This window comes from Rhodamnia argentea, chromosome 5 (genome assembly GCF_020921035.1).
Source record: "Rhodamnia argentea isolate NSW1041297 chromosome 5, ASM2092103v1, whole genome shotgun sequence".
In the NCBI taxonomy this organism is placed as follows: Eukaryota; Viridiplantae; Streptophyta; class Magnoliopsida; order Myrtales; family Myrtaceae; genus Rhodamnia; species Rhodamnia argentea.
Genome location: NC_063154.1, coordinates 3,928,566 through 3,996,809, shown reverse-complemented (window position 1 = coordinate 3,996,809; position 68,244 = coordinate 3,928,566). Strand labels below are relative to the sequence as shown.

Sequence of the window (68,244 nt, the reverse complement as noted above, 5' to 3'; positions counted from 1 at the left end):
CTCCGTCTTCCTCTCCTTTCACAAGGGAAAAAGCGCTGAGATCCCAGTGTCGAGGTCAGCTGTTTTTCGCGCGCGCGCCCCATCCTAACGAGGCCCACTTGGAGTTTCGCCTTGCTCCCCGGTCGCCGTTTCAAGCTCCAGGTTAGCCTCCCTCTGCTTTCTTGCGGTTGCAGAAATGAAGCTTCGTTTCTTAATGAACCTCGCGGGAACTGGAGTTGTCGCCGTGCCTTTTCCTTTTTCTTATTTGGCTTTCGGCAAAAATCGATTCTCTGATTGTAAATTCGGCTATGTTTAGCCCCGAAACCCAGGGGGGTGAAAATCTTGCGCCTTTTCTCACGGTTTCCCGCTCGTTTGCTTTCCCAGGAAAAAAAAGGGAAGAAGAAGAGGGAGGGAAAAATTCAGAGGCGAGAGGAGAAGAATGCCGGGTCAGAACATGATGGGGAGATAGATTGCGGGAGCTTCTTCGACCAAATCGACGACTTGCTCGACTTCCCCAGCGACGACGTCGAGGCCGGGTTGCCCCCCATCTACCACGACTCGTTCCCCTCCATCTGGTCCGCTCAGCCCGAGTCGCTGCCCGGTTCCGACTCGGTCTTCGATGCTCACCCCCCCGACTCGGACCTCGCCGCCCACCTCTCCGTCCCGGTAATTCACGCAATTCGCCTCGAGATTCTAAATTTACTGTGTCGGAAAATGATTGAAACCGAAAGCTGACGAGGGATTTCGGCTGATTATTATATGATCTTCCGCCTTTTTGCGCCACGTTGTCTTGCTTTCTCGATTTTTGGCCGTTGGATCGGGCGGAGGATGACCTCGCGGCGAGGGCGAGCTTTGGCGGTTGCCAGGCTGGCAGGGCGTGTTTGATTTGTCAAGTAGCACGCTCCTTCCTTTTTCATACACGCCCCCGGGTCAAAATTTCACGGCGGGACCCGAGTTTCGGGAATCTCGTGATGAGAGAAAAAGTAAAAGGAGAATTTTTTTTTCACTTTTTTCTTCGCAAATACGCTGACTTTTGGTGTGACGGCATCGTTTTTCGTGGTTAAAAAACAATTGGCGGAAAAAAATCAGCGTCGGTGACTCTGTGCGCGCCTTTAGAGAGAGGCACGTGATGAATGATTGACGCATTAATTGGCGGCACGTGACGTCGTGACGTGGCATGTCCCTGCCCCGCTTCTTATTTTGAATCTCCTAACTTGACAGACGCGGGTCCCGATCTTCATCGGCTGCCACGTCATACCATTCCAATGGGCAGCTGAAATTCAAAATGAGTGTTTTCGATGATGCTAAGATAGTGTTGCCATGTCTATGGTTTTGTTTCATAGGATTGTCCTAGACTAGACTGGACGGCTGAATTTATTACTTTCTGGATTAGGTATGAGTGGGGAAGCGTGTTCTTTCTGATCTGACGGGGTGGTTGTTTCGATCTTCTATGTTGCAGTACGAAGACATTGTCCAGATGGAATGGCTCTCCAACTTTGTGGAGGACTCCTTCTCCGGCGGCCACACCCTCGCCGTCGACGAGCAAGATTCCTCGGGAGCCCAGCCGGCGAACCACGCTCAGTTCCGGACCTCAAGTCCCGTGTCCGTCCTCGACAGCAGCAGCTCTTGCACGGACGAGAAGACGGCCCCGCGCAGCCCCGAGGCCATAACCCTTGCCCGGTGCGGCCGCGCTCGCAGCAAGCGTCCTCGCCCCGCGACCTTCCAGCCGCGCCCGCCGGTGCAGCTCATCTCGCCAGCGTCCTCGGTCGGGGAGAACCCGCTACCGCTCGATTCGGAGAGTCATGTGGAATCCCATCCCGCGATCAAGATCCCGAGGCAGGTCAATCCGGAGATGAAAAAGAAGAAGAAGAAGATCAAGTTCACTATGTCGACGACGACGGCCGTGGCAGACGCCGGCCAGCACTCGGCTCCCACGCAAGCGGTCAGGAAATGCCTGCACTGCGAGATAACCAAGACCCCGCAGTGGAGGGCCGGACCCTTGGGGCCTAAGACCCTGTGCAACGCGTGCGGCGTGCGTTACAAGTCTGGCCGGCTCTTCCCCGAGTATCGCCCAGCGGCGAGCCCCACGTTCGTCCCGTCGCTGCACTCCAATTCTCACAAGAAGGTCCTGGAGATGAGAACCAAGGTGGACGATCCGGAGGCGATGGCCAATCCTCCGGAGCTGATTCCGAATCCCGCCATCAGGATGGAGTATATGTGAGGGAAGATGTCGAGAACAATAACGTTTTCCTCATCAAAAACTACGTTTTTCCAGGGCCTTGGGGGAGATTGCCCTGCTTCATTTACAGTAATTGGGTTAGCGTCATTTCATTCCTTTGTTCATTGGTTACTTTGTACAGGGAAGAGGAGCTGGTGGGGGGGTTAGAGCAATAGGTGATCCATGTCATGTAGCTTCGGTGGGAGAAAGATGGAAGCTTTAAAGGATTTTTTAGAGTCGTCAGTGATTTAGGAGTAATGGGTAGATCTTAGCTAGTGTCGTTTAGGGAATTTCTACCATCTTTTTGGCTGGTTTTGTTCTTCGTTCTTTGCATACTCCTTTTGCAGCCTTTGTTCCTTTTCAAGGGAAATTCTTTTTGCAGTCTCTCTACTTGTAGTCGAAAATTCTGAGTTGAGTAATGAAATCTTGAAGTACTGTTCCCTCCTCTAATCTCCTACTATTGTTCTTCAAACTCCATTAAGGCATGTGCTCTTGGGATGATAAGATTGGATTCAGATTGGCGGTTGTTAGTCAGATCACCAAATCTTGACATGACTTGATAACAAGAACCGATTTGTCGCGACATCGTTCGAGGATCTGAACTGTAAAACTCCAACCAAAACCCCACAATGCAACAACCTTAGCATAACTTGGTTGCGCCAAGAGTCCTGATGTGGTTTCCTTTCATTTGCCAAGCGACAAGGGCATGAAATGTCCTTCGGTTGATAGAACTTCAAATCAAGCTTTGAAGATTTATCGCGAGGAAACATTGCCGAACCATTAAGAACCCTTTTGCGTCTGGTGCAACTGAATTTTAGATGGATCGTCTAATCGGGATTTCGGTTGGGAGATCAAAATCCAGTTCTGACCAACAGATGACAGTGCAACTTCAATATCCATACCAACTGCTCTTGGACCTCTCCCTTAACGCCAATCACCATTCATCAACGGGCCAATCCCGGCACTTCTCATCGAGGGTGTTCGGATGGTGATATCACACCCCGAATCCCTTTGAAGCTGCGTTCCAACCAAAGTTGGTTTAAGTACGTTGCTTGTGATGGGGACTTTGTGATGATGGTGTCGTTATGGCTCCGCCAATGTGGAAAGCATTCGCGAACGAACATCATCGTCTTTTGAGAGCAAAGGTGGTCGAGTAGAGGTTCCAAACTGCCTCGGCCGACCGTAATGACCTAGTTTTTTGCAATTTGGAAAGAATTCACCCGGCGGCCGAGCTACCCCCTCGGGGCATATCCTACCTCAAGTAGTCATGAACACACTAACGTTTCACAGACCGAGTGCACCGTATATCCCGCACACTTCGTCCCTCAAATCAGATGGGTCTCGCGCGAACAGATTGTCGGATGAGCCAAGCGTGTCACGATCTCTTATCGGAACAATTCGACAGCAGAATGTGGCAGTTGAGGTCAAGCCTTGTTGGATTAGGGGTTGGGTGAACCAACAAAACGGCATCAGCCGATGTATTTGCTGCTCCTGCTCCCACTGAGAGTGGGCCTAGAAAAAAAAGACATGGACTGGCCCAGTGTGGCCCAGTAAGCGGAACTGTGGTGAGCTCTCCTTCTTCATGGCCCGAGGGAAGGTGAGCTCGTGCTGTCCCTGGAGCAATTTTTAGAAACGCCACGTGCCGATCTCTCCTGCAACGATGAACACATCAAAGGCCAGCCTCGTCAGACCTAATTCTAGGAAAAATAAAGAAAAAAAAAATATGGGAATGGGGAAGTTGACCGAAGGGAAAAGGGGTGGTGGGTTGGTTTCAAGGCCTGCGCATACGGCGAGGCCGGAGGCTGCGGCCACCGACGCGGCGGCACATTTGGGGGTTGGAGTTCCCGCAGCTGAGCTGTGCCACACGTGTTGCATTTAATGGATTAAAGTCAGACAGTGGAGACGGACGGGTCTTGGGGACGACGTCGCATTGCCAAACAAAAATAAATAGGAAAAGGGGAAAAATATAATTCCTCTTTCGTCCTCCTCCGCTCAGCCAAAACAAGAGTCAGGAAGGAAACAGACAGAGATTCTCGGGCGGGTCCCACTCACCCCCACCACGCGTCACGTCACGTCACGTCACGTCAACTTCCCAACCGACGACGTCGTTTCACCTCCTCATAAAACACCGCTTGATGAATCGAAGAAGAGCGTTTTTGCAAAATCGTCTCACTCACTTCCGTTCATGACTTTTGCGACGCTTTGAAAAATCTTGATTATTACACTATGGGCATGTAAAATTCATATTATTCCTGATTTAAAAATGGCGTCAATGAAAATAAGAGGCTAAATGATAATAAAAAAAAACAACAACAACAACTCTCCAGCCTTTTTTAGAGTTTTCGATCTTATCACCTCTTTTTAAACCCTTTAGAAATCTGCTATGTGTTTTCAATTTGATTCAAGTTTGAACTGGATACTTCAACACGAGATCTAAACGTGAATATCTCTCGTTAGATTCGTTCCAGATTCTTATTTTGCCCCCAACTTTTTTTATGTTTTGTTTTTTTATGCGGTTTTCTTCCACCTTGCCTCTTTCATTTTTATTTCTTAAATCGGATGGCATTTGTATGGCTTTATATCATCCACTTTTTGTTTACTATAATTTGTTTCGACTTATTTTGCAAATTAAGAAAATTACGTTTTCTCATAGAAAGTATGGCCTTAATAGGAATCTTGTAAATGCATGATGCTAAAACGGTAATCGTATTCTAGTTTTTGGAGTAAATCTAATGTTGGCATTGATTTGATATGAGTTGAGAATTTGGAGAAAAAGCGAGGTACGTTGTTGCAATCTGACCCAAAATAAAAAGGAGAATGATCATTTGCTACGTGTAGACATGGCCAAAATGAATCGGGGCCTAGAACAGGCCCGTTGATCCGGCCCACTGTTTCGACCCGGTTTTTTTTTTTTATTTTAAAGGGAGGAGGCTCGGGGAAAAAGAGCCGTTGGGCCTAGGAATCGGAACCGCCGGTTCATGAACCGGAACCGGCCACGTCTAGCTACGTGCACGATGAAATTCATATAAAACCCTCGAAAAGTGGATCGGAAGTCAAATTCTTGATTCGAATGCAGCAAACAGACATCAAGAATCGATGATCTTTGGCCTTTATCATCCCAAAAGTTAACTCAACAGATAATATTTTTCCTCACGCTCAAAAGCCGACTATCAACCTCTTCCATAATCGATGTGATATAACTCTACCAGTAGCATCCTACGAACTCTGAATAAGTTTTCTTCCAGCAAATTAAGTTCAGGGCATTGTACCGTCCTCAATAAAGAAATGTTTTCATCTCCAATCATAAAAATCGTACACTACTCCAAAAATGATAAATTTTTTTTCCTTAGGGCTCTTATCTATCTTTCGCCATTCCAAGAATCCAAGGCCTGCGTTTGCGTGTCCAAAAGATTTTGTACGTGCCCCCACGCCCACCAACCAGCATTCAGCAGATACCATCGACGCATATGTCCACATTGTAATTGTAAACAATGTTGTCGATTTCCCCAAAGGAGAGAGCATTAAATAAATCACAAATAGTTTTTTTATTTTTTAGGTCGGAATTAAATCCAAAATGTTACTTTAAATCGTTCATCGTCAATATAACAAATTTCTCTCTCTCTCTCTCTTTTGGACAAAAGGATTGTCTTTAGATGCAACAACTAGCGATTGTCGTGAATGATCCTCCATCATGCACACGAATTGGGTTTCTCGCTTGTTTCTAACCTTTTTTTAATGTTGGTTAAGATATCGGTAATCATCTACTAAAGGCCCCGTATTGCGATCGAATCGAGTTAAATTGTTAACAAAAGATGGGAAATTATGGGAGCCATAAGAGACAAGCAAGTAACCATTAATGGGTCTCTGTCCAAAAAATGGTCCCCCTCTCAGGACAACCACGAGACAATAATCTCCATCTAGAGACCCCCACCCACCCTTAGCATTACAAATTAGGGATTGGGCGAGGCGTGGCTGGCTGTAATGTCTGGACTATAAGCAACCTACGATGGTGATGATGACGCCCCAGCCAATTTTTTTTTTCTTTCATTTAATTTGATTTGATTCTTTTATTGTATTTTATTTTATTTTATTTTTTCCGGTAGAGAGGCAGCCCATACGGTGTCGTTTTCGAAGTTGCTATCGACTTTTATATTTAGTTTGTTTTGGTTAATGTTGTTGTCCCCATTTTGTGTCTTATCAGCCCGCGGCCGCGGCAGGTCTGGTTAATGGGTCGCCTTCGACATGCCCCCAAAATATTATTTTCTTTCATCTATATCTTCTTTAAAAAAAAAAAATTTTTTTAATATCACGAAAAATCCCATACCTAAATTTATATTTTTTTATCATAAAAATTCTCAAACTAGTATACCCCGTGTCAATTTTACCCCAAACTATTTTTTTGACCACAATAAAATCCAAATCGGTACATATCCGACAAATTTACCCTAAACTAGTACGCTTATGATAATTTTACCCCAAACTAATTTTTGGACCACCAAAAATCTTAAACTGATATACCTATGACAAATTTATCTCAAACTGTTTTTTTGACCATCAAAAATCCTAAACTAGTACACTTGTGATAAATTTACTTTCCGTTAGTTTCTATTAAATTATTTTAATACCACAAAAGATCCCAAACAGATATAAATGTGATAAATAAATGATAAAAAATCTTAAACTAATACACATGTCAATTGTCACGTGTCATTTTGCTCAATAATTTGACTGCAAAATTTAACGGAAAAATAACGGAGGGCAAATTTGTCACAAGTATATCAATTTGAAGTTTTTTGTAGTAAAAAAAATAGTTCGGGACAAATTTATCACATATGTACTAGTTTGAGCTTTTTTGTGATAAAAAAAAGTTTGAGATTTAAATTTGTCATAGGTATATTAGTTTCGGATTTTTCGTGGTATTAACAAAAAAAAAAAAAGTGAATCGGGGTCCTAAAATTGGGTTTCTCTATACTGTTTTTTTTTTTTTTTTGCTACATGCTCAAGTCATTTTTACGTAAAAAATAAAATATCGAATTTAGTTTTATTTTATTTTTTGTGGGGGAAGACGAATTAATATATCTACTTAATAGATTGGTGCAGAGTCCACGTCGAGGAATTAATTCTTGGGACAGAGATGTACCGACCCCTATACTCATAGCATGCTGTGTACTCGGTAGCTATCAGGATAAATGTGACGTCATCCGACCGTAAAAAACTGTAATTACTTCACATATGTAAATTAATTTACTTGTATTACGATTTTTTAATAAATTTTTTGCAGACACATCATGACATTTATCTGCAATTCGGCAACAAAGCAAATTATTCGACACGCGAGAATTAAGTGATCTCTCTCTACGTAAAGCGATCCGAATGAATAACACATTAGTGGAAGAGGAATTCATAATCTCGAAATTAACCTTCTCATCTTTATTGGGAGTAATTAGCGATCCTAAACAAACACTAAACGACGATCAAGGAGATCCTCCACGAGCTTAAGATCCAATGCGCTAATCAAGTGTCAACTAATATTTATTTTTAATTAGGAGAAAGTAATAATCTTTATAAATAAAAAAAAAAGGTACCGTCACTTTCGAAATAGTTGCCCCCAATGCTGCAGCACGTAGATGCGGCCAAAACGACGAGGATTTTGACCCGCCAAGGTCGCAGTCACTTGCCGTTTTGCTTTGGTCTTTGCCTTCGGCCCGACACCATTTTACTTTCGTCTCGTCCTCCCCGGGTCGCTCTCGCCGTCTCTTTGGTTTTTAATTCCACTGTCCGGACTCGAGAATCTTTGCTTTCATCTCCCGCTGCAAATGCCCATACTGCTTTGATAATGACCCATCAAATTTTTGGAAATGTGGAAGTGTGAAGCTAATGGAATTGTTGGTGGTTTTTCTTATGTCCCGGGCTCTCTTATTGATCGATCGATTCCCATCGGATGCGGTAGTCCCCTATCCCACAGTACTGAGTGCTTAACAGAGACATGCAAGTCCGTCCTCTCGACAGTGGCCCTAAGAAAATGCGTGTAGATATGATGATTCGAACCTAGGCCTTGAGTGAGGAGAACAAACACGCTTATCATTCAAATAACACTTTGGAGTGTATATCACTCATGTTGAAGATAGAGGAATTGTGGCTCTACTTCTGAGTCTAGATTTTCATAACTTATATGGGTGTTTATGATGTTACTTTTACCTTTTCACTATATGCCTTTTCAGTCGTTCTACCTTTTAAAACTTGGAATTTTAACTACTGAAAATCCCCAACACCTTACAAGCACATTAACATAGCATTTCCATATTCTTAAAGCTTAGAACCATCTTACCACGGTTGGCCTAACGATGTAGGGTTTACTCCACAATGGTTAGGGGCTTCCTTGGTCACCGGTTCGAATTCCCCAATTGCTCCTTAGTTTTAGGAAGTCTTAGGTTCGCGCGTGACGTAGGTCCCCGTGCCATAGCGTAGGGTGACACCGACTTATTGCAGCGGGCTAAAAAAGAGCAGTAGTTATGACTTATACTACGAACTTTGCATGTCGATATGGAACTCTCATAGAAACAATTAGGAAGAAGGAGGAGGGGGGGGCACAAATACTTGTCGGTGTCTTAACATACAGGTAAATTTGTGATGTAACGTAATCAATCACTCCGAGATTGAGAAGTGCGTGAAAAGCACTAATTTGAGAAATTTCTTTTGATATGTTGGACTCCATAATTGTGGGGCACTGAATTTGGGAGTCAAGTAAGCGAAGGTCGACAACAGGAAAAATACCCAAAGAAAGCTGTCGAAGAAGGGCATGAAGAAGAAAGAGAAGGCCCTCAAAAAAAGAAGAGAGAAATCTTAACAAAATGGGCCGTTCGTTCCTCATGTCCCATGCATTAATTTTGCTGTCCCCGACCAGAGAATCGGGAAACACACGCAAAACAACCGATGACATCCTGTCCTGGTTGACCCGGTTACAAGCACACATCGGAGATCAAAACCCGGTTAGTTAATGGGAAAGGAAACCCTAACCCTAGTTAGCCGCAGAGTTAGGGCCTTGAACAAGATGATCTTTGACTTCTTGTTATTGTAAAATCTCTAATTACGGTTGCCTTGATTTCAGAGCAAACCCCCCCGTTGAGATCGCCATTTCTTTTTGACGAAACTTTCTTTCTTTCTCTTTTTTTTTTTTGCCTGTTAACAACGAGAATAAACAAACAAATGAATTAATGATGAACCCGAAAAACCAAAAGATCTTTTCTTTTCTTTTTTTCTGCTTTATGGGAATGCATGCAATGACTGGTTCTTTAGGCTTCATAGGATGCTTCTTCATGCACGAGCCATTTTGACTTGCCATGGTGATGGGGACTCCGGACTGCGGAGCGGAGCACAAATGTTGAACATGGGGATACGGGGTTCTTGCAAGAGCCATTTTGGGGGGTCGTGTTTGACTTTGCACCCATTCTTGATTTCTAGGATCCCTTTTGTGGTTTGACTTTGCCCCCGTTCTTGATTTCCGTTTGCTTCCTCTCATTTCTCTTCATGGTTGATCTGACACGTCACCTGTTTGTCAAATTGCCGAAGCGAAAAAAAAGAGAGGAGGAAAATAAAATTTTTCAGGGGACCCTGAATGCCATCGCAGGATAAGCACGGACTAAAAATGGGTGTGACCAAGAAAGACATGTCTTTAACTCGCTATTTAATTAGAAACTATGGAGGGTAAATGAATCTCCAAAAAAAAACTTGGTGGCGGGTTGGTGCGATGTTGGTTCGCGGGCCTAGAATCATGTTCAGTGGGTTTGTCGATGAGCGGAGGTGGGGGGAAGGAGGAGAAATCGATGAGCGGACATCACCCTGATTTGGCCTTTCCTTCGGGGTCATGCAACGAACATGGATCGAAGCATCAAGAAAATCTCCGCTCCCACAAAATATAAACCCCGCACACTCGACACCAACAACCAAATAAACTACGTTTGATTTTGCAGATTAACCTTTGTTTATACATACTTGTTTTGCTCTCCCTGTCAAATTGTAACAGTCTGGTCGGCAAGGAAGCTTCAGGATTATGGGTGTGTGAAGAGAGTACAGTGTTGTGTAGTCTCTCTCTCTCTCTCTCTTCTTTAAACTGCTTTTTCTTTTGGGCTGTTATACTTTCCTCAACCGCTTAAAAAGCCTCTGATTGTCTATACTTCAACCAGACAGGAACCACACAGCCTCTCCCTCTCCCTCTCCCTCTCTTCTTCTTCTTCTTCTCTCTCTCTAGCAAAGTTACCCTTCTCTATTGCCATTTTCCCTCGCAAAGGACTGAGCTGTGCGAGTCTCTGGCCTTTCTTGACCTCAAGAAAGCAGTTTTGGAGTTTCGTTAGCTTCTGGGATTCGATTTTTTTCCCTGGGTTTCTGACCTTTGACACGGAGTGAGGATTGCCTGTTGGTCTCGAAGTCGGAATTGTTCTGGTTCTTGGATTTGAAAGAAAGGCAAGGCACTTTTCCCTTTCCCCCCCTCGTCGTTTATGTTTTCAGAGGTGTTTTCAGGCTGAATCTGATTACTGCTTCTTTGGTTGGTGAGAAAGCTGAGAGGATGTGAACTCAGTGGCTATGATTCGACTCTGTTCTGTGAAATTGTTCCGAAAATGAAGTTTTGATTTGTGAGAACTGCTTGATGACAGCATCCGTGTTCAATTTTCCTATTTGGTCAATTATTGCCGAAATTTTTGTCTGCAATGCGAGGGCTCTGTTTCATTGCTGTTTCGTTTGTCGGTAATCATGTGAACTCATATAATTGCATTTGCAACCGCAGGATATTCTCTGAGATCCATAGGAGAGGAAGGATTCTTGTATGCTTGAGCTTGTCCCAGATCGCTTCATGATTTCAATCATGGATTCAAGAAAAGAACCGCTGAAGAGGAACCCACAAAAGTGCTTAGACTCTCAACTATGGCACGCTTGTGCCGGTGGTATGGTTCAAATGCCACCGGTGAACTCCAGGGTCTTTTACTTCCCTCAAGGCCATGCCGAGCACGCTCAAGAGACCGTTAATTTCGGGAACTCCCAAATCCCCCCTCTCATTCTTTGCAGGCTCGCCGCCATAAAGTACATGGCCGATCCTGAAAATGATGAGGTTTATGCCAAAATAACCCTTATACCCATGAGAAGCGACGATTGTCATCACCTAGACGATGACGGCTCTCTAGGAAATGAGGGAATGGAGAACTCGGAAAAGGTGGCGTCTTTTGCAAAGACGTTAACGCAGTCGGACGCGAATAATGGCGGGGGGTTCTCTGTGCCGCGGTATTGCGCAGAGACGATATTCCCTCGCTTGGATTACTCTGCTGAACCTCCAGTTCAGAACATAGTGGCCAAGGATGTGCACGGAGAGAGCTGGAAATTCCGGCACATATACAGAGGGACCCCGCGTCGCCATCTTTTGACCACGGGGTGGGGGAATTTCGTGAACCAGAAGAAGCTTGTGGCTGGTGATTCAATTGTGTTCCTGAGAGCAGAGAATGGGGATCTCTGTGTTGGGATACGCCGCGCGAAACGGGGAATCGGCATAGGCGGGCATGAGTATGCTTGTGGATGGAACTCTGCATCTGGGAATTTCGGAGGATACTCGATGTTCGCAAGAGAAGAGGGGAGTAATCTGATGCAGAAAAGTTGTGGTGGGGAATTCAGGAGGAAAGTGACGGGCGAATCTGTATTGCAGGCAGCGACAATGGCAGCGAAAGGACAGCCATTCGAGGTGTTGTATTATCCTCGCGCTAGTACTCCAGAGTTTTTCGTGAGGGCGTCCTCTGTTAGCGCAGCAATGCAGGTCCAGTGGTGCTCAGGAATGAGGTTCAAGATGCCGTTTGAGACAGAGGACGCATCTCGAATTAGCTGGTTCATGGGGACTATATCATCTGTACAGGTCGCTGACCCGATTCATTGGCCTAGTTCTCCATGGCGAATTTTACAGGTATCTCTTAACATTGTTTTGGCACACTCATCATTGAGTATTTGTTCTGAAATTTCAATTAGTCTTTGGTGCATAGCTTCTTCTTGTTTCCCTTGGTTTTAACGCACCCTTTTCTGATTCAGTATTCTTTCACTTGAAATGGTAAATTCTCAGTGTCGCTTTCTGTATGAATGCTTGCTCTGCTTCGATCTGCTAGTTGCATCTAATAACTTTGGTAAGTAATGCTTTCGTCTGCTATGTCTGCATAAGTAGAATAGTGTTTCTTTGGCCATTATCTTTTCTTCGGGAAAGTGAAGGAGAAATGGAACATTGCATCATGAATCGGTGTTACGTTATTTTCAAACTTAGGTTTAGTGCTTCACTCCTTGACTGCCTAGACAAACGAAATAACTGTATCTAGGATCCATCATTTTTCTTAGGACAGGTCATTTCATTCCAGACATTTTTTTTTTTCGATGTTGCAATCGGTACATGCTCATGTTTACTGAAAACTGGTTCATGCGTGTGATTGTGCAGGTTGCTTGGGATGAACCAGATCTACTCCAAAATGTGAAGAGTGTTAGTCCATGGCTAGTAGAGTTGGTGTCGAACATGCCCTCTATCCATCTCTCACCTTTCTCACCCCCGAGAAAGAAGTTAAGGATGCCGCCAAATTTTCCCATACTCGACCAGATTCCAGTCCCACCTTTTCCTAACAACCCCCTTGGACCAAACAGCCCTTTGTGTTTTATCCCGGATAACATTCCCCCAGGCATACAGGGAGCCAGGCATGCTCAATTCCTAAGATCTTCATCGGACCTCCATCTTAATCAATTGCACTTGGGTCTGTTTCCGGTGGGGTCGCACCCCCTCAATCACACTTCAGTATCTACCAGATTTTCAGGCAGCACCTTCTTCGGTGCGCCGGAGGATAACAACGGTAGCATATCTTGCTTGCTAAGGATGGGAACTTCGGAAAACTCCTCAAAGGAGAATGGCGAAAAGAAGTCACCCCACATTTTACTCTTCGGTCAACTCATTCTCGTAGATCAGCAGACCTCTGAGAGTTGCTCTGGGGACACAACTGGAAGATGTTCGTCAGAGGGGAATCAGGAGAGGATGTCGAATTCCTCTGATGGGTCCCGCAACAATGTGTTGTATTACAACGGCACCGTGGAGAGCTCTTCCGACGATGGATTCACCGGCTTTAAACGAGACCGGGCATCTGACCTTGACTTGGGGACTGGTCACTGCAAGGTGTTCATGGAGTCGGAAAACGTGGGGCGAACTCTAGACCTGTCGGTCCTCGGTTCATATGAGGAGCTGTACAGGAATCTCAGGGACATGTTTGGCATAAACGGCTCGGAGAGACTCAGTAAAGTCCTATACTTGGATGCCGCTGGTGCTATTAAGAATGCTGGTGATGAACCCTTCAGGTGAATGAGTTTCCTTTTCTTACCGTCTTACTCTTACTTATGTTTTCTTGATTCGTGTTGGATCCTTTTGTTATCTTGCATCATCTTCATTGAATCTAATGTTTCCGAAATTGCTTTCTACTGCAGTGACTTCTTGAAGACAGCAAAGAGATTAACAATTCCTGCTGGTTGCGCTACGCAGATTTAGGGAGATAGCTGATGACGAGCCAGTAAATGTACAGATGAATTTTGAGATTGTTCTCTTCATCTTCTTCTGCTTTTGGATATGTGTGAAACGCCCACGTAATCCATCTCTTACTTTGGATATTATTGGAGGAGTAATCATTGCAGCTTTATTTAGCAAGTTGTTCAATTAGAATTATCGATGGCTGTCTTGCGCCTCCGTTTCCTTGCTCTTATCTGCTGTCTCTCTTTTCTTGAATTAAACACCCACCCACTGTCGAGGCGGGCTTATCAGGGCCTATGCAACGCTCAAACAACACGGCAGAATCTGCTGATACTTAAAGCAAGATTTGGTCAGAAACCCATCTTGCTCGTGTGGGAAACTTTAAATCTTGGTCCAAAATGCGACATTCAAATCTGTGTAAGGATCATCAAAACACCAAACCATCCAATGTAAATATGGTTTCCAGTGCTGGTCATCCGGCTATAGACGCAACTCCATAGGCTTTCGCTTTCGCCTTTTTGTTTTTTGCATGCAGTGGTACATCTTTTTGCTTTCTTTCTCGGCCCTTTTTCTCGTGTGACAAGTCAACTTCATACACCCATCTGGAAGTCACTGGACTTCAAACAATCATATTGCCAACTTGAGATAAAAAAAAGTTGCACTTTGATCTGCATTATGCATGCCACTGGAAAATCATTGTGATCATGTGCTGCCAGTAATCTCTCTCTCTCTCTCTCTCACACACACACACACTTGCAATCTTTTGCACTAATAGCTGTTATGATTTGGAGCACCACCACAATGAAATAGAGTGTAAAAGTGTGAAAGAGAAAATGAGATATAAAGTTTATCATGGTCCACTCTTAAACTAGAGCTACATCTAGTAAATGATTTCACTATAATTAGCACCTCGCACCTCTGTGGTAAAGCGGGACCCTGCGCTTTCCCGTGTCGATGGATAGCATGAACCACATCCCAACAATAACCACATACTAATCATCCATCTCTAGAATTCATTCAGCCAGTTCATATGCATAACATTGCCAAAACCTGTTAGGCTCGAAGAGTTTCAACAAAGTGGACTTTTTTCAGTTCTCTCTTTTCACAGACCAATTTTTAAAAACCAAACGGTGAAGTATCATGATCAACGGGGTCGCTCTCCATTTGTCAATTCTAAGCGAACCAGAGTTGCACGTGGGACTCAGAATTATTGTCCTAGAAGTATGCTCGAACTTCTTACCTGCTAAGTTGACAAAGAGTGCTGTTAGCAACGGAGGAAAAATACAACATTGACAACGAGTGTCCTTCCCAAAAAAAAAAACGTACATTAAAAGAAAAAGAAGGTAGAAATGAGATTCAGATTCCACTTAAGAGAGTGAAAAAAATATAAAAAAAAAAGATTAAAAAAAACTGTCATTGATTTTTTCGGATTTCTGGTGAGATTATGACAGGGAGGGAGGACCAAGGAAGCCGGGTCCTAAGGAAGGGAGGTGTTAAATATTAATGGTGCTGTAACGAAACCAATAAAACAAAGTCCAAATCCCAACGAAGTTGCACTTTGTTGAACGCTTACAACATTTGTTTTGCAAGTTGTTTTTTAGGGTTTGTGGTTATAGATCCTATGTTAAGGAGGGGGGGCGGCAAAGATTAGTCAAATGCCAGCTTTTTCTTATCTTCCCATGTTTTCTCATTATCCGAGGAATTTTCCTGTTGGATTCCTGGAACAAGAAGCATCCACATACGGAATCATGTTCAAATGGCTCCAAGTTAGAAAAGTTTGAAAATTTAGTAGACTCCATATTTAAGATTTAATATCGACCGTGCCTTAAATTATGGTTGTTTTCATAATCCAGATCGGTTTCGTGGGTTCTTCGATCATATCTTTCCTCATATGCTAAACCTCCCATTGATATATCTTTGTATAGTTGCGAATCTCGGGATTTAAACTTCGGCGATGCTCCTGGGGCTGGGAGGATGGCTCTTGGTCCGGTATCACTGAAAAAATTCACTTGGAAAAATACTCAGTGTTATTAATCGAGAACATATTCATTCTCGTCGTTTTAAAGAGGTCGTTTGACCGTTCTTAATTTGAGAAATCTAGAAAAGTCATCTCATCGAAGAGTACCGAGTAAAAAAATAAGGAAATGGTAAGATTTCCAACTCTTTTCGATGTGTACAACCGATATTTTCAAAGAAACGAACCTTCTGTCGTGATCGTTCCGTAACTTAAATTCTTAAAGAAATGAGAATGGCATCGAGTGGAGGGTGGCACGGAAGAAGGCATCTAAGACGGCGAAAGCTTCCAACACGTTCAACCATCCCAATCCCAATGCGCACTCGTGTGGCTTCCACCCATTTTTCTTTGTTGTGTGGCGCAATTCGTGGGGAACATTTATGTCATTTGTGGGATTTGGGCCTGTCCCTTCCTACCTTGCAAGTTACGTGGGAACCCATGTGTGATTAAAGCTTAGTCAACTAGGGTTTGGTTTTGCCAAGGCCTTAGGACACTGCAAATAGCAGAGAGAGAGAGAGAGTTTGACAAGACATGAGGCCGACCAAGATTCGTAAGTCTAGGAACCCCTCCTTTTGTTTTGTTCCTGATCCACACGCGTTCTCTTCGTTTCAACCATAAGCAAAGTCAGTCTTTCTCTCTCTCTCTCTCTTCCCAGTGAGAAGAAGAAGGAGAAGGAGAAGGAAAGAGATTAGACAGAGGCAGCTGCGTCCCTTCAAAGTCGCACGTACCGAATGGAAGACGATTTTACCCAATTGTCGTTCACGTGCGGCGATCACAAACTGTGCATCGTGGTCGTCCAAGATTGTCTTGACGCGGTTTTTCTATCAAAACTCACACGTGACAAAAGAAGGTTTTCGCATGGGAGAAGAGACCCCAAGAAGAGGTCACTGAGAAACCCAGCTAACGGACGCAAAGGTTGAAACTTTAAAAAAGAACGAAATAGGGATTGGTATTGGGAGAGGGGTCAACTCCCATGAGCAAGCGATGTGGAGCAACAGTAAACGCGCCGTCTCAAAGGCCGGGACTTTCTCTGCTTTTGGGAATCTGGGTTGACTTTTTTTTCTTTTTCTTTTTTAAAATTTTGCTGTTGAAAGAACTTGCCCTTGGAGTTCTTGGGGGTAAACCCTAGGAGGCAGTGTTGAACTTTTAGGGTTTCGTGGGGCGATGTCGCTTGAGGAGGTCGAGTTGAGTCAGTGACAAGGAAAGAAAGATTGGGGGGACCGAGATCCAAGAACGCCAGGGGTTACGCTTACAGTACAACTCCCATACATCAGTCAACTCGAACCCAACCTTCGCGTTAAATGGATCATGAATCGGAATGACTACAGTCTGTCTTCTGATTCCCTGTCCCTTGATTTTTACTAGATGAAATTGTGGGATTGCGTTTGCTACGCAAATTGCAAGACAAGGGTAACCTTTTGATCATCACGTGTGCGTGCGTGGGTTGTCCTTTTAATTTTTGACAAAACAATGCACCACCGCCTTCCTCGAGTTATGTTCAATCAATGCATCGGAGATCAAAATATTTTCGTAGTAAATTATACCTAACAAGTGCATCAAAAACACTCATGAACAACACCCATGTAATATACGGTAGTACTACTAGGGTAATTGAGATGAATACATTTGCATTCAATGTTGATTTAACTTATGACTGTTGGATAGTATTGATATACTTGAAGAAACTTCATAGAGATAACCGATGATCAAGTTGATGCGAATAGTATTGACAAAAAATTCACTAGCATTCGAGACATTTTTCCATGATTGAGTGTGAGATTAATTATCGGCATGTTATTGATAGTTTCTTTATTTATGCTCTTTGGTGGTTAAGATGATGCTAAGTAGGGGTGAGCAAAAAAATCATCATTCATCCAAACCAGGCTGGACCATTCTCAACCGATTGATTTTGAATGGAACCGGCGAGTTACGGTCACGTTCCCGGTTCCAATTTTCTAGAACTGGTGCGTACCGGTTCGGTTCCCGATTTCGGGGGAGAATCATTCAGCCGGCCAAATTGGATTGGTCCTTTTAAATAGATGTATATTCTTTTATTTGTGTTTGTGTTGCACGGGAAGGCTATATCTTATTATCAAGTAGAACACAATCATTGCTATGATCTTCAATCCTTTCATTCTAACAAAAAACTTGCTATTTCAATGAAAAACTTCAGGTGTCCAAAATGTAAGCTTGATATAGTTTATTGTTCTTTCATTTGGAGCATTACGCTAAACCTTCCCATAAAGGATGCAAGGTTCAATCCAAGGCCAATTTCTCCAAAACTGGTTTCCTTTCTTTTTTAATTGATATTGATACTCGGTAGGACCATAATAGAAATCCAACCCGAAACCGGACCGGATCCGTGGTTCGATTCTCAAATAGATCCATGAAATGAGTGGGTGGTTCACGGTTCACATTTTGCGAAACCAATCTCTAGCGGGTGGTTCTCGATTTTAGGATGGGAACCACTCATCCTGGAACCGATCGCCCCTAATGCTAAGTGCGATCCATGTAAATTGTATCTACAATATCCCACGACGACTTTTTCTCCATGACCAGCTATTTGGGTTCGGATGCCATTGACCTTCCTCTTCCCGTTCTCTTAATTTGTTATTGTCGAGGATCAATTCTTGGCGCTAAGTTGTGAGTAGCCCAGAAGGCAAATTTATTTCACTTCAGCCCAGAAAGAGGGAGGGGCCAAAATAGATACTTGATGGCAATAAACAAAGTGATCTTTCTGTACCGCTTCGAAGTGAACCGAAGCGCCAAATCAGATCTTACAAAAGTCGAAGGACCATTTAAACACGCCGTGACTCTATGAGCATAGAGCCTGTGGACATTAACCATATCAAACGGACAAATATAAAAACCAACCAGGAAAGTGTTCCATCTATTGGAGAGAGAACTGCTGAAAAAACCAATCAAGAATGCAGAGTCATGTTTAATTTCTCTCCTGATACTGCAATGCAGAATCAAACCATCTGGTTTTATAGCCTATTTCTGCTTTTCCAATTCATTCTCACTTGAATAAACGAGAGATGACAGGAATTTAGACTTCATACGAGACGCAGCACAAAGCTCATAATAAACTCACAATATAAACCTCCCGTTTTCTACTTTTCCAATGTCAGTCAGTCCTCCACTCGCAAGAGAACTGGTTTCAATCACGAAACTAAGGAGTGCCAAAACAGAAAAAATTTAAATGCAGAGTTGCAGTCTCTATCAATATTCTCTCTCTCTCTTAGCTAACACCAAATCGTCACCCTCCCATTTTTACTTCTGGAAGCATTGAGAATTTTACTCGTAAACTGCATACACGTCAAATAGCAGGTGATACAGTCCTCACAAGCAGCCTCTCATTCATGGGGAGCCGCTTCATCAGTCGGAGCATTTCCACCCTCTAGAGAAAGAACATTGCAGTCACTTAGATTTTTTTTTTTTTTTTTATCACAATAAGCTGAAAGAAAATGATATGGAGTTACCTGAGTGACTGTGGAGATATTCACTTATGTAGTTCTCAACAAAAAGAGAGTTTATAAAAGGTGATGGGGGTGGTAATGTTAATAAGCAGGCTTACCTTCACCAGAAGGAGCATAAGGAGACTTTCGGTATCGTGTTTGCTGCTGTGTTGGCTGGGAAGAAGGAAAAACAGACACTCCATGAGAACCGCGTTAGAAAAAGCATACTCCATGAGAACGATGTTAGAAAAAGTATTTTTTTTTTTTTTTTGGTCAAAAGAAAAAGCAGGCTTAAAAAAGAAAAAAGGCATGCACAATAGGGTAAATATCATGTTGGTTTTTCAAAGACAATTTGTTTTGGATGATACGCAGTAGACCAGGCGAAAATGCAACTGACGCATGCAAATTGAGCTCCGACAAGTGACAACCTCAAGTACAAGGACATGCCTGCTGGGTGCACAACAGGAGTGCAGGCCTCCTGCACATCGAGATACTTGTCCTAAATTAGCCTTGGCCCACAAATGTGATCCTAGACAGGAGATGATGGTCCCTTATGTCAAGAGGAGAAATCTACAATTGAACAGTCCCGATGACAACCGAATAACACAAACAACCCTTTTTTCCAATAATTACACTAATCATCCCAATCAAAATGAAGCGTAGAACTTGCAAACACGGGGCGTGCCGATAATGTCATGATTCATGATTATGTAAAGTTGATTTCCCTCCTTTGGGAGTTGGCACTTGACAAATATTGCCAGAACTGATTCCTCCAATTTACTCCACGACTTCTAGTTTTAAGCTACAATGGAGAATATTTAAGACAACATGGGCATGATCTCCCTCTCACCTGAAAAATTAGTTCTTAACTATCTTTGGTACTTGCGCAGCTAGCATAGCCCAAATTGACAAGGGGATCAATCCACTACTTATAGAACTGTAGAAATTTATTAGCTGTCGCATTGAGACCTATATGTTCTGGTGTCTAGAAACTAGGACCATTAGGACAGTGACAGATAAATAGGATGAAAATGAATTTAAATGAACAATTCTAGGAAAGTCGAAGTGCTTGCATGACTCAAACCAAGAGGATTGACAATGTTTGAAAACACCTAAAGTCCAGACTTCCACCCCCAAGTTGCATGACACCCATTGTTTCTATTGACAAGATCTGATGAGAAGCTTTTCCTTTAATGGATATTAAAAATTATGTTGCTGCCTATGTTAGCTTAACTAACTCACCCTTCTTATTTAAGGACTTGACAACATTTCTCAGACGTATATTGAGATAGTGATATCTTGTTCCAAAAAACAGAAAGCACAAGGACCCCCTCTCATTCAAGTAAACAGGAAAAATACCACCAGGGAAAAGGGAGAAGGGGAAGAGTAACTACGAAGGACACAGGCCCTAGCAAACACAAATTTTGTCCAAATGTAGGAATAACAAGGCATATAAAAGAACAAGAATAATATGACAGCTACGGTACAAATCTCATTGTCTTAAACATTTCATTAGAGCAATCTATAAATCAAAAACACTAGACTTCACACTCTCTCATGTGCTTCATAAGTTAACAAGTGATAACAGTGCCTGATGTTACAAGTCTGAAACTATCTTTCCTAAAGTGGTGTCAGAAAGACAACTTTTGCACATAAAATTTCATTCGTCAAATTTCATCGTCTACGTATAGGCTCAGGCACCCGTTGTCTTTAGCATTTAAAAGAAAAGGTTTCAAGTACTGACAGAAAAACTAATTTCAGGGCATCAAGAGTCCCAGACTCCTAATAGGTATAGAGGAGATAAAACAAACTGACATCTCGTCAAATCCATTGCCAGTTTCCTTTTGCAAAACTAGAAACAAGGTATTCTAAAAAGTAGTTTCTCACTTTCTCTATACTCCATATAATTGAGCTACAAAGCTGCACAAAAAGGTTCAGTTCTTGAAAACCCTTGAAGTCAGGTCCGGAACTCCTTATTATTTTGCAATTGTACACAAGTGCATATAAGTATATGTGAGAAGGCTTTTTCTTAATCAGCTTTTTGCTACAATAGTAGCTTCTTGAGTGTTTGAAATATGACCAACCAAGATATCTTTCAGTATATCGCAGTTATATTCAGGAATATCTCTATTAAGTCCCTTCCCTAACCCAAACCACTTTTACCTGACTAATTTCCAATCCTAAATGGAAAAAATGGAAAGAAAAGTCACAGCTCTACAGTGGAAAAGATATAAAAACATTTTTTGCTATCAATTGAATAATGCAATATGCACTAAGAAACTGCATGGCTGGTCTCATAAAGTTTTTAGTGACAAAACAATACTTAAACACATCAGCTCTATAAAACAGCCACATTATGTGCAGCTCCCCATCCAATTAAACAAGAAATTATAGGCATGTCTGCCTATATATTTTTCAAATTCAAGAAACAACTTTTTTGCTTTCCTGCCAAAATTTAGGATAAAAAATTAAGACAAAACTATATGGAATCTATGTGCGGACATTTGTGCATTGTGAAAGTTTCAGATGTTTTGGGTTAAGGAAAAGTTAGCTCATCAGCCACAAGATTTAGATTAAGCAAAAAGCCAGCTCAACGATTACCTGCAACTTGGGACGAAGGGCTTCAAGAGGGCCTTTTGGCTTCTCACCACCTTGCTGTAATAATCAAAAGTCAATTGGCAAATACTACTAAGATAGCTCAACCCCATATTCAAGTTTTGTACCGCAAAAAATGAGTTAGGAAAGGACATCATTTAAATTAAAGTACCTTTCCCAATGCCCAATCAGCAGAATCAAAATAAGCACGTTCATGGTCCTGGTAACAAAGTCAAATTTTAAGTAAAGGCCTAAATAAAAAAAAGCATATATTGGAAACCATCAATATAAGACTATAAATACCTTAGAAATGAGTGGTGGTTTTTTGGGCATTATTCCTCCATATTTTTTCTTAATAACTGCTTCCTGAAGCATAAAAAAAATGCACTGATCACATAGAATCGCAAACTAGAACAGCGGTAAGTTGCTGGATCTTGTGATGCTTAGGCATTTTCTAAAGAAGCGAAGAAAACAACTAATAATTCCACATATTAAAGTTAACGAGAAGGCAAAATCTTATTATTATTTTTTTCCTTGAATGATCAAAATGGATGTCAAAATTGATTGTCCTATTAGTCCATCAGTTGATGTAGTAATAATAACTTACAAACTTCAGAAACTTTGTTTTAGTAGGATGTCATCAGTAATAACATGATCAGAAAGAGATATTCTTGCATAAGTGCATCTATTTCTATCCTATTGGTTCCTATCAAACTTCAGTAGAATAATTGTTGCATAAAGCAATCTGTAATTAATGCTACAATTAATCAATAGATAACATCCTTCTTCGATATCTACAAGCAATAGCAAATAAACAGTTACTCCAAACGCCAAGGACTTTCCACAACAAGTCAGTAACATTTTCAGCCAACAGACAAGTAACTGTACATTCGTATATGCATATAAATAAGCATTTCTACAAGAAAACGTCCAGCCAAGATATAGTGTTAAGGACAGCAAGAATCTCAAATTCACATCGGTTCTACCAGCTAGCACAATCAAGCAGGCAGATACGCATAAATCCAGAAGCAAACTTGATGAGTTTCGAAATATAATCGCTTTAGACAAAAGCGAACTAAAACAGTAAAACGAATGTGGCTCAAGGTCAATCTGCGAGAATTGAAGCACGCAAAGGAGTTAGATAATCATAATCAACCTCCTCCTGGGACGAAGGCGCGGATTTCTCAGAATCTGCCGGAGCATTTGCGTTCGGACGCTCTTGCTCCTTCCCGTCCTCCATTTTCCACCTGATTATCAATGTCGATTCAGCGAAAATTAGCTCAAAAAGGCATTATGAATCGCAACTAGGGGGAAGAAAAACCGATTTCGTTCGATCCAGAGAGGATCCGCCCTCGTTCATTTTTCCAACTCGATTGATTCTACCAGCGACCGTCAGAGAATAGATTCTAAGAAATAGAAGGAAATCAGCGGCCAAATGAAGGCGTGAGCTCGCGAATTACCTGAGGATTCAATTCAAGTCTCCTCGCACCTACGACGGTGATCCAAAATCAAGTTGCAGAGAGAGAGAGAGAGAGAGATCGGACAGGTATGGTATGAGTACAGATGGGAAATAAAGAAAGAGACAATTTCAGAGATGGGCCCACAAGGCTCAACGGAACAGGGGGCCCAATGGGCCTCATCATGGGCCTCTGAGGCAGAAGCATATTGCATTTCCAAATTGGTAGTCGTTCCAGATTTCTCATAGACAAGGAAAATAAGGAGATACATAAGAACCCCATTGAATTTCAATGATCGAAATGCTAGGAATCAAGAAGTGAATGCACGCCCTCTCTTTTGAACGACGAACTGCAATTTTCGTACTATTTATTTGGGTCGTTAGAAAAGAGCGGAATCGAGCCCGAGACCTCTTAACGAAGATGACGTGGGCAGGCCGAGTTTTTCTCCCTGCTTTGAAGAGTTTTACACTGCAAAGTGCAAACCTGTGTATGATAGGACACAACATTGTCAATCACAAAAGCTTCAGACAATTTCATCATACAATATAATGATGGTAGTAAAATGACTTGTTAAGTATCAACTATGGAGTTGCCGCAAGAGCTGCAGCTATTCCACAAGTCTCATTCTTAACATATTTACAAACAAGCAAGGCCGGTCCTAATCTACATTTCTCCTTCTCCTTTTCTTCCTAATATGGCTCTTAAGAATGTCTATAGGCGGAGGCCGGGCTCTGGAGAAGCTTCATCATGAAGCCAAATTTGATGTCCGGAGACGTCTTGGGTTGAGGCCAATTTGCTCCTTCCGGGACCTTGATGGATCTAAAGCCCTGGCCTTTGTACAGCTTGGTCGCCCCCGGGTTGTTCAGGTCGCAGTGCAATGCGATGGCTCGGCATCCCCAGCCACGTGCTTGAGCCTCGGCTTTGGCTACGAGCCTTTTAGCTATCCCCTTTCGCCGGTATTTCTCGCGAACCGCAACATTAGATATGTATGCAATTCCAGTCCTGGAATGGTAAGTTGTGAAGAGGGACAAGGTCATTGAACGAATAATCTCATCATACAAATGATGCTAAAGCTCCGACCGTCTAAATGTTGACTTTGACTAGGCACGAAAGTGCAAGGTTCACTTATAAAACTGTGAAGTAAAGAGAATTCACTTTAGTAGAGTAAAATGGCAAGCAAATTTTGAAAAGAGAAAAGAAAGAAAAATATATGTTCTAGCAAACATAGATATCGCTCCACCACCATCGCCACCACGAACATTAACAATGACAATGACAACACCAACAACAACAACGAACTTGCTTCCAACAAAGGTATAAGTGATGATAATCAGTGCAGCTTTGAACTAAACAACGATACAACAGCATAGTCCTGTTTTCCATCACCACATATTAACCTCAAAGAATATTGGGTAATATCTCCTATAAGATGTGATAAATTATTCAAAGTATGATTCTCACATAAGTTTAAGGTGGAAGCAGATGCCCCGTTTAAGATGGAATGTCACAACTTTCCTCAGCAGATGAGATTCAGAACTCGAACAACGTATATATCTTTCCTTCATTTTTCTCTCTCTCTCTTTTTTTACCGGGGTAGGCTGGACTGAGAAACAATGTCGCCAATCAAATGAGGCATCACGAGTAGTTAATGATTCATACAAATCCCCACTCCAAACTGTGCTGCGATTCCCAGCAACAGACCCATCTTCCAACCCATTGCAGAATAAGTGCTCGGGTGTGCATACACTCGATGAGCATAAGTATCAAAATAACAGCAAAGGCCAATGCCATGTAAGAGACAACATGGAGAAGCTTCTCACTTCTCATCTAAAACTAGACCATAAATGTACTATTTCCCTTTCCCAGTAAGAGCAACTTCACTTTCCTACCTCCAATCAGCACACTGGCTGGGAAGCTTCATGTTTTTATGCAAGACAGTTTTTTACGGCGGGATACAACTAGAAGGTTCCTAATCAGCTGTCACGGATAGTCATGGGGAAGGCTTTAATTAGTCGTTCCTGCTTGGGAAGAAGTGCAAAGTTTTGATTGATTTAATATTACTCAGTTCACAATGTCATAGTTGCACTTTGGTACTATGTGACACGTGACATGTTATCTCAGACATCAGCTTGCTTCACAAGGAGGAAAAGAAAATTCATCAAAGACACTCTGCAAACCATTCATGCATGCAAAATACGTCAGGCTTCCTGATCTCCAGGACGATACCACATACTTATAACATTGAGTTGACATAGGAATCCCTAAAAGAAGAGCCATGGACTACTTATAGTTTCTTGTGAAACTGCAAAACCTCTATAGCTGGTCAAAAGAGGAATTATAGATATTAAAAATATCCCACGTCGCTTGACAATAGAGTTTATATGCGCTTTATTTATAAATGGTCTCTCTCCACCCATCGGTGTAAGCTATTGGATTGGACCTTTGAACATGGTAACACAGCCAAGTTCCACCCCTGTTAGTCAAATTTCACGTAATACTCCTAATTCAGTTACAAGTGAGAAGGGGTGTTGAAAATATCCCATATTGTTTGACAATGGGGTTTATATGCTCTTTGGACATCTGCCTTGTAGTTCTACCTCCAAAACATGTTATCTAATTCTTTGCCTTGGCTTTGGTAATGCAACTTCATTTCATTCATAAGGTAAAGGAGCTTACAGTCTATTCAGTTTTACATAACCATAGCATGACTCGTGTCAAGTGCTCACAGAAAATCAAATCAAGCGGTATACTCCTCAAGAATTTTCTTATTACGAGAAAACAAAGCAATCTTAATAGATTATGGACTAGCTGATTATGCCAGAATTTGGGATATCAAGACCATCAGCCTGAAATTTCTATGCATGAGGACTGAGATCCTGAAAAAGAATACTTGACTGCTAAGAAAAGAAATGCAATAGTTTTGTTAAACAGAATTCTCACCTCCTCTGCCTAAGTGGTCCCTTTCTTGGTAGAAAGTCAGCAACAGTGTCCACTGTCAATATACCAGCAACATAGCCCTTATTGACACTAAATCTTCCATCAAAACCACCTATTCTGATGTCTTCACTCCCAAATAACAAGGCTTCACCGCCTGAGCTGCCAATGACAGCGACCAGGCACACTCTCTGGCAACCATTTGGTATCGAGAATCCAGCGAGCATACCCACCAGCCTGTCGATTCTCAAGACAAAATCCAGAGGGAAAGAGTATTCGGGGAAGAAAGAACTGCAGTGAGTCTCGGCTACCTCCCAGCAGTCCTCTAACCGGGCCTCCCGGACAACAATCTCGGGAGAGACCATCGGAAATAACTCAACCACTTGGCTGGCTCTGCACAGTCCTGCGCTCAGAACGAGGAGCGTCCATAAGGAATTCTTTCTCAAACAATTCCCAGTGCATGTGCATGCTTACCGCAGTGTTAGGCTTAAAAAATGTCATCTTTGGTTCCCCCAAATCCATTCCCAAACGTAAGGAGAAAGCAACTGGAGCTCCAGTAATCCCATAAAAGAAAAGGCCGGACCAAGAATAAGGTAATTTAAAGTAAAATAACCAATATCTGATCAAAGCAAAGAAGTGCAGAATGCGACCGACATTACCAAATCAGCACAGAAGAAACACCCATCAGCCATGAATAGTTTGAAGCACTAAACAGCAACCAGTTTTGTAGTTCATGACCACAGAGAAGCAATCGCCTCAGAGCAATTCAAAGGACAACATCAATATTTCTCTGGCTCAGGAGACCAACCCAACCCCACATGTGAACCAATATCAAAATCCCAATTTCTAAATTCTCAGCAACCAAAGCGTCTCGAGAACCAAAATCGTGCGAACGAAGAAAGAAAGAAGAAAGAGAAGGGCGTCATCGGGCCAACTACCCACACATCCAACCGAACTCAAAATCAAAGCTTTATGAGCAAGGAAGAGCTGAACGAAGTCCAGAGGAAAGAGGAAGTACTCGGTTTGGAGGGAAGGTCATCGAGCGTAGGAGGGACCCCAGGCGAAGGGAAGCGAGAGAGTTTCTTGAAATTGAGGTGGGTGCTCTTGTTTCGACGGAGAGCTGGGCACAGGGGGGTTCCTAACGGTATTGACCGCATTTCTCGGACAAGATCTCTCTCTCTCTCTCTCTCTCTCTATCTCCACACCCAGATTCCCTGTCGAGGACAAGGTGCGAAGATACTCGCGATTCTTCTCCCTGGTGCGCCCGACGCAGAGAGAGAGAGAGAGAGAGAAGACCAAGTAGAGAGAGAGACAGGGGGGGAAAGAGACAAGACCAAGTCTGAACTGGTGTTTCACCGTAGGTACTGTGTGCCAACAGATCAAGCTCATTTTTAAATTTACGTTGCCTTCTAAAGTTTGTATCTTTGTCCTCCTCCAAAAAATATCGTTGCTCGTGGACATTGGCTTGCATAGTAGACTTCAGTTTTCGCCCCCTTCTGCTTCAAAAATTTACATGCATCAGTAATGCCATACTTCTAATAAGGAAAGCAAAATAGACAAGTGACGTCGTAATGTGATTGGTAGCACGCAAACTAGGCTAGACAAGCTATGATTCACCACATCCGACTTTCCATTTCCGAGTAGCGTACGCTTCAAAGTGCGGGCAATTTGTCCCGCTGGCATTTCGTGATCTTGAGTAACATGCTTTTAGTTGGCATCAGGCAAGAAATAGATTCTCCACTAACAAAATAATTGATAAATTCGAGTGAAATTTTTTCAAAAGCTCTAGATATATTTCACTTTACTCAATTCAATAATAATTTTTTTTTTAATTTTACCAATTAAATTCATTTGGCCAATTTTGGCCGGAGATCGCTAACATGAATATCGATCGTCCTACGTGATACGCCTATTACGGCGTAGACAATTTTTTATAATAATTTTTTTTTCTTTTTGGATCAAAGGGTCAAGAGCCTAAGCGAGGGCCACGAAGCCCTCGTTGGTTGCAGCCCCTCGTTGAGATCGATGAGGGTGTCACCAGCCCTCGCTATGATAGTAAGGGCCGCCATACCCTCACCTCATCAGTCGAGATCTGGCGAGTCCTCTACAACACTAGATCTAGTAAGGCGAAGGCGAGGACGTGGAGGCCCTTGCCCAGGTTGGTGAGGGGCCACAGCTAGGGCAGCAAAGGTTTCTGGCCCTCAATTAATGGCCGGTGCCACCGGCCCTTTGAACAAAAAAAAAAAAATTAAAAATTAAAAAATAGATAATTTCAAAAAAATATTTAAAAAAAAAAAATATATATCTACATTTGCGCCAACCATACTAAGTAGGGTAGTCGGCATCCATGTTAGTAATGTCCGATCAAAATTGATCGAATGGACTTAATTGACAAAATGTTAAAATGTTTAAAAATTAATTGGCAAAATAAAAAAAATTAGGAATGAATTAGTCAAATTGTAATAGATTTAGGACTGCTTACAAAATGAAAAGTCTTAATTAATCCACCATCGATTAACCTCCTATTCAATCGACCAGTGGGTTAATTTGTATATACTTAATGTCACCGTCGGAAAAATGCCACTGCTCCTTTCCTCAATCGATTTTCAGAAATCGACCTCCTCCCCAACGAGTCTAATGACTAAACTAATAAAACCATGCTTTAACAGGCAGTGTTACCGAACACTGAAATAAAAGAGTACGCGTGCGACGATAAGAAAATTTGAGAGTCCTCTTCAAGCCACATGCTAATCCTCTTCACACTTCCACAACAAAGCAGTACTTGGTTAATGTATCCAGCTCGGGGCACAACAATGGCAACCTTATCCTTGGGCGAAACAAGAAAATAACTTCTCTAACTACTTTGACTTTCCGTGATTGCATTACGATACATAAATAACCTAAGGATCATGTTCCTAAGTTTCTATGAGCAGAGGAATATTTCCTGTGCAATCTAGTATAACATACATTTCATGCTTCAGATTGTTCTCACGCCTAAAATCCGACAGGGAGATCTCTTAGAAAGGCCAGAGTGTGGGGCGATGTGGATTTCCCAAACAGTGAGCACCATGGAGGAAGCTTCATCAGAACCTTTTCAGCTTTCGGCGTCAATCTATCCATGTCTGTTCTTAATTTAAGAAGTGACTGCTGATTCTTCTGGCTATCTGCGTCATGAGCAATTTGCGTAGAATTGGCCCATACAAGAGTCAGATCGAACCTCGTTGGTGATTTTTTCCCTCCAGAAAACTGGATAATATGCCATCCATCCACACTGCTCTTGTCGTGCAATGGGATTAGCTCTTCAGAATTTCCTGAACTCAGCAGCAAGACGTCCAATGTGTTGAACCATAGTGGCAAATGAAAGCAGAGTTTTGGCAAAAATTACTAATGAGGTGGATTGCTGAAAATGAAAATTTTAAGGACTCAATATTTGTCATCTCATGGATTTGATCCAACCAGGCTGCTTGGTGAATGACTCACTTGACACCAACGATGCTGCCATAATGGTGAGACCAAACATACCTTCATTCATCAAAATAAATTAACTCGACCAACCAAAAACATTCCCCTAGAGAACCATGTTGAGATCTGGCGGGCCATACGGATGGTCAAAAGACTCAAAACTATATCTACGTTAACACTCTAATAGGAAATGAGATCTGACATGGAGCCTTGGTTGCCAAGAAGCAAGATCTTTCCATCATTCAGCATCTCTTTCCATCTTAACTAATTGGATAAACAATAATTTGACTATCTGGAAATAGAATCTGAACTTTGTAAACTGATATGAATCTTAACTCCAGCTGTCAAGAAGGAAAAGCAATAATTATTCATACCTTCCAATTTGAAGTCCTCTATGTATTCAGTATTGACTGCAAGAACCCACCTTGTTGAGCTCTTTGTGTCCAAGGAGACTTCCGTGATTCTTTTGTCCCCCTTGCCATCATTTATAACCAACAGTGTTGGTATATCTGTTTTACTCCAGCCACCTTCAGTATCATCATAGGACCAACAGCCATATTTGACGGAAAAAGTAACAAGATCTACAACCTTATCTCTACCACATGTGAAACCACCTCCAATCTGCTCAACCTCTTTCGTCAATTTTCCAGGAGTGGTAGAGAAAAAAGACACATAAGAATCGGGCTGCTCTTGCTTGTTTATTGTTGCATCAACTATGTGCACAACCTGAGAAAAATCAATCAGCTAGGTCCCTTCAATGGAGTACACAGTTATCCTTTATCTATCAGAGCAGTCGCAAAATTGCCAGTTATCTAACATTGATCACACTGACAAATCTAATGGATATTCCTAATGGCTGATTCCTCACCTTATTATCAACAAACTGAACAAAAATAAGTTACAATATGGAATTGCTACAGGGAAATGGCATGTTTTTTTCTCCCCAACAATTATGCTTGTAAAGCCACAAGAGAAACTGTAGTATAATCAACATAAAGCTCATTTCTACATTCTATGCAGGAATTTTCATCCTAATTGAATCAGACACCCCTAATTGTAATGTGTTCCCATGAAAAAGGCTCTCTCGGACTCTGGAATTACCACAGGATACCATAACAGGGGTGATTGATATATTTCCGATAAATGAATAGAACAATTGAAATGAGACAACAGCAATGGGAGGTGAACAACACTGTTGGGAATCATGAGTGTCAAAATAGTCCCTTGAGAGTGAAGTGGTGAATCAAATTGAGAGATCTCATGAAGACCCAAATCAATTCAACATACTATTGATGATATAAAAGAATTGAGTGACAAAAAAAAAAAATTCCTACAGTAATGTCAAATGACTATTGGGCCACATGGAATGGCAGTTCATGTTGAACAGGTTATATGGTTCTGACCAGTAAAATGTGTTGCAGAAGACAAATAGTCATTTTATATCTCTCTTTGTAATTTGCTCACAAAATATTAGTGTCGAAACCTTATGGGGTTTGACATTTATTTATGCATATTTATTTGATCATATAACCCAAAACCTGATTAAGTAATTTTGCAGATGCAAGAACATCAGTTGATAGTGATAGTATAACCAGAAAGGCGATGCCATCAACTGAACCAACAGAAACCTTCTTTACTGAGACCATTCTCCAAGGGTTGACATGATTTTCGGAAGTACCTCAGACAGGCACTAAAATAAAATCCATATTTTGTCTCAAGTATACTGCCATGCCTAGGTAGTTTCATATGCAATTTGATCTTAAGCAAGTTCAACAACTAAATGAAATTGAACTGGCAGTGCAAAAATAGAAAGTAATAATGGAAGGTAGAACATACATTTACAGCTCTGGCTGTGTCTTCTGTAAATGGTGGGGCTACACCAGATAGTACAGCAGCGAGGCAGAGACCAAAAAGAACTGACGCTGCCAAGAAAATCGATTTCTTTGCACCTGCAGACCGTACTTTAAATATATAAAAATTGTTCCAGACAAACCAACAATGCAGAAAACAAATAAGTTTATTGAGAAAGAGCTAATCAGCTGTTAATCAAACTGCAGGAACATGAAGTCCAAAGGTAAGATTGTGAACCCTGAAACTTGCCTCCGACCAAAAAAAAACTTTGCATTCTTGCCCGTAATATGTCAAGAGCCAAGAGGGAAAAAAAGAACCGAATAAAAACCATAAATTTAGTCCATATACATATAACTGATGACTTCTACGATTTCCCTAGATGCTTGAACAGTCTAACTTTCAACATCTTTGCTAATAAGAGACTCTCAACTCCTCCAAAGATTCCTAATATCTAAGTGAATTCCATCAAATACACACCAATTTCTGATTATATCAATTTCCCCAACTTTCTCTAGGATTAGATCTTGCATCAATGGAGAAAACTCCAAAGTTAACAGTCTTCAATTATCCGTCCTTCAAATCAGTCAGGTCCCCCAAAAAACCTGATGAAGGAACTCAGAGATGTGGAGCTTTTGGAAAGGATGAGTCAAGGGAGAAAAACATTTGCCCCCACCATGAAATTCAATGTCAATATCAATATCAATATCAATATATATATATATATATATATAGAGAGAGAGAGAGAGAGAGAGAGTTAAACAACTAATGCCGCAAAAAAGCGGTGTAGATAGTGTACGTGAAATAGAAGAGGAGCTCCACAACATAACAGCCCGCTTTTCATGCACAAAATTTTGCTATGAGACAGGATAAGTTTCCATGCAAAAACTTCTACCTACTCAAAATAAGAGCACTCAAGGCAACCAACCCTTGCAGACCATCCACTCCCTCTCATAGAGATCAACAGTTTGACCAAGATCGTTGGCATTAGACTAGATATTCTATAGGATGGTTTGAATCAGAAAAGGCCACATATTATCAGTAGGACTTTTCATTTACGAAAGGACACCGACACGGACACATTTTGCAGATTGCTTTCATGGTTTATGAAGCTAAAATTGCATAAGTTACCCAGACAATATCTTCCCTAGGGAGAGAAAGTCCAGGACGGAGACATCAAGCATAGCCTTTGTCAACAATTATTCCTGTTCATCAGCTGTAATGTGTGTCCCTTTTGTGGGAGCTCATGCATGTCTCTCTGGGAGTGCATGTTCCGTGCATCTTCTGTGTTTGTTCAAAAGCTGGAATTGGATGTGAGATTTTGATTCATACTCAAGTACGTAATGAAGGAAATACAACTATTCAGGGAAAGACAATATTGCTATTCGAATTCACTGAATAAACAGGTTGATTCAATTTATAAGAATAAATCCTTCATTTGTGCTTGTAAATTGCCCTCTGCATTTCCTACAAAGGAACTGGTTCCCATGGACCTCAACATAAATGAGACCATGACCAGTGCTGATAATAAGTTAAACATCATTACCACTAGAAGTATAATTGCGGGTACGCGTCGGTGAACCAATGAGTCCATCTTTTTTCTTTTGGTCAAACCAATGAGCCCATCTTAAAGAGGAAGCAATTATAACCAAAATGAATCAAATGTTGGTGCACCAAAAAGCCATATCACAAAAACCAGAACTGAGCGGCCATGGGCAAATACCTGAAAGATGGACATATGAGAGGAGATACACCATTGTCAAGGATATAACAAGAGCAATAAATACAGCAATGATAACATTTGCCATCCACTCAGGAGTATTGCCAGGGTTCCTGCACACAAATACAAGAAGTTAGCCCCTATACCTATTTACTGAACTTCAAGTAAACTGGTCAAGCAATGTGCATTAAACACAAAGTATTCATTGTGCCCCAAGAAATAGACTGAAACTTTAGACAGCATAATTCAATTTCACCATGGCGACAAAGTATCTTGTTGACAACAAGCTCGATACTCAGGAATTTCCATAGTTAGAACTTCTTCAATGAAGACACAGAGTAGCTATTCTAAACGAACGGTCTTAATACATAAACAAACACACAGGATTAGCTATAGGGCTTCTAGGTTTCAGGGTATGTAGGAGAGAGCAATGGGATTCAGATGATCTCATAGTAGCGTCATGCAAATGACTACTTGAAAGTAACAACAACTATTAATTAATCAGAGTAAGACAATTAATTACCGGTCTAATCGAACAACCATTCCGATTATTGTACCAACCAACCGGATGAATACACCAGCAGAAACCACAATTGGCACAGACAAGCCAAATAGAAGGGTTGCAAGCTTGAGAGGCTTTGGAAACCGACCAGGGGTCAAAGTTGCTTCAAGGAAGCCATCTGTAGTGCCGGACAAAAAACTACTTATAAGCAAAGATAAATGATATTGCTAGCACCAAATATCCATGACTTCAAGACCAGGAAAAGCAATAATATTCTCCTGCACATGTCAGCTTACAACCAGACTTCCTCTTACTCTTATGCTCAAAAGGATACATCTCCTTTCACAAGTACCTGCAATAGTTGCAAATATATTGCATACTTACATGAAAATGCTGGTGGCACTAGCCAAACAAGAGCCAAATAAGATGAACCAATTCGGTAATAATTCCCGATCACCAGAAGAATGAGCCACTGCATAGAACCCGCTTTATATAGCCATCTTTCAGCTTCTAACTTGATCAAAGCAGATTGAGTAAGAGGTGGTAATTGCTTCCTTTTTGAATACGCATTTGACAAGTACATTTGAAGGATTAGAAAACCTAAATGTTGACCAGTGAGAGCCCCTAGAAGAGCAGGTGCAGCGAATAACCCAATCACCAACCATGGACTGGCAACATAGGGAACTGGCGACGTAGAGAGCAAGGGTAGAATGAAAGCAGAGAGAAGCGAGAAACTCAGAGAAAATATCCACATCAATATAATACTTAGACATGACAGGATGAGTGAGACTGCTGCAGGGTAACCACCCATAAGTAATGATGTAGACCATATCAACAGTGACTGCAGTGCCACCGAATTATGAAGAATATTTGCAAATCCTTGATGGTATAATACCATATACAGTCCCTGCAGTTGAAACCCATATCAGTAACATGGCAGGGCACCATCCAAAATGCAAACTGCCCTAACACAGCAATAGGATGGACACAGATAGATTAAGACAGAAAGTATAACATACCAATATATCAAAATAGATAGCAGAACTGGACGCGGAAATGCCTTCATCTTTCGTCCTCTGGACTCCGGACAGATCTGGGGACGAAGCAATTTGGAGCAGAAACGCAAGCATGTTTTCTCCAAGATGTTGGAGAGATCCTGATTTCAAGAGCTCTAGTTTGTCATTCTGCATAAAGAGAGCTCCTTCAGTGGAAATAAAGAAAAAGCAGAGGTGAAGACCTTTAAATTCCTATCCCATGTTTGACCGAGCATTATCAAGAGACGAATAAAAGGGTAACTACATTGTGTTCCGTACAACACTTGGATATAAATTTATTTCAGCTTCGAAAATTTGAATTTAGTAATGCAAGAAGTAAGCACCCTCTCTGTAGAAGCCAATTAATCGGCTTAAATGCATGTGAATACTCACAATTCTCTCCAACTATATGATCGAGAATGCACAAAATATCCCATATAGGAAACATGCTATCATGCAACAACAATCAACTCCAGAAAGCCAGATGGTAAAAGCTTTTTATCTACCATCAATCGACAATAATCAAAGATCTTGCTCAGACAGAATTTAGGTTAAATAAACTGAAACTGTGTAAGATATCTTCCTTTTTTCTAACTTTTTCCCTTTTCCCTTTGGAGCAGTAATGGAAATGCATTCTAAATTTAGCTCTTATGAAATTGCTTGACCGATTATAACCACATAAAGTTTCATGCACCACCAGACAAAGGCAGTTGGAGGATTCAATGGAATGGTAAAAGTAAAGTAATAAAAGTAAAACCTTAGTATGATATACTGCACTGTTGTCGGTATATGCAAAGTCAAGCCCTGAAAGACCAGCGACCTCCTTGTACACTTGGAAATCAGTAGCAGATTTTATAGCTCCAGAAGCAAAAAGATCCTGTGATGCGAAAATTTAGTCTTGATCTAATTTAGTCAAGAAGCGGCCTAGAGAAACAGTAACAGCAAAAATTACAAACCTGAGCTATGACATGGCCAGATGGGTATTTAGCAGCTAAAGCAAAATTCTCTATTGCCCATGGATTAGGACCAGCCTGAAATATGAAGAGCCAAAACAAAGTGAAAAAAATTTAAGCATAGACAAATTGCAGAATAGCCATTAGATTTCAATACTCAGCAGAAGCATACCATTAATAGATATAATCACTACAAAAGGAGAAAAATGCACTTAAGACCAAGCACCCATATTGGAAATTGCTAAGGGAAAGAGCATGAGGGTTCTGCTATCAGCTACGTCTAATGCTTGCTTCTGTCCACAATTGGAAATCATGCTACATGGGGCAATTCAAACCAAACAGAAGGTGCATTATGACTAAGATGACTTCACCTGAAATATACCCGACTTCCCTCCAATACCCATTGCCTCCAAATCTATTGCCAGACGAATAGATTTACTCCATGGATGCTGGAATGATAGATTCTTCATTAGTCCTCAAAAGAAGCATGCCCAACCATAATATGGCTCAACTAAGCACAAGGGGTAAAGCAGCAAAAGTGCTATATAATTTCTTTAAAAAAGTGCAACAAAGAGGAACAACCAAGCATTTTTCCACTTACTGGTTAGCTACATCGGAACTATTCTAGAAAACAACTGTGGAGGTTGATGGCAGCACAAATTAGTTCCATCTTTTATACCATGAGCATGAATTGTTATGGAGCGGATTTCTTGCAAAAAGTTTTGAAGGATGTGCAGGGAGTGGGAAACTAATGACATCTCCATACTGAGACTGAATGCTTTGCACTTCCATAGAGCATCACTTCCTTTGTCCATGGATTTAACAATAGAACAACAAGATTCTTCTCTACTGTGTCTTCCACAAATGTATAATATCACGAACTTGAATTATTTTTGGTGCATTACAAATTACAAGTAATAATGAGTGACTAACACAATCGCAGATAAGACAAACAACGAGACACATATTTGCAACCACGATTGTCATCACACTTCTTTTACTTAAGTGCACAACAAGGAGCCTTCAGAAGCAAAGAACAGTCCTACCATGGTATAAACATCATCTATGCAAACAAGGAGATCCTCCTCTGTTGATAAATAGAATAATCAGCTTATTCGGCCACTGGTTCACCTATCCAGATTTCTCATAATTGTGAGAACTGCACATACATAACACGGGAACCTTTAACTAATCTCTTCTTCATTGATCCATGCAGAAAATAAATACCTAATCAATTATCTCCCAAGGTTTTGCGAATTTATGACAATCATTAAAAACTCAACTTTAGTCTGATTTGACATCCAGGATTAACAAGAGATTCTAAAAAGACCATCCCTCAAAGCATTAAGTGGAATATATGACTAGAACAAAACAAAAGGAAAAGTTTGAAGGTCAAATCTGGCCTGTTTAGAGACTCTTCTTGGTTGATCTCTGACTGGTTCCGTGATATAGTCTGATTTTGTTTTTGTCGTTTAGTCTAATGGTGATTTGGCTCAGTCTCTTATCCTTATATATAACCCATATAGCTGGCGAGCATAAAATTGCTCATTGTCATAGAGAAAAAACTTCAGAAGTTGAAACTGAAATTGCAAACTAGGTAGCATATCCAGAAGATTAGTGCAACAATTTCTGCTCGGACCCATATGAGACCCTTAGAAACACAGTTATGCCTTTGTTACACAATAATGCCATCGAAGAATCATACAAATCGCATAAAGATATTACTTGAATTAATTGGAAATTCATTATGCGAGTAGCCTCCACCATCTATATCCGATCTCTTGACCCTTGGAATCTTGTTAAGAAATTCCCCATGATCAAACAGCTTTTACGGGACGTCCATGGTAACTTTGTGTTATGAAGCTTCATTTCATAGGGCAGACAGGATATAGAGTGAAGAACTGTAAATTGAACATCATTAAATGATGTTACTACTGATCTTGGAAGGCTCAAGGAGCACAAACATACTGATATCCAAATCTCAGCTAGATGGTACATCTCTATTAGTTTTCTAAACAATTAGCATGTAGGGAATAGCTTCCAAGTTTTAGGTATTAAAGATGCTTCTAACCTGAGTTATAAAGCTGTGAGCACCATTAAGACCTTCCTCCTCCCCTGTGTTGAACAAAAATATAACAGCACTCTTAAAACCATGAGCCCACTGAGAAACTGCTCGTGCAAGTTCAAGCATAACAGCTATGCATGAACTGCAATCTCCAGCACCTTCTCTGTAAAACACACACAAAAAAAAAAAAAAATTCAGTGATGTATAAGGATATTACAAGGGAGACAAGCCAAAATGTTGTGTCAGTCAACAACAAACTGAGATGTGAGTAAATTACAAGTTATGCAAGCAATAGTATCTAAAGTAAAGCAAGTTAGATGTTGAGTAAAAGATGCTGTGGGCACATCTAGATTGTTGGAAAGGGTCAAGCCTAGAACTGGAATAACAATATGATCTAACACTGTTTTTCTTACCCAGCCACTAGAATATGTTATGTAGCTCGTCTCCCTGATGAAAAGACAGTGTCATAGTTCTAATAGAAACACTGAAAAAGCAAGCACATGCCCAGTGACACTGCATATAAGTGCAATTTTTCACATGAAAAAACAAATACATTGAAAACAAACTTAGAGGGAAGTAAAACTTACGCAGAGAAAACAGTGTCTATATGAGAAGAAACCAGAATAGCATCTCCAGCTTCTGCTACATATTTTGGGGACACTTTAAGTACAATGTGATGTAGATCTGAATAAACAAGTGTTCTCCCCCTGAACAAGCCACTGAACAGACGATTTGTGCCAGATTGGGCATGAAAGGCATCCACTTGAACATCTACCTCCCAATGAGCTATTTTCTTAATCTTCTCTGATGCTGCCAGAACATACTATCGATGAATGTTTGTCAAAACATACTCCAGATGCTTCACAATAAAGTAATCGCTTGCCATGGGAAGACAATATTTTGGATAGGTAAACTAGGAAATACTTAAGTTCCAATGGGTTAACAATATGTCTTCATTAATAATGGAACATACATGAAACACATACTTATCCTTTCTTATTGTTCTCTTCAATAAAGAAAAATAAAAGTAGGTGATAAATAATTGAATCATTTAAAAAAGGATGTCAAGTCCACAGCTTCCATCCATCAATGTTGTGTCATCTCATATTATGAAAGCTTATCTGACAAGAACAGCAAAGCTCATTAGCCGCGCCCTCCACTCCCCCCCAAAAAAAAAAAAAAAAAGAAAATCCAAAGGTCAAGCCATCACATGGCTGATAGTGTGTTAATGTCAAGCGACATTTTGAGTTATGGTCTTTAAGCTTGTAGATGATGAGTCAAACTGGCAGGTATAATGGAATATTCCCTAAAACTAGGTACTAACATTGAGGCCCCAAGCATTATTATCATATGAGCAAACACCCCTAAGTTGCCCAGCAGACAGCTGGGGAGATAGGGCAGAAGAAATCGATGTATATCAAGAGGGCTCTTTCTCCTCAAATTACAAATCGGGAGGTGGTGCGCAAGTAATTTTTGCTTCTCTTAGACAAAACATCCTCCTTCTCATTTAGAAATGACGATCAATATTGGAAGGTCTACCTGGGTCCTGCATGAAAGTTGTTTTAGTTCTTTCTATGGTACTAATATTGACTAAATACTGATATACCCACTTGTCAGCTGTGGTTTATAGCTTTGTCATGAATACTTCAAATGTTAAATGAGTTTGATCGTCATATTAATTAGATTCGAGATGACATCTGCCGACGTAATCACTAACTACCGTCTGACCAGGTAACTCCTATTTCAAATGATTAAAGATCAAAGTTTTCATGTCATGGAATTAACTTTTATTTGCGTATATTTTCAACTTCATCTGCAAACTCTGCCTAAATTGACTATAACAGGTTGTCTGTTCTCTCTGCCAAAGCGCAAGACATCCACGTATTGACTGCAGCAGTTAATCAACTGTGCATGCTTCTTAAACCTCAGTCAGTAACTGCCACTCATCGCCCACAAAAATCAACATGAAGCACAGCACTAATCAACGAGAACTGCCAATCACAGAGCATGTACCACCGAGTACATTTTGAAGACATTAGCATTCATCCAAAGGAGCAAAACCTGTATGGCGTCATCGAGCGCATCTGAACCAACATGATGAGGACCTATATCAGTCAATGCCTTCACGTGCTTCATCGCCTCCACCTCCGAAAATCCCCTCTTCCCAGCCTGCTCGGCGGTGAGAGGCGCGGGCAAGCTCTCGAACTGGCAACGATAAACAGCCCAAGAACAGTACATTATCAGTCCAAACAGCGACAGCAACACGAAGGGCGACCTCCTCGGGCTGGCAGCACGAGGAATGCCATCGAAGTCGTCGCCCGCCCTCGTTTCCTCCGTGCCTGAAGGCCCGGCCATCGCGGAGGAACTTCCAGGCCTCCGCCGCATTTTCTTTGACTGTAAACAAACGAGCCAAGGAAGTCACTGCTCAGACGCGATCGAATCGAAGAGCTCCGAAGTGGGAAAAAATGGGAAAACGATCGAGAGGTGAAACAAAAACAACAAAATCTGTTGGAAACTGGAAATTGAATTCGTAAAGTGAGATTCATCATCAACAGAAGAGAGGGTCGGATCGAGAGCTTACCAGAGCTCGATGAATCGGTCGCCGATCGGATGCAGCAAGGTGAGCCAGAGCGCTGGACAGTTGAGGTTGGAGCTGAGCGAAGAGTGGCGCAAAAATTGTTTTGACTTTGACTGATTTGCGTCAGGATAACGTCATGTTAGAATTGGACCAGGCCGATTCGATGGATAATGGACCCACCCGAATGAGCTAACCGAATCAAGTCCGACCCAATTTCTTTTTAAATTGAAAAAAGTACTTTGTTAAGAATAGCAACAGCAACGAACGATTTAACCTAAAACATAATCAATGATAACATCGTAATATCTCACTCTTGAAGAAATTTCAAGTTGCGCTAAACTTAGGCATGCACTGCCAACAAGGCAAATCATAACTATTGGAGAAGGGGATTACAATGTGTGCTCATTGCTAATGATGATGCGAAACTCGGCGATCGACCACCATTCGTTTTGTTTTTTATGCCAAGACAGATTCGTTCATACAAGATGAGGGTGCGCTTATCACGACAATTTATATTCTGTTGTACTACTTTAGTGTTTAAGATTTGCTTTATTTTGAACCTCTCATGTATCATCATGAGATATTACTTTGGACGAAAAAAAAAAAAGACATAATCAGTCTAGATTCTCCTAATCCTAACAAAATCGAATTCCGCTTTTGACTTTCCTTCTAAAAGACTGAAACACGCGTCATGGTTTCGGCAACTTGTCTCAATGGCCTTACCCTAGTAAGAATCTGACTATATGATGACTAAAATTGTACGTGTGTACCGTGAGATCAAGTTGAGTACATGTTTTCGTTCTTTTGATCAACTCAATCTATTACATTTACCGTTATTTCAAGAGATTAATTTGACTTCAAGAAAGGAAGAACTCTTTTCTTTTTGGGTTTTCCAATATTTGCAATATATATTCTAGGCCGAACTGGTACAGCGCTGGCGGGTGGCGGCCTTCTACTACCAATTCATAGTGACTAATGAGAACTGTTTTGAACCATTGGTTCATGATGTTGCTTTTTAGAGAGGGAAAAAGTCACCAAAAATCATAAATTATGCCCACTGTGACATATTTATTATAATTTTTTTTATGATACCAAAAATTTCAAATTTTTATCCATGTGACACATTTACCCCAAACTTATACTAGTGCGATACATTTACCGTAAATTTTTTTTGTGACACTAAAAACATTAATTCGTGTGATACATTTACTTCATTATTTAGGGTAAATATGTCACATGCTTATAAGTTTGAAATTTTTTATGTCACAAAAAGATAATTTGGGGTAAATGTGTCACATTGATGAAAGTTTGGGATTTGTTACGTTATAAAAAAGCGTTTAGGGTAAATGTGTCACACGTATACAAATTTGAAATTTTTGATGTTATAAGAAAAAATTTAGGAAAAATGTGTTATGGTTGACATAGTTTAGGTTTTTTTGGCATTGTTTTCCCTTCTAGAAACCACAGCTATATCATTGCTCTTTGGCTTGCGTCGAGAAATCGGAAGGGGAAATTCATGAAAATGTGGGAGAAATTCATTGGTCGACAAAGTCATTAGCTCGTGCCCTGGACGTTTCCAGAGTTCAAGCTTTAGTGGGTGGGCAAATGGTTCGGACAATTCAAACATCTACAGATCTTCAATCGGGCGAACGTAAGTCACCATCGTGTTCCCTTAGCAGCCGGCACTCGGGTTTCTGTCCCTCGGCTACATCATCAGCTCTCTCAGATCCGGTTAGAGAAGGCAACGGCGGACGTTGGGGGGGACAGCCGCTGCTCGGCGCGGCGGCCGGGCTTCGACAGAGTAGCCTCGTGGGGTTGACACATACAGTGGCTAGGCAAACCAAAGAGATAACGTCATCCGCTTCATGCCCTGAACAATGGGGTTGGTCGTGAACGGCATGCGAGCGATCTCGACGTCGGAAGCTTGACTTTTAACGTCCTTTCGTTCGACGATCCCATCCATCACGCATCCGATCGAGTCGATTCGATTAGACTCCTAACCTAACCGTTACTGTCTCTGCTTGGAAAATTTCCTCTTCCCTGGCCAATCCCAGGTTTAGGAGGAGCAGAAAAACAATGTGAGAACCCATCAGTTATTACGACCCCCCCGATCGCTTCCGGTTCGTGTCCCCACGAAAGCTCGTGCACGTACAGTAGAGAGACTCTGCATCATCTTCTTCGTGCGTGGTCTCGATGACGTAGTTGGAAAAAGAAGAAGAAGAAGAAGAAGAAGAGGGACGCGAGTGATGGTACCGATCACCACCTTCGTCATCCTCCTCCTGTCTTTCGTCTCCCTCCTCTCGACACCGAGCTGGTCAACGGATCCATCCCGCAGCTACGAGGATCAGACGCGGGACATTTCCTCCGTATTCTCGCCAATGGGCTTCGGTTTCATCCACCCGAATGCCCACTCTTTCCTGTGAAGCGGCTCGAGTCCAATCGGCGGTGACCTGGGGGCGGAGACTTTTGATGGCCAGTGATAAACGCGACCCGATTTCGTCGGCCCCCTCAAGAAGAAACCCGACCCGCTCTCTTTTCTCCCTCGTATGGGGCATTGGTGACCCGATAAGTTTGTTCCGTCCAATCGAAATTTGAAGTAGTCTTTTAATAATTTTGGGGCAATCGAAGTTGGATACGCCGCGTGCAGCGTGACGTCTTGTAGTTGCCCACTTGGTAGAACAACTTGTATAATCGCAATTTTGCTTGCCCTTGAAGTGCAAAGGAGATTGGCGATGGCCAAGGAATCCTCTCGCTTTTAGGGGTTTCGAGCTTTTTGGAGATCGGATTGCTGAGGTGAAGATGCACCTATGGCCGTCGACGAAGATAAGGGACTCGTTCAAGTTCGCTAACTTGCAGAACTACGAGCGGAACCTCCGGAGGATGAACAGCGAGAAGCAGTCGGCGGCGATTAAGCAGAAACTGCTGCAGAGGGAAGGTGGCGACACCGATCGGGAAGCAGCTGAAGGAGAGGCGTCGCGTTTTCGGCCTCCGTCGGCGATCGGTTTGTGGGGCAGAGATTTACTGGCGGTTCTCTCTTGCTTCTACTGTTGCTACACTTGGGAAGGTAACGCATCTCGCCGGACTATTTCAATGTTTTCGCTTGTGAAAATTGGCAGGAATTGACGTTGTCCTGTTTGTTTGAATGATTGTTGCTGCTACCTGCTTTGAAATTTATGCGACCGCAATTACGTGGAGAACGGGTCTTGTCCTATTGGATAATCTTGGCTGGCATTGATGGTCAAATTAGTGGGTAGGTTTGGGTTGAAAATTGGCTATTCTCTTTGAAATACTGATGGTCAGCTGATTCTTGATTGTGATTCTGTACTTCAATTAGTAGTTATTTTGAACACCGACTACTTCAATGGAGGACCAGGATGATGAATTACGGTGAAGCACCGGGCGCATAGGATGTTTGTTTTCCACTGAAGTACTGATTGTGAAAGTATGTAGGACTGAGTTTTTTATGCAGTTGAAAGTTGTGATTTGTTACTGTCCGGACTTCTTAACTTCGCTCGAACAACAGGGGAGTAAACATCTCGACACAAAAGTTGAGCGAAATGGGATGCTTTTACAGTCAATCAGTATCGTAAATGGAGGTTTCAACTTTAAGTGTGGACATGGGATAAGATTGAATCACACAGGCTGGGTTTGCTTGTGCATTCAACTTTATGGATTAGCTGAAAGTAATCTAATTAACTGCTAACTGGTCGCTCCTTGTTGAAGAGCTTTCTAGGCATTTGCCTAGTAGGAGGGAATACTCACTTTCTCGAATCTCACAACCCTATGTGGTGATAACTTTCACTGGTATTATTTTTTCTTGGAGACGAAATGACAATCTTGCTTGAAGAAGTTATATGGGATAAGTTTAGATGTCCAGGTGCAGGGACTGATATAGTGCTCGGCTGTTAAAACTCTCGATTTTCGGTTGACCTGGGTGGCTTTGGTTTACTAGGATGTGAGTCTTAGTTAAGCAGTAAGGTTGCTTAATTACATCTACTTGGCGGTATTCTTATATGTAGCCAATTAGGTTTATGGACACTCGAACCCCTCACCAGTCTCTCGTAGAATAGGAAACATGTGCATGAGATCATGGTTTGATAAGTGAGTACATGAAAAGTGGGTTTGAAAGCTGGATGGAATGTAGTTGTTTAACAGGAACAGAGATCTGACCTAGGATTGTGCTCCCCTTCTGTCAAAAGAGAACTTAGGAATGTGTTCCCCGAAGATCTTTTGCCTCTTTCATCAGTAGAGAATTATATGGTCATCTATATTTACACCTTGTTAACCCTGCCAGTTCATGAACACACCAATCCATTCGACATTGGTTCGAGAGTCCAAGCAGGGGGGTGCTGTCGGTCCGAACTGCTCGTGTACGTACAGAAAAACTGTCATCTCTACAGGGACTTGTCCTAAAAGAATACGTGTTTCTCATTCTCGACGTCGCCTTGATATGTATCGGTCGGAAGTAATTACTCTGGGTTGTCACAGACGGTGCACTACTTGTGGTGCTGTTGCAGTCTTGAATTTTCATAGATTGATACCATTATCAACTGTGCCTTGTCCCTGTTCGTACTGGAGTGTTTTCATGATCCTATGTTGTGGTAGCTGGGAGCTTTGATATCTCAAAGTTTGGTAGTTTGTGTTGGGACAGTTGGGCACATGAGTGTGCAACAGGAAATGTAGATTACGGGCAGTTGAAATGACTAAGTTGAGGGTGTTGGGACCATTGCCAAGTTTGGTAATTGAAGAGAAATGACTTGCTAGTAGTGGGTACAGTTTTGGCATACATTTACTGTCGTGTGCTAGATTTGTCTTGGACTCTCTAGAATTTTGCATCCCTATAGCTAGACCAGTTGGGTTTTTGAGATCCTTTCCCATAAGCAATTCAACGAGTAGACGTCGTTACGCCGTTTTCATAAACTGATCGCATCGAACTTTTGAATTCTTCAACGTGAGTTCGCTTCTGGCTCCAATGCAAAATCACTTTGGCAACAATCTGCATGTATGTTGGTATCCTTCAAGCGCCAACTCTGGGCCTAGTTTCGAGGTACTTTTGTCGTCTGATGCAATGCACCCCCATCTTGCTCTTGCAGATTGCGTTGATCAAGAGTGCTGATATGCTGCACCACAAGGCAGTTCGACATCCAAATTCGAGCGTGGCAGGGTTCTGTCTTTCTGCGTTTTTCCCGTCTTCCTTCTTTCGCAGTTCCTATGTCTGTAAATAATGCGTGCGTAGGGTGAGTTTACCAAAAACAGATAAGTTTCCTCTTCCTCCTCCTCCTCTTGGTTGCTCCAGCAAATTAGCTGGAAATGGTGATCATTTAACTCCATGCTTTGATATCGGATGAACATTGGTTCCATTCTAGGTTGCCTAGATTCTCTCTGGTGTTTTTTCCCAGTAGTCCACTTTTTTTTGTCTGATCCCACGAGCGTGGTGTTACTTTCAAACTAGTCCCGACTCCTCACAGTTGCCGATGGGAATAGTTCTGAATTAACTCCTTTTACGATGCACGTGACGTGGCTTTAATTTCCAATTTGCATAGACGAATCAGACCTAATCAATTTTACCGACACATATAAGAGCTTACGTTGTCGAAAGTTAATCACTTTTACTATGCAATTGAGAGGCGTAATTGGGCGGATGGCATCTAACGAGTGTTGGAAGAACACTCAAAATCTTCATGAGACTGATTTGACGAATCAAATTATGAAAGCATTTCCACTCAAAATTGGAGGAAAGGCAATTAATTTTACTTTTCATTACTTGTTCTCCATCCACACATAACTTGCCTGATAGTCGATTTCTATACGATGCCACATTGTAACGGCTGAGAAGATGAGATAAATCACCCAAGATCCAAGAAAAGATCTTTTTAAAGAAATTCTGACGATATCCAAGGCAACCCCATTGACGCTCTTCCCGGAGTAAATTTTGTTTTTGATGCGTTTGACGACTCAATTTGGACCCTGATCCTGCGCCCCATCCTCCACGGCAGCGCGTGCGTCACCTCCGCCGGCCCCCAACGCGGCGCGCTCAGCCCTGGCCACGAGCCACGCCTTCATCTCCCCGAACACCATGTCAACGCTCTCGTCGGGCTCTCCTGCCAGCTGATGCCACATCCCAGGGTGTATCCTCAGCGTCTTGTCCTTGCTCCCGGCGCGGGCGTACAGCTCCTCCACGCACGCCGGGTCGCAGACGACGTCGTCGCCGCCGTGCACGATGAGGAGCGGCACCTCCACCTCCTCGAACCGGCCCTGCAGCTCCCGGCACACCCTCAGCAGCTCGAGCGCCGTCGCCGCCCGCGGCCTAGCCACCGTCCTCTGCGGGCTTGCCAGTGCCAGCTTCCGCTTCCAGTCCTCCTTGAACGACACGTCCGGGATCGAACCGCGCGTGGGCACCACGCGCCAGGTGGGGATGACAGCGGCGACCAGGAAGAGGAGGTGCTCGAGCGGCCAGGGGGGCTTGAACTTGGCGCTGATGCCGCACATGGCGCCGTTGAGGACGAGGCCGGCCCATGCGCGGGGCTGGCGGAGGGCGATGTAAAGGGCGATGGCGCCGCCGAGGGACTCGGCGTAGAGGAAGGCGGGGAGGGAGGGGCCGTGGCGGGCGCGGAAGGAGTCGAAGAAGGAGACGCAGTCGTCGACGACGGGGTTGAGGTCGGGGATGTGGTGGGCGAGGCCGTCGGAGAAGCCGTGGCCCTGGTGGTCGAGGGCGCAGGTGGCGAAGCCGGACTTGGCGAAGAAGACGGAGGTGAGCTGGACGAGCCAGCTGGACTCGCCGGTGAAGCCGTGGACGACGGCGAGGACGCCGAGGACCCTGGTCGGGGGGAGAGGGGTCCACCACTGGGTGAAGAGCTTGAGGCCGCGGGGGTTGGTGACGAACTCGTAGCCGTGGCTCACTGAGTGGCGGGCGTAGAACTCGTCGGGAGTGAGGGAGCCGAAGGGGCTCGTCTCGCTGGCCTGGGCGAAGGGGTGCGACATTTGTATTTCGTGTGTGTGTGAGAGAGAGAGAAGAAGAAGAAGAAGAAGATGACGAGTCAATGGGAGGAGGAGTTGGGGAGTTTTATTGGTGGGGGGCAATGAGTTGGAGCGTAGCGAGGCGACCTTAATTGCTCGCGGCCGGTTGTGGGAGTTGGGTGTTGTGTCTTGCGTGACCCACAACCTCGGCTACAACCTCTTTCTTGTCTGATTAATAAATGGTATAGTACCAGGAAAGACCTCAAATTGATACGTCTATAAAAAAAATATCTCTCAATTTAATTTTTAAGTCATCAAAAATCATAAATTGATATATATATATATAACGAATTTATCCCAAATTATTTTTTAGTAGCCAAAAACTTTAAACTTTTACACGAGGGACACATTTGCCGTCCCCATGTGAAATCACTCAGCTGAATGACATATGGCAATAACCGAGTTAACCTGGCAAGTCCACGTGAAAATCAAGGAGATGAATAGATAGATTTCCAAGCATATAGTGAGCAAACCTTTTTTCTGGTGGTGGGATTTTTGGTTCATGAAGCCTAATTGGCTTGTCCTAGCAAGTCCAAATGAAAATCCAGGAGATGAACGTATGAACGTATGGATTTCTAGACATATATGATCAAACCTTTTACGGTGTTACAATCAAGCACACAATCACAACAAAATAAAGGCTAAATACGAGATTGAGAAATCGAGACACAAAGGTTTATTCTTGTTCACTCATGAGCTAAGGCTACATCCAGCAAATGATTCGATTATCTTTTTGTTACAACTCTCAATTACAAGAGATAAATGTTATATATAATAGTAGCTATTTATGGACCCATGCTCAAACTATCAATAAAATACAAGTTCAAACTATAAAAGTCCTACGGCGTCTCCCGTGATTTCTTATTGATGGAGCTAGACCCCCTTGCTTTCCTATTGATGGGATATGAACCACTCCCTAATATAGTGGTGATGGAGTTTGATTCATAGAAATTGATGATTAGAAGACGAGTTGCCCTTCCTTAGTCAAAAGTACAGGTGAGCAAATAAATTTACCATTCTACTTGCCATGTCAAATATTGCCACATATCATCCAACTTAATAATTTCACAAGAAAATTTGTTGAAAGTTAACGGTAAATTGTGTCACGCATATACCAATTTGGGATGTTTGGTAACCCAAAAATTAGTTTGTAGTAAACTTGTCAAATGTATATCGCTTTGAAATTTTTTAGATGACTAAAATTAATTTGGGATAAATTTTTCACAACTATATCAATTCGGAGTTTTTCGTGATATTAATCTTTACCAAATCGACACGGGATTTCATTGACGAGTGTCTCGTCGACACGGCACTTGTTGAGTTATCAATTAAAGAAATATTCAAGAATCTATATTACATCGAGTCTTGAAAATCAAATAATTCTAAATAAAATATACTCGACATCCAACGATGACCTTTGGGCACTCGTTAACAATATCCATTCAATAAATATGATTTAAAACGGTGCCTCTTGCATAAAGTTGTAGCGTGATAAAACACCTTGAAGGAATTCGATTAAAAAAAAAAAATTCCATAAGTGGACCAACGATAAAAGATGGTTCGACCAAAACACAACTCATCATTTTACTATTTGACATACCCATATCGATTGAACGTCTAATTTCGTGGTTGATTTGACCCGACTACTCTTGAAGAGACTTGATGAACGTGACATTTGATTTCATTTTCTTATGAGGATATGACAACGTTATATGAAAAGCAAGTATCATAAAAGGTACGAAAAACATTAGAGAGAATTAACCTCGACGCACTTTCATCGGAAACGTACCTTTGACCTTTGCTCGGCTCTTACTATCAAATGATAGGTTCGCGCTAGGCTTCACAAGTATAAAAGCAATGCTCGGAAACCCGGAATGGGAAATTTTCCGAATGATTTCATTTGTAAAGAAAAAATTAGTGTGTAGGGTCCGAGTTTGTACAGTACTCTCGGCGCATCGAGTAATCTCTCGTTTTAATGACTCCAGTGCAATGTAAACTCAATTAAGTTTGAGAAGAAAGTGCATTAGTGATGTGCCCAACAACTTCTGCTTAGTTGACGTACGTCAAGATTCAATTAATTGCTATATCTAAAGCCCCACCTAGATGATCGAGACGGCAATAAGTGATAGCTCAGCTTGTAACCACGCCATACTAATTCCGTTCGAATGTACATTAAAAGAGCTTTCCTACCTAAGGCTACTAAGAACCCCCCAGATCGAATCACTCCAATTGGTTGCTACAGCAAAAGGGTCTTGATTAACTCTAGCTCCAATTATGCGCCCATTACCGTTCTAAGTAACTTGTCGTATCGATCTCGGGAGTGCTTCCGTGATAAAAGTTCCAAGTAACAATTAGGGTAGAAGCAGAGTCGGGAACAACGCATCGTTTCTCGATAAACAGATCTAATTTGCAGGTTCGTTATTGCAGGCTATATTTCATTGATTTGTAGCCACAGACATGTAGGGCGGAGTACCTAATGAACCCGCCGTTTCATTCAACAATTTCACATGGTATCAGTGACAGACACAACAACTTATATAGGGAGCAAGTTTAACATGACTTTCCAATATGCAACATTCATTACCTTAAAAGACAGGGCACAAAATTATAAGTTTAATTTAGACTAGCATCATATGCCAAAGAGTCGCAGCCACACACCGCCGATCCGTCGTCGGGGTCCGATTAATTTCCTTAACTAAGCTAGCATAGACCTGATAATTCACGGGCACAGAGAGTTTGCGGAAGCTGTCTGCGCATGAGCGCAATGTGACGAGCAAGTTGTTGGCACATCCAATCTTGGAATTAACGGGGAAGTTGCTCTCCTTTTCCGCTCTCGGAAACAGGTCCCTCTTGACCTCTGATTGGTCTCCTTCGAGTCCTTTATGCACAGGGACTTAGAGAAGGAGATTGTCCCCAAGTGTAGTCCATGGTACCACTTGATACTTCATTGAATACGATGGGACCATAAATTAGGTGGCGATTTAGATGATTGATCATCTTCTTGCTTGTAATCGGAGATTTCTTAGTTTGGTTCGAATCGATGACGATAGACAATGACTCCTTCGAAAGGTTACGATTGTGATTTACTTTCGATTGTGACTTGATTTGAATTTGAGATCTACTGCTTTTACTATTGTGATTTGATTTCGATTGTGACTTGATTTGATTTAGATGATTGATCTATCTTTTCTCAATAACTTTATCATACCGTGTTTTTGGGAGAAAAGTATAAAAAAAAAAGTTATATATCTATTTCAATTGTGTCAATTCAGTCCTTCCGGCTAATTTTGATAGGAAATCGCCGACGTGGATATAGACCATCTTAAGTGGCACAACCGATGCTGACTTTGAAAAATTTTGATTATGTTCTAAATATTTTTGAATATATATTTTCAATTTTTCTTTTCTTTTCTTTTTCTTTTTTGCCCTTGCTTATTATGGCCAAGGCACCCTTGCTTGAGATGCCCACGCCTCCGACCCTAAGTCCAAGGAAAAAAAAATAAAAATGTAAAGAAAAGAAATAAAATAAATAAAGAAGGATTTTTTTGAAAAAATGTCAAATTATTATTAAAAATGTCCACATCATCACCGGCCGTGCCATATATGACGGCCAACGTCCATATTAGCCATTTTCGGTTAAAAATTAATCGGATGGACTGAATTGACACAAATGTAAAATGTTTAAAATTGAATTGGTAAAAAAAAAAAAGTTTGGGTTGATACCACGAAAAACTCCAAATTGATATACCCCGTGACAAATTCAACCCAAACCATTTTTTCGACCACTAAAAATCTCAAACCGATACATCCGTGATAAATTTACCTTAAATTAATTATTTTAACCACCAAAAACACCATAATGGTACACATGTGACAAATTTACCCTTTGTTAGTTTCCGTTAAATTGGATTAATACCACAAAAAATCTCAAATTGATATGGTAGAGGGTAAAAACTCCAAATGTGTACATTTAGCAATTGCCACGTGTCATCTAACTCATCAATTTGAAGATAAAATTTAACGAAAACTAACATAAGGTAAATTTGTCACATGTGTATCATTATTGGGTAAATTTGCCAAATGTGTACTAGTTTAGGATTTTTTGCGGTCAAAAAAATAATTTGGGATAAATTCATTACGGGTGTATCGGTTTGAAGTTTTTCATGATATTAACCTAAAAAGTTTAGGACTAAATCGGCACAGCTGGAATAAGATTAAGACTTTTTTTGTAATTTTTCCATAACCGGGTTGGGATCGAGGAGGAAACCAGGAAGACGACCTTTTCCATAGGATAAAATCAAGGGATCGCGAACTCTTACGGTACGTAAAAGCGAAACATACATATATAATTAGCCTCAACAAACTCCAATGGAATCTTATGTACTTAATTTTTTTGATAAGATGTTAATTAAACGCACCTGTAACCCTAGGATGAATTATAACAACTGGTACAACTTCTCTATCTGTTACATTATGATAGACATGTTGGATTCGTGCACACGTGCACACGCGTACAGATTTTCAGACATGTTAGAAAAAGTCAATGGCTCGATCCAAAATTCATGGAAAAAAAACAAAATGGCGGGAAACGAAACAAGGTGGTCCTTTCCCATGCAGAGTCCCAACTCCAAGTCCTCAAACGGAAGAGCCTTTAGAAGTAATGATCCCAATGTCTGCACTTAAAAGAACCCATTAACTCGTTAAGGGAGTTCGATCGCCAAGCGTTCAAGTTTCTGTTTCTTCATAATGGAAATGCTTCTATTGTTTGTTCTTGTTTGTTGAGTCATTCTTTGATGAACAATCCCTACGAGTCAAACTCAATAGAATTCGATCTTTGTTTTCTTCATTTTTGGAATTTTTGCGCTCTCCGGGGGGGTGGTCATGGATCTGTTCATGGGTGAGCTAAACGGCAGGCTCAGAGTTTCAGTCGCAGATTCAACCATGATGTGGATTGTGCACGAGGCGATGCACAAGGCCCACGAGAAGGTCAAGGCGAAGGGCGTGATCTCCCGCCTCAACGAGATATCCAAGTTCTACGAGCTCGCCGTGATTCAACTGGAAGGGTGCTTGCGGTTTGTCCAGGAAGAGGCAGATTCCGGCGCTCTCGAGACCCCTCACCAGGATCTGCTCACCGACTTAGCCGAGATCAGGAACCATCTCCAGGGCCGCCTCGTTGAGTCGGAGATGGCGATCTTGGAGAAGGACGCGGAGTTGGCAGAGAGGCTGGAGAGCGAGATCAGGCTCAGACACGCGCTGCACATGAAGGAGATGGAGCTGGCTTCTTTGAGGAGTGAAGCGGAGCTTCAAAGGGGATCGAGGATCGGGGGTGCTGAGGACTCGAGTTCAGGCAATGTTTGGGGTAGCGGTGGAGAAGAGAGCAGAGGAGGTGAGTTTTGTGAGCTGAAGATTTCTGTGGATCAACAAGTGTGGAACATCAAGCAGAAACTCGATTCTGATTACAATAATCAAGTGGTCGATGAAGCGAAAGAACGTACACATAGGAGTTCTAGTAACACGATGATCGAGCGAATGGGGTCCGACATCGACACCCTGAAAGAGACTCTGGATCTTGCTTTTGGGAAGATGCAGATCGCCATTTCCTCCTCGGAGATGGGGCCAATGGAGCAAGAATGGAGGTGGGGCATCGAGAAGGATATCAACATCGTGTTGATAAAAGAGTTCATCAGGGGTATTCAGGAACATTGCGAGTTGGCGGACTCGAGAAGGGTTGCAAAGCGAGCCCCAAGTACGGTTTTTGGAGAGGATTGGTCTGGTCTTATGCACGAAATTGCACTGCTACGCTATGAACTCGGGTCTTTGATCAGCCAAAGTGATGTCAACTTTGTTGGGGAGGCAAGAGGCGGCGAGCCATTATTTACCAAGACAAAGTCCGAAAGCAGCATCCCAAAAGAAGCAACGGAATTACTAGGCAATGCTCCATCGAAGATTGGAAATGAAGGCTGCGAGAGGAAGCAGCGACAGGGATATGATGGAGAAGACGAGGAGAGCCACCTAGTTGCGCGGATGATAAAGAGTCACGAGTCGATTATTCAACAAAGGAGAGAGGAGCTGAATTGGCTCAAGAGCGACATTTTTCTCAGAAAGGGGTGTTCTTCTAATTGGAAAGAGAAGGATCCTAGTGGATCAAACAGAAGGATCGAAGAAGTGATCTGGAGGTTGGACGAAATCCTGAAGCGAAATTCGAAGCTAAGCGAAAGAATTAGTGGCTACTGTGGAGGTGCTTGCGAGGAGGAAAATTACCAGGAAACTATGTCTGACAAAGTGGAGACATATGCGGATAGTCAGGGAACTGGTGCTCGTGCAGGATTAGTTAAACAAGGGGACAGAAGTCGAGTTCCATGTGAGGCAGATTCGATGAGAAGCGATGAAATAAGGAGTGTCAGAGAAGAAAAGGAGCTGATAGATTTGCAGAGCATTTTAGTGGATGAGATCTACATCACACTGCTGAAGAGTATGCAAAATGAATGCCATGCCGAGTTATTTGATTATGAGTTAGATTTTCTGATAAGGCAAGGCATACTCTGTGATCTAGTGAAGGAAGCGACTCTAGAGCAGAGCGAAGAAATAGCTAGGAACAAGATTGAGTCCTGGGTCAGGGAAGAGCTGTATTCCACATTTCTCCTCGAATCGACGAAATATCAGAGATGTGCTTATTGCTTGAAGATGGCAATTTATGATGATCGGGATGTCAGAGATAAGGTTATGTTCCCCGGAAATCCTGCTACTCCCATTCCTGGGAATTATAATTTGCAAGACCAGATGAATGATGTCGTGCATGCGGTTGTCCTACGTGAAATCCTAAAGGAACGGCATGACGCTGTCGAAGATTTTGTAAACGAGATCCTTGTCACAGAAGAAATTGGTCATATTGTCTCCGGCGAGATAATTAAAGATATGGTTGAAGGGGCTAATTCCAGATCGAATCGACATGGAGAGTTATATCGTATAGAAGATGGATTATATGAAACTGCTGATCAAAGCGCTGAATATTCCAGTTTAGAATGCGCATTGAAGGAAAATGTATTCATGGTTTTCCTAAGAGAGACCACCAAGGAATGGAGAGAAAAGATAGATGCTTGTGTCATTGAGAGAAGTATTTCTGAAAAAGAGATGCATCAGTTTGTCGTCGCTCAGTCTTTGAGACACGCTTGTGATCACTCCAGACAAGCTGAATCGCAGAAAAGAGTTACTGTTGTAAGCCCGGAAGGTTTGGATGTAGATGAGGAATTCGCGACCACTACGAGTACTCATTTCGAGAAACAAAACGAGATCAATATTCCCCAAGAGTCGTCAATCAATGAGGAAAATGGTTTTGCTCCTGAGAGAGTTCAAAGAGTACTAAACGACTCGGAATATAGTTTTCGAGCAGAAGGCAGGGGCATTCAGGAGGCTCAGGTTCAGGAGACTTTAAACATGGGCACCGTCAATGATCAAAAGCCTTCCATGGTCGAACCAAAAGAAACTGGTTCTATGCAGTTTGTTCCCTCACATTTGGTATCTCAACCTCTCCAGGACTTTTCAGAAGCAATATCAGATCTGCAGCGAAAATCGCACGATCGTCTAGGGAAGAATATCAAGAGGTACTTCATCCAGTTTAATTCACATTGTACTGCACTGCTTGTGATATTAATCGTATTCGCCTGTTCAAGCCCTTTTTCCAGAGAAAATGAGCCTTGCTTATTATGCTTAAGAAGTAACACCGAATTTTGATCTGACAATCTGTGACGGATTCAGGGAAGAATATGTTCATCCTAGTTCCCAGGAATAATCACATTTGGATGCATATACCCTCTCCTTGTTCAAAGTCGCTAGCAGGACAACACGAAGCCTATTTCCTTGGATAACACGGGATTACAAAAGAATGCTTGAACTTCTCTCGAGCGAAATCATGTATGTTCTTCTTTACAGGCTACACGACATGAAGAGCCAATTACATGCCTCATTTGAGCTAGTTGACTCGCTCAGGAGAAGAGAAATGCTTTACAGGAAAGCCTTCATCAGGAGATGCCAGAATCTTCAGAAGGCCGAGACCGAGGTTGTTTGAAATTCTCGTTTCTCTTCAGTTCTACCATGTTACCATTGTAGATTCAGCCTCCCATAAGGTGGATTAGTTTCCTTCCACTTCCAGATTTGACATAGGGCTTCGATATCCTGTTCATATTTAAGCTTGTCTCTGGATTCCCATCGTGCAGGTGGATTTACTGGGCGACCAAGTGGAAGCGCTTCTTGAATTGCTCGAGATGATATATGCAAAGCTTCGCCAATCCCCTGTTTTCGAGAAGCATTTCGAGGTAACAGAGTGTGTAAAACTTGTTCACTTCAGGGAGGAGGCGTGACAGAGGAAGTCATTTTCCCGAATTAAGCTCAATTGAATACGCTTAAATCTGTTGTGCGAGACATAAACTTCAACTGGCCTACCCTGGTGATGATTTTAACGTTCGAGGGATAATTTTGATGATTCGCCATTCGCCTCTCATGCATTTGCAGATCTCTGAAATTCTTGGGCTGATCAAGAAAGAACTGATAAACCGGAACGATCAAAGCGCCTAAAAGTTGCTCGAGGGGATCACTTAGGATCACTCTTTTCTTAAGCATCCTTGGAAACGGCAATGGGAAATCGATTTAAGGTAGTTCTGACGATTCACGTCGGTGTCTATCGACTATGTTTCTGTTCGTGTTGATTCGTGTTAACGTTAAAAATTGCAACTTTACTTTAACCAGTCAGATAGTTGAATTCCAATGACGACGGCCTGGGGACGCCTTTGGGGGGGTCCCACTCCCCAGATATTTGGAGCTCCTCCTGCATTTTTTCCTCCGGCCACGGCCATTCAACTCCAATCTCTCTCTCTCTCTCTCTCTCTCTCATGGCCACAACAGTACGATTCATGCCTCTCTCTTCTTGTACAGTCCATTCCAGCGAGCAAGCGAACTCGTACACTGTCTTTCTTCTTCCCTGGCCGGCTCGTCGGAGGAGGAGGAACAAGAAATCGTCCGGTGGCGCAACAGCTCTTTGCCACTCGTCTTCCTGTTCCCACCATTTGACGAAGCAGAGGATAAATCGCTTCCACCACACGAAGAAGGACCACGACCCGCCATGGCTGCGCGCAAAACCCGCTCGCGCGAAGCAGAAGAGCGAAGCTGTGGAGGTTGCAGAAGAAGGGTCCAAGAAGAAGGGAACGATGGCTGGTGCTATTGCCCTGATCGTCGGTACTAGCATCGGCTCAGGAATACTCGCACTCCCTAAGAAGGCTTCCTCTGCTGTAAATCCTCTCGTTGCTAATTCATTACTCTCTTTTTAAATGGACAACTTTTGTCGTTGACGTGATCCCTGGGTTTGATTACAGATCGTAGAAATTTTTGTTCTTCTTGTGGCCTTCTAGTTGTTCGGTCTGTTCTCAGCTGTCATTGTGGTGGATTGAGGATTTGGCGCTTGAAATGGACTGGTGATGCCTCTTCTTATGGTTGATGGTGAATTTTCCCCGGAGAAGAAGTGTTTGCCCATTTCTTCGTTTTGATTCTCGTTTTAGAAAGAGTTTGATGGTCAGTCGGCCGAATTGCTGATTGACCTGTATGTAATAGTAGAACAGGCAAGTTGAGCTCGGTTGGGAAAGATCTTGGAGCTAAATTGAAGTAGTTGAGTTTACTTCTCGAGTATTTAACAATATGCTCTTTATATGTTCTAGGGCCTGTTTCCAAGTTCGATATGTATGATCTTGTGTTGGGCGTTTCTCTTGGTCGAAGCGCTTTTGCTGGTGGAGATCAATGTGAATATGCGGAAGAGAAAGAAGAAGATAGAGAAAGGAGGAGAGGATGAGTTGGAGGTCATCTCTATCAGGACAATGGCTCAGGAGACATTAGGAAAGTGGGGAGGCGGTTTCACGACTGTCACTTATGTGTTTCTGGGCTACACCTCCATGATCGCATATTGTTCCAAGTCTGGCGAGATCCTTTTCCATCTTCTAAATCTTCCAGCTTCATTTGCGGGCTTCTTCTTCACCGCGCTCTTTGCATTGCTCATATCAGTAGGAGGAACTCCAGCCACTGATAAAGTGAACCAGTGGCTCACTGCTTCCATGATAGGTAATAATGTGCAGAAGCTTTTGCGATATGATACCTCTAGCTGAGTTCTACCCAGTAATTAGGTCACGACATGCCATATGAGCAATCACTTATGCATACATGTAGAAGGTGGCTACTGAAAACGCCCTCGATTTTTTTTCCAACATGTCAAGTGATAATGAATAGAGAACATCTCAATTTAGTTTCTTTCAGCATTTTGTGTTTTGGACCCTGTAAACTTTCCCTGCATGTACACACATTGATGTCCATCCGATTTATCAGGTTTGTTGGTGGCCATTGAGGTGCTTGCGGTTGTGCTCGGTGGATGGTCGGGTTTTGGGGGAAGTGGAGACTGGGAAAAGGTTCCAGCGACAATCCCCGTGATGATCTTTTCTCTGGTTTATCACGACGCAGCACCTGGTAAAGATGATACTGAAAATTATTACAGATTTCTGGAGAAAAAAGGGCAAGCTGTCGAATTGATTAACACTCATTTGCTGCAGTAATCTGTGCTTATCTTGGAGGCGATCTGAAGCGTATAAGGAACTCCGTTTTGCTTGGTAGTACTATCCCATTGCTTGCTTTGCTAATATGGGATGCCATTGCACTCGCTCTCTTGAACGATGCAAATCGAGTTTCTGATCCTCTCGATTTGCTGCTGAGGTAACTCTGCCTTGGCCTTGGATCGCCTCCAGATCGGAAAATCCTTTTATGGCCAATATTTCCTAATCTTGAAGTAGCTTTTGTATTTGAGAGGTTTGCAACAAGTGATTGCGTAGTCCACAGGTTTAGCTTGACATTAAATGCAAACAAAAGATTCTTAACTCTTTAACCAAAGTTATGTTGTACCTTACGCCCGAATAGCTTAGATGATATATTTCATGTTTCGCACATCCATCAAATCTACTCTAATCAAGTCTGTTGCACCTGGTTCAGCGTAAGATGGAGTGGGGTCCCGTTGATGGTGGAGGCTTTTTCGCTACTAGCCATTGGAACGTCCCTAATAGGTACTCTTCTGGGATTCTCAGAGTTCTTCAAGGAGCAACTCACAAACTACGAGCTGCAGTCTCCTTCAGTACAGATTTTGCAGGTAATGGAGGTAGCAATCGACATCATTTGTGTAGTTTTCAAATTATCTAATGCAGAAATGACAGCAATACCCTTGATTTACTTAGCTTGCTTTCTTTGCTCTTAAAGGAACCAAAGGAGGTCTTTGGGGTGAGAAAGTGGTGGGACAGAAAGAGAATTAGCTTTGCGTCGGTAGCGATGGTCGTTGCTCCGTCTATACTGGTGTCGACGACAGTTCCGGATGCATTTTCAGCAGCCACAGATATTGCTGTAAGTGGGATGAAAGATTGAAAGCACGAGAAACTTTTAAGAGGGTAAAAGATGGCTGTGGAGAGAAAGTTACAGTTTCAGTTTGGGCAATCCCACATGCAAAGCTTGAGCCTTTGCTTTTACTAAATCCTCCATCTGTGATGTGGTGCAGGGAGGGTACTGTATGACGATGCTATACGGCGTTCTACCACCGGCGATGGCTTGGGCTATGCACCGTTCAGAAGAATGCGACGACACCCAAAAGGGTGGACTATCAAGAGCAAAGCCTGCACTCGTTGGAGTCGGTCTTTTTGCTTGCGGAATCGTGATGGAGCAAGTTCTTCAGGACCTGTTAGCAATTATACACCAATAGCAGGACACACGAGAAGCCCCACAGACGAAGTTAATCCTAGAAACTACAGTAGATCATCATCGACATCCTCGCCTCTTTTTAAGTTCATTCTCCCGGAGGCAAGTTAGATGACCTGTTGGTCGATAAATTGTCCATCGAAAAAGAAGAATCCGAGTTGAGAGACGCAGATCGCAGGGGGCGGCGAATCTGAGTAGCAGCAGCTCAGATTCGCCTCAATGTCAATGAATAATTTTCTGCAGCGAGCATGCAGTTGAGACATACGAGTCTAGCTTTGATTGTATACGATGTTCAACAGATGATGATGTGGCTGAAGCACCTAACCAAAACCCATGTTAATGTTGATGTTTTCTTTCCAATTGTTTCTTTCACGTCGAGAAAAGAAAACCCACTTGTTTAAGTAACCCCCAGACCATGAACTGACGAATATTCCTTAAGAATGAATTAGCTAATTAATGTTAACACTAGTAGATGAGGCTACCACAAGCTCCCTTAATTTTATGGTATGTGAACATCAAATCCGACATGGTAAAATGTTGTGGTTCTCGACTGAAGACCCAATGACCCTCTAATCTCATCAGACGAGGCCCAGTCGACTCGCTTTGTTGGGACCATCCATGGAATGGAAAAACAGGCCGACATCACGAATTTGGCCTCCGTTTTGTGATTTCGAATCGCGGGCCTCGCCTACGCACCGGCCGCAGTTCATGTGCTCGGCTACTTTTTCATATCACGCCGGGCATACTAAGTAAACGTGACCGGACGATAATTGAGCGCGAGGTAGATCGACCGACTCATCGAAAGATGGGTAACCTTGAAATCGCTGCGGACATTGTTATCGTTTGGGGGGGCACGAGAGATTAAAATGAAACTTAGGTGACAAGTCGCGGTGACCGAATCTTTGGAATACGGATTGCTCCTCCTTATGGTCCTTTGTGCGAAAAAAAGAATACTAATTGTTCGTGTTTTGGATGTATTTGTTAGAAACGAAACCAAAGATTGGTGACCCGTGTGAATGGTCCTTGTTAGCCACAAAATCACCAGATTGGTGAGCATGATTTTATGGTAGAACCTGAAACGTAGAACCAAACATGTGCGAAACCTATCCAATTCCAAGTTCCAAAACATGCAGAGTAGGTTCCAAATTCCATAAATTAAAAATTCCGTTCCGACGGATAATTTCCAGGTTCTAAGTAGATGGAACTTGAACCTAGAACTCTGAAATGAGTTTTTGCATTTTTCTTGGTATATGTATTTGCATGATCATGGTGCCATTATTCCATAGCGTCAAATGATGAGTGTGTAATATAGATCTATTAATTTGAAAGGACGATATTTATGACTAAGACTTTTACTTTGTTAATATTTCATGTTTATTCGTATGCTTAAATATGAGTTGTAGTAAGTGGATTGTAACTACAAGTGATGGTCATTAAAGATAACAATTCGTAATTATTTAATTAAGAATACATGTGAAACTTGGTAAACCTTATAATTGACCCTAGAATCCGTGGCAAGATAATTTTCAAGTTCCAAGTATGCGGGGTAGTTTATATGTTTCGAAAAATGAGAAACTTATTTCGACGAGTAGTTTACAAGTTTCGAGTGGAACATGTATGTAACCCGAAACCGCTCACCCCTATAATCTACCCTTCAATTCAAGAAATATCTAAATATACATTTAATTGATAACGAAAATTAATTAATTATTTCAATATAATATTTTCTACATATCAAAGTTAATTTCACATAACTCCAAGACTCGAGTCAAATTACCATAATTTTTGGTCTGGTCATCATGTGTAAAAAAGACAATAAACAAAGTCAACTCCTCGAGTTGGGCGTCCACCGTGTCCACACTTTCCCTCTGAATTTTTTAGCTAATATAATAACAAAACTTAAAATAAAGCGTCCATTTCACAATTACTCTAAACTAACTTTTATCTCATAGAAATCTTAAATTAGTGCATTTGTCTCATATTTATTTCGAATCGGTTCACTTGTGACAAATATAAAAATTAATTCAAGAAAGGGTGCACTGTTGTGGATTTTTTGTGACACAAAAATTAATTTGGAGTTAATGCGACATGAACATTTCAATTAGGAAGCATGGGTACTCTCCGTGGGTCTTGTGTCGGATATCGACATGCGTCCGACACTCTCCAACACATGTTCAACGTTCTAGACATGCCAACGATATGGGAATTCAACGTCCCCACATGCCATTTCAACATACACATGGTCAATTTTAAATATTTTCAATAAAATCAGGGGTCAAAATGTAAATCTATAAACACACACACACACTTAAGTCATATATCCATCCATCCAAAATTAATAAATTCAACCGGTCCCAAAAAAACATAATCATGAATCCCTAACGGAAGAAGAAAAGAAGAAACTCATCGCCAAATTATCATGTTTATATGAAATTATGCATTTAATATGCAATATGTCCTAACGTGTCAGAATTCTCTATTTTTTTAGAAATAACGCGTTAGCGTATCGTGTCGATTTCGATATTGGTGCTACTTAGCATATCAATTTGAGGTTATTTAGAGAATTAACCCTTTTTTTTTTGTTTTTCCTTTTTGGGTATTTCAAAAATGAAAAATTCCCATGCATTTGCCAATTAACCAGAAAAGGAATTTGGATCCGGAAAAGGAAAAACCAGAAAAGGGCAAATTACTATTCTAACTCAATAAATATGTACGAAGATCAAGACTATTGGAGCTACCTGTCGAAATAACATCGCGAAGGCCCGACAAGAACACATTTACTTTTTCACTTTCACTTTCACCTGACCGGGCCCCCCCCCCACCTGGGCAAAAGTGGTAATTTCCAGTCACCAACGACCGACCAAAAATCTCACTGTTCCAGCTCATCATCTCCCGCCATTTTGACCACGACTGTACTCGTCAGCACGTCCAGATGGGTCCCACCCCCCGTAACGGCGAATTAGTCCGAAATGATTTTTAATGAAGAAAATCTCTGGGCAAAATCGTCAAACCGCAATACGCCTCTCTCGTGTACGTGCAAGTAGGCAACAGTTCCTGGTCCTCAATCTAGAGAGGGTGGGGTCTCCAGCCTTTCGCCTAATCTGGGGCCCCCACGCGGACGAGAGAGAAAAGGAACAGTTGACGAATTCACCCCAATCTCGACCGTCAATCGCGAAACGGAGCGCCGTGGGGGACTTGGACTGGAGGGGAGGTACCAACCCAATCAGGGCCGTTGGATCCGGCGACGGAAAAGGATGATATTTGCCGTCGCACCACGCAGCCTTAAACCCGGGTTAGGATGATATTTGCCGTCGTTCCAATCTTGTTTGTCGAGTTCAGACTGGCGTCGCTTCGCAATATAAAACCAGACACGCAGATAGAGAGAGAGGAGACAAGCTCTGCAACTGCTGCGGTCCTTTGGCTTCGGTTTGTCTCGTTATACCTGCTCGATGTTTGTGTTGAGAGCTCTTCATCTCTTCTGAGTTGAATGCATCGTCGTCTTCGTCTCCGTCCACCTACGCACGCAGCCGGGGAGAGAGGACTGACGGGTGGTGTCGTTCCTTCATTTCTCTTCCTCGCGACGAACGGATTGATCGGAAGCCGGCTTTGAGCCGGTCGTTCGGAGGGATTTCGTCGGGGGTGGGTTTTCGAATGGTGGAGAGATTTTGTGGACCAGCGATAAAGAAACTGTGAAACCGAGGCGTTCCGATGGCAAGCAATAACAATAACTCATCGGAGATGCCAGAAGAGCCGAGCATCGACACCGACAAGCTCAGCTACGAGATCTTCTCAATCCTCGAGAGCAAGTTCCTCTTCGGCTACGACGACCCCAAGCTGTGGGTCCCCAAACAAATCGACCCGAAACCCGCCGCCGACGCAGCGGCCGACAACAACAACCCCTCCTCCATCAAGAACCAGCGAGGCAAAATCTGCATCCTCGCCGTCGACGCAGGCGGCATGCGGGGCATCCTCCCCGGCAAAGCCCTCGCCTATCTGGAGCACGCCCTCAAGTCGAAGTCCGGCAACCCGGACGCCAGCATCGCCGACTACTTCGACGTCGCCGCGGGCACCGGCGTCGGCGGCATATTCACCGCCATGCTCTTCGCCACAAAGGACCACAGCCGCCCGCTTTTCCGCGCAGACGACACGTGGAAGTTCCTCGCCGACCACGGCCGGAAGTTCTACCGCTCGCATCCCGTCTCCGGCTCGGGCGGGTTCCTGCGGAGGCTCCTGCGGGGGCGCTCCGCTGGCTCCACGTCGTCGGCGACGGCCGCGCTGGAGAGGCTTGTGAGGGAGTCCTTCAGCGACGGGGCGGGGAGGGAGCTGACGCTGAGGGACACGCTGAAGCCGGTCCTGGTGCCGTGCTACGACCTGACGAGCTCAGCACCGCTCCTGTTCTCGCGCGCCGACGCGCTGGAGACGGACGGGTTCGACTTCCGGCTCTGGGAGGTGTGCCGCGCCACGTCGGCGGAGCCTGGGGTTCTGGAGCCGGTGCAGATGCGGTCGCTGGACGGGCGGACGCGGTGCGTGGCGGTGGGAGGGGGCCTGGCGATGAGCAACCCGGCGGCGGCGGCGATCACGCACGTGCTGCACAACAAGCAGGAGTTCCCGTTCGTGCGAGGGATGGAGGACCTGCTGGTCCTGTCGCTAGGGACGGGGCAGCTCCTGGAGGTGAGCTACGAGTACGACCAGGTCAAGGCCTGGAAGGCCCGGGACTGGGCCCGTCCCGTGGCCCGGATATCGGGCGACGGGTCGGCGGACCTGGTCGACCACGCGGTGGCCATGGCATTCAGCCAGTGCAGGAGCGGCAGCAATTACGTGCGGATTCAGGTACGCCTTCCTCCGCCATCCCTCTCGAGGTTCTGCTATTTTTTTCTTTCTTTTTCTTATCTCCCGTCATTGCGGGCTTTTGGCGGCGAGCGTACTGCTTCGGAACGTGGCTTTCTTTTGCCGTTTCTGGTGCACGAGACAGTGTTGGCCAGGCTGGTATGGGGATGATGATACAGGGCAGGGCGACTTTTTGTCTTTTGCTCGCTTTGATTATTCACACTACTTGCTCGCAGGACGTTTGGAAATTGGGTTTGGTTTGAGAGACCTGAGAAAGTTTGCTCTTTTAGCGTTTCTAGTGCGTTACGTTGGACTGCAATTTGCGTGGCTAAGCTAGCTAGATAGCTTCCCCATTTTTCAATAAATGTTGAAGAGACCCTTCATTGATGGCTGTGCGAGACCTTGAGCTCTGCTTCCGTTACTCTCCCATGGCTTCTCTCCAGTCAATTCATTTGCCCCCAAGTGTCATCAGATTCGTCCAGGCGAACGTTTCGCCGTACCCGGGCTGGAGCATACTGAGCTGATTAACCTAATTCATCGTCCGATGCTGAATTTCATTTTTGCAGCCGGCATTTGTCTAAACGTCTACGCGTTCCTTGACTCAGATGACTTGTTTCTGCCAGATTGGCGGAATAACATTCTTTCCGGGGTATATTCTTTCCTTTGTATTCATTTAATTCAAGCCAGTAGAGGTGGTCCTCACGTCCTCCTATGTGGAGTCAGATGCTCCCAGTTTCTAGATAGGCCGAAAAGAGAACTACCCTTTCCAGAACTAGCTCGCCTCTGTTAAATGAGAGGGCCAAGAGACTAAATTTATGTACTGTCAAAGTGCTGAGAGGATGCTTTTGATTCTCCTATTTTCGTGCTATCTGCTCGTGGAGGCACCTCAAATCCAGTTAAGAGGAAGCGGAGCTTGCCCTTTAAGTTGCATATGCGGTACTTTCTTTTGATTCTGCAAAGTGTAGCGGGCCTTTCTGTGATAATGGTAATTGTTTTCAGGTCCTTCCTCATCTTTTTCTTAGGCACAAGCACATCACCATCTGCTGTAGGGGCCCTGTGGCAAAGCGTCCCATTAGAAGGAAGGCTACTGCAATCATGGAGTGGCATTTTCGGTTCATGTCGATCTTAGGTGTCTTGTCGAAGGTTATTGTAGAAATTAATCTGAGAAATGAAAATACTGAATCCGTGGGGTATCTTGCTTTTTCATTATAGTGGTTGATACTCATCGATTGATTATACAAGAAACCTTTTGAATTACCAACTTACTTCACCAAGCCTCGGGAGAGAGATTGTTGCTAGGAAATGGTTTTATTTAAATTCCATTAATCGGTGTTGTGCAAAATCGATGCTCCCGCTGAGCGGTAGAAAAAAAATGTTACAAGTTTATGTTGCTTGTAAATGCAATTAGTTTAGTTCCATAGATATATCACGAGTCTATGTTAAAGTTTTTTGCCTTAGAGGCATTCGTTCTGCTGATTAATTTGTTTACTGGAAACTTATCATGCATTGAAAAGTGTTTTGCTTAGTAGGCTCGATTCTGATCAGAGTCATAATTGTGTTTTTCAGGCAAATGGGTCCAGCATTGGTCGTTGTGGACCGAATGTGGATACAGACTGGAGTCCTAACAATGTAAAGATGCTGATAGGGATAGCAGAGGAAATGCTCAAGCAGAAGCACGTTGAATCGGTGCTATTTGGTGGCAAGAGGATCTCAGAACAGAGTAACTTCGAGAAGCTCGACTGGTTCGCCGGAGAGCTTGTGCAGGAGCACCAGAGGAGGAGTTGCCGAATTGCTCCCACTGTTGCTTTCAAGCAAGCTGTTCCTAAACCCACCTAAACTTAGAACCTCGGACCGGCTTAGCACGAGAAGGTAAGCTTTCCTTTTCCAAGCAATGGCAAAAGTAACTGTCTATCGACTAGGTGTCTTGGCAGGTCCTAATCACTCCAAGTTGGTGTGCATGGGTTGGTAAACGTTTTCTGGATGCTCTAAGTGCATGAAAATCCACTCTTTCGCCTATCAATCTCCTAATGAACGTGAGCTCATTGTGCTTTCATTCCTCTGACTTGGAGAGAGGTTTGATCGAACGTGAATTCAGTCAAAGCAGCTTCTTCACACAGATGAACTGACAAAGACATATGCCCAAAAGCTGAAGTCGCTCGTTCCTCCATCGAACTAGATAGCGACCAAGATTTTCCCCATGTTAGAAAAACATTTTAAGGTGGGTGTGCTATTGTGTCCGAGACTAATGAGAGGTTTTGGTACGGTTTCTAAAATATGGGAAGTAGGTTTGAGCCCTTGTCAGCTTCTGTCCTCTGTTCTTGTCATTTTGCTTTGGTGGGATTCAAGAAAAGATCAAACCCTATAACAACCGGTGGTTGTGTCACTGTTGTTCAGACGAGGGAGCTACGTAAAACTTATGCGAAGGAACGTGGGGTTTAGTCAAATTTAAAAACCCAGGAAAGAGGAAGAAAGATGGGGTCGGGAGAGACCCCTCCATTGTTCCCTTACCGACATTGATTTGTCCTGAAAGGGGCATTGTGGTCAATCTGTAATAAACTCTAACGGGCCACCGTGAGGGCAAAGTCGGGTTTTTTTTTTTTTTTTTTTTTGAATTCTTTCTCTAGGTCTGGCTTTTTGAGCATGCAGAAGCAATCACAGCTTCTTGGTATGGGGTGGGCTTCTGGGGTTTTGGAGAGAGCCTTGTTGATTTCATCAAATTACTCAGCCGAGACTAAAGGGAAGTCCCACCATGAAAAGGCCAAGTTCCCTCCCCATCTCCTTTTCGTTTTCAAAGCTTAAAGAAACTTTGGTGACCCCTAATGCAACACATGTGGCATACGTATGTCCATGCAGTCTTCTGCAACCCTACATTGACCATTCCATGTTTGATTTTATGTTGGATGGATTCAAGGAGAGATTTTTTGAAATGCTAGTCAATTTCGGCGCTTTTCGTGAACTTTTTCCGACCTACTTATTTCCATTTTCGATGAAGGGAGAAACCCCATTAATTGGATAAATCAATGGATCATGAAAACACCCTACAGCGCGGTTAAAATCCGGGTGGGTAACCAATCTCTTCATTTTTCTTTGAATGGAGCTTTACCTTTTAAAACTTGTGCTCTTTTTCTTTGAAAGATTTGCCTTTGCTTGCCTGAGTGGCCTCTGATCCATTCTCTTCCTAAAACAAGTTTAGTATTAAACCTCGGATCGTGAACTTATGTTTAATTTCTGGGTCAAGAAAATGCTCTAGAGAGGGCAAAAATAATGTCAAAGTGTCGGTGCACTTCCAACCCAAAAGTGTACCAAGAAATGTTTCTGGGGGGACCTGAGTCCTTGAGGGGGGGGGGACACAGAGAAAGAGAAATGTGACTTCTGTTTTTGGTCCCAAAAGAAGAGAAAGCGGAATCCTCAAGTTTGAAAAACCTTTGGTGAATGTTTGGCTCTGTTCCAGAGCCCTGTGTATCTGTGCAGGCCCTGTGCTTTTACTTTGCCGCTCCACCAGATGTCAAGGCTTGATACAACTTCGATTTGGGGTGCTTGTTGGGTTGCTCTTTTCTTGCAACAGTGGCCTGAAAGAGACGCTCAAGAAACAATTTTTTTTCTTTTGGTTCTTGCTGATACGCAGGTTGCAGCAAAAGAGGCCAAAAGAGAGGAGAATCTAAGAGGAAAGGAACACAAGCTACACGGTCATCAAGCTTCTACTTTTCAAAGGGGAAGGAATTGAGAATGAGGAAAAAACAAAAAGAGGACAAAATTGAGTGTGACCAAAATTTCAATTTGGGGGTTGGGAAGATCTTTAGCGGGATACTTTGTCGTCCATAGGACCGGCAGTGTGGTGTCCCCTTTGTAGCTTTTTCTACGATAGCAAGTAAAAACCAAAGTCCAAAGAAGAGCTTCTTCTCTCTTTCTCTCTCTCTCTCTCTCTCTCTCTGACTTTTTTATCTTTTTTTTCCTTTTTGGTATCACCTGTGAATCTTCCTTTTTCTTCTCAGTTTGAATCTTGGAGGGCAATGTTGCTTTCTGTGTTTTCATCATCATCCAATGCCAGGACTCTCAAGAGGGGCCTTTGATGGGGGCTTGTGACTGCTTTTAGATGGTCTTGGGCTTTGTTTTCTTTCTAGTTACTTTTGATTTCTTGGGCTTTTTTTTTTTGTTCTTTCTCTTTTGTTGAATTTGTAAGGAAGTCGTGGGAAATGGCAGTTGAGCTTGGCTACCATCTTCTTTTTCACAGCAGCCAGAGACAATGTCCTCGCGCCCCGCCCCCCCCACACAAGATTTGGAATCAGGCCTCTGGTG

The 68,244-nt window shown here is 42.7% G+C and overlaps 9 protein-coding genes and 1 pseudogene across 12 annotated transcripts; 6 read left to right on the top strand and 4 right to left on the bottom strand.

The window, feature by feature from the left end:
• The first annotated feature begins 418 nt into the window (after positions 1 to 418).
• LOC115753441 lies at positions 419 to 2,643 on the top strand (annotated as a pseudogene).
• A 7,281-nt stretch (positions 2,644 to 9,924) lies between these two features.
• Positions 9,925 to 13,918, top strand: LOC115753410 (auxin response factor 18). Its single transcript, XM_030692014.2, has 4 exons — positions 9,925 to 10,657; positions 10,980 to 12,137; positions 12,654 to 13,552; positions 13,679 to 13,918. The coding sequence occupies exons 2-4, from the start codon at positions 11,019 to 11,021 to the stop codon at positions 13,737 to 13,739; spliced, it is 2,079 nt and encodes a 692-aa protein (XP_030547874.1). The 5' UTR covers positions 9,925 to 10,657; positions 10,980 to 11,018; the 3' UTR covers positions 13,740 to 13,918.
• A 4,896-nt stretch (positions 13,919 to 18,814) lies between these two features.
• Positions 18,815 to 23,404, bottom strand: LOC115753488 (ribosome biogenesis protein erb1). The gene is made up of 7 exons (XM_048279085.1): positions 23,246 to 23,404; positions 22,942 to 23,032; positions 22,089 to 22,151; positions 21,958 to 22,005; positions 21,792 to 21,845; positions 19,310 to 19,364; positions 18,815 to 19,132 (listed from the first exon to the last, which is right to left on the bottom strand). Exons 2-7 carry the CDS (start codon positions 23,023 to 23,025, stop codon positions 19,089 to 19,091), a joined length of 348 nt encoding a protein of 115 aa, XP_048135042.1. The 5' UTR covers positions 23,026 to 23,032; positions 23,246 to 23,404; the 3' UTR covers positions 18,815 to 19,088.
• Positions 23,405 to 23,732: 328 nt separating this feature from the next.
• Positions 23,733 to 49,886, bottom strand: LOC115753473. Of its 2 annotated transcripts, XM_048279084.1 has the most exons (4): positions 49,875 to 49,886; positions 27,195 to 27,358; positions 26,183 to 26,579; positions 23,733 to 24,244 (listed from the first exon to the last, which is right to left on the bottom strand). In XM_048279084.1, exons 2-4 carry the CDS (start codon positions 27,331 to 27,333, stop codon positions 23,944 to 23,946), a joined length of 837 nt encoding a protein of 278 aa, XP_048135041.1. In that variant the 5' UTR covers positions 27,334 to 27,358; positions 49,875 to 49,886; the 3' UTR covers positions 23,733 to 23,943. The 2 variants fall into 2 exon arrangements, with proteins under 2 accessions (XP_048135041.1, XP_030547970.2); XM_030692110.2 differs by lacking the exon at positions 49,875 to 49,886 and having other exon boundaries at positions 27,195 to 27,495.
• LOC115753387 (endoplasmic reticulum metallopeptidase 1) lies at positions 28,940 to 40,446 on the bottom strand. 3 transcript variants are annotated; one of them, XM_048279082.1, is made up of 14 exons: positions 40,344 to 40,446; positions 39,822 to 40,162; positions 38,348 to 38,583; positions 37,767 to 37,923; positions 36,067 to 36,144; positions 35,699 to 35,773; positions 35,500 to 35,619; positions 34,728 to 34,892; positions 34,093 to 34,615; positions 33,730 to 33,886; positions 33,210 to 33,319; positions 31,475 to 31,587; positions 30,013 to 30,364; positions 28,940 to 29,487 (listed from the first exon to the last, which is right to left on the bottom strand). In XM_048279082.1, exons 2-14 carry the CDS (start codon positions 40,143 to 40,145, stop codon positions 29,171 to 29,173), a joined length of 2,727 nt encoding a protein of 908 aa, XP_048135039.1. In that variant the 5' UTR covers positions 40,146 to 40,162; positions 40,344 to 40,446; the 3' UTR covers positions 28,940 to 29,170. The 3 variants fall into 3 exon arrangements, with proteins under 3 accessions (XP_048135039.1, XP_030547838.2, XP_048135040.1); XM_030691978.2 differs by having other exon boundaries at positions 39,822 to 40,154; positions 40,342 to 40,423; XM_048279083.1 differs by lacking the exon at positions 36,067 to 36,144 and having other exon boundaries at positions 39,822 to 40,154; positions 40,342 to 40,423.
• LOC115753499 lies at positions 42,414 to 45,714 on the top strand. Its single transcript, XM_030692125.2, has 2 exons — positions 42,414 to 43,402; positions 45,432 to 45,714. Exons 1-2 carry the CDS (start codon positions 43,138 to 43,140, stop codon positions 45,452 to 45,454), a joined length of 288 nt encoding a protein of 95 aa, XP_030547985.2. The 5' UTR covers positions 42,414 to 43,137; the 3' UTR covers positions 45,455 to 45,714.
• On the bottom strand, positions 46,195 to 47,427 carry LOC115753466 (caffeoylshikimate esterase-like). Its single transcript, XM_030692089.2, has one exon. It carries the CDS (start codon positions 47,317 to 47,319, stop codon positions 46,294 to 46,296), a length of 1,026 nt encoding a protein of 341 aa, XP_030547949.2. The 5' UTR covers positions 47,320 to 47,427; the 3' UTR covers positions 46,195 to 46,293.
• A 2,313-nt stretch (positions 49,887 to 52,199) lies between the features above and the next one.
• On the top strand, positions 52,200 to 55,991 carry LOC115755026. The gene is made up of 4 exons (XM_048279013.1): positions 52,200 to 54,956; positions 55,150 to 55,411; positions 55,569 to 55,667; positions 55,864 to 55,991. Exons 1-4 carry the CDS (start codon positions 52,237 to 52,239, stop codon positions 55,924 to 55,926), a joined length of 3,144 nt encoding a protein of 1,047 aa, XP_048134970.1. The 5' UTR covers positions 52,200 to 52,236; the 3' UTR covers positions 55,927 to 55,991.
• Positions 55,992 to 56,151: 160 nt separating this feature from the next.
• On the top strand, positions 56,152 to 59,425 carry LOC115753419 (tyrosine-specific transport system-like). Its single transcript, XM_030692025.2, has 7 exons — positions 56,152 to 56,636; positions 57,060 to 57,456; positions 57,718 to 57,855; positions 57,939 to 58,098; positions 58,372 to 58,525; positions 58,633 to 58,773; positions 58,925 to 59,425. Exons 1-7 carry the CDS (start codon positions 56,241 to 56,243, stop codon positions 59,123 to 59,125), a joined length of 1,587 nt encoding a protein of 528 aa, XP_030547885.2. The 5' UTR covers positions 56,152 to 56,240; the 3' UTR covers positions 59,126 to 59,425.
• Positions 59,426 to 62,530: 3,105 nt separating this feature from the next.
• Positions 62,531 to 67,830, top strand: LOC115753429 (patatin-like protein 6). Its single transcript, XM_030692037.2, has 3 exons — positions 62,531 to 63,951; positions 65,515 to 65,817; positions 67,574 to 67,830. Exons 1-2 carry the CDS (start codon positions 62,830 to 62,832, stop codon positions 65,782 to 65,784), a joined length of 1,392 nt encoding a protein of 463 aa, XP_030547897.2. The 5' UTR covers positions 62,531 to 62,829; the 3' UTR covers positions 65,785 to 65,817; positions 67,574 to 67,830.
• Positions 67,831 to 68,244: the final 414 nt, after the last annotated feature.

Coding starts and splice junctions, on each gene's coding strand:
- LOC115753410 (XM_030692014.2), top strand. CDS start 11,019: ATGCTTGAGCTTGTCCCAGATCGCTTCATGATTTCAATCATGGATTCA. Junction 12,138..12,653: donor CTCCATGGCGAATTTTACAG/GTATCTCTTAAC, acceptor GTGATTGTGCAG/GTTGCTTGGGATGAACCAGA. Junction 13,553..13,678: donor GCTGGTGATGAACCCTTCAG/GTGAATGAGTTT, acceptor TTTCTACTGCAG/TGACTTCTTGAAGACAGCAA.
- LOC115753488 (XM_048279085.1), bottom strand. CDS start 23,025: ATGGAGGACGGGAAGGAGCAAGAGCGTCCGAACGCAAATGCTCCGGCA. Junction 21,846..21,957: donor CTGATTGGGCATTGGGAAAG/GTACTTTAATTT, acceptor TGATTATTACAG/CAAGGTGGTGAGAAGCCAAA. Junction 19,365..21,791: donor CCCTTCGTCCCAAGTTGCAG/GTAATCGTTGAG, acceptor CCTTCTTCCCAG/CCAACACAGCAGCAAACACG.
- LOC115753473 (XM_048279084.1), bottom strand. CDS start 27,333: ATGCGGTCAATACCGTTAGGAACCCCCCTGTGCCCAGCTCTCCGTCGA. Junction 26,580..27,194: donor TGACCTTCCCTCCAAACCGA/GTACTTCCTCTT, acceptor TTCTGAGCGCAG/GACTGTGCAGAGCCAGCCAA. Junction 24,245..26,182: donor GGACCACTTAGGCAGAGGAG/GTGAGAATTCTG, acceptor TTACCATTCCAG/GACTGGAATTGCATACATAT.
- LOC115753387 (XM_048279082.1), bottom strand. CDS start 40,145: ATGCGGCGGAGGCCTGGAAGTTCCTCCGCGATGGCCGGGCCTTCAGGC. Junction 38,584..39,821: donor CGCTCGATGACGCCATACAG/GTTTTGCTCCTT, acceptor ATTCATCGATAG/TATGTTCTGGCAGCATCAGA. Junction 30,365..31,474: donor ACACAGCCAGAGCTGTAAAT/GTATGTTCTACC, acceptor GATTTTTCTCAG/GTTGTGCACATAGTTGATGC.
- LOC115753499 (XM_030692125.2), top strand. CDS start 43,138: ATGCACCTATGGCCGTCGACGAAGATAAGGGACTCGTTCAAGTTCGCT. Junction 43,403..45,431: donor CTGTTGCTACACTTGGGAAG/GTAACGCATCTC, acceptor TTGCTCTTGCAG/ATTGCGTTGATCAAGAGTGC.
- LOC115753466 (XM_030692089.2), bottom strand. CDS start 47,319: ATGTCGCACCCCTTCGCCCAGGCCAGCGAGACGAGCCCCTTCGGCTCC.
- LOC115755026 (XM_048279013.1), top strand. CDS start 52,237: ATGGATCTGTTCATGGGTGAGCTAAACGGCAGGCTCAGAGTTTCAGTC. Junction 54,957..55,149: donor CTAGGGAAGAATATCAAGAG/GTACTTCATCCA, acceptor GGAATAATCACA/TTTGGATGCATATACCCTCT. Junction 55,668..55,863: donor TTTTCGAGAAGCATTTCGAG/GTAACAGAGTGT, acceptor ATGCATTTGCAG/ATCTCTGAAATTCTTGGGCT.
- LOC115753419 (XM_030692025.2), top strand. CDS start 56,241: ATGGCCACAACAGTACGATTCATGCCTCTCTCTTCTTGTACAGTCCAT. Junction 56,637..57,059: donor CTAAGAAGGCTTCCTCTGCT/GTAAATCCTCTC, acceptor TATATGTTCTAG/GGCCTGTTTCCAAGTTCGAT. Junction 57,457..57,717: donor GCTCACTGCTTCCATGATAG/GTAATAATGTGC, acceptor CCGATTTATCAG/GTTTGTTGGTGGCCATTGAG.
- LOC115753429 (XM_030692037.2), top strand. CDS start 62,830: ATGGCAAGCAATAACAATAACTCATCGGAGATGCCAGAAGAGCCGAGC. Junction 63,952..65,514: donor GCAATTACGTGCGGATTCAG/GTACGCCTTCCT, acceptor TGTGTTTTTCAG/GCAAATGGGTCCAGCATTGG.